Source organism: Denticeps clupeoides, chromosome 1 (genome assembly GCF_900700375.1).
Source record: "Denticeps clupeoides chromosome 1, fDenClu1.1, whole genome shotgun sequence".
NCBI lineage: Eukaryota > Metazoa > Chordata > Actinopteri > Clupeiformes > Denticipitidae > Denticeps > Denticeps clupeoides.
The window spans coordinates 14417767-14478714 of record NC_041707.1 but is presented as its reverse complement, the minus strand read 5'-3'; the positions used below and the strand labels follow the sequence as shown (position 1 = coordinate 14478714).

The 60948-nt window shown below is 42.6% G+C and overlaps 3 protein-coding genes across 4 annotated transcripts; 2 read left to right on the top strand and 1 right to left on the bottom strand.

Annotated features, from left to right (window-relative positions):
• The first annotated feature begins 2117 nt into the window (after nucleotides 1–2117).
• Nucleotides 2118–23840, top strand: LOC114802696 (uncharacterized). Of its 2 annotated transcripts, XR_003751762.1 has the most exons (6): nucleotides 2118–2683; nucleotides 14069–14150; nucleotides 14682–15205; nucleotides 16738–16788; nucleotides 22385–22896; nucleotides 22966–23840. XR_003751762.1 is itself a non-coding variant. In XM_029001872.1 (5 exons), exons 1-5 carry the CDS (start codon nucleotides 2615–2617, stop codon nucleotides 22511–22513), a joined length of 855 nt encoding a protein of 284 aa, XP_028857705.1. In that variant the 5' UTR covers nucleotides 2118–2614; the 3' UTR covers nucleotides 22514–23840. The 2 variants fall into 2 exon arrangements, 1 of the variants encoding a protein (XP_028857705.1); XM_029001872.1 differs by having other exon boundaries at nucleotides 22385–23840.
• Nucleotides 23841–24895: 1055 nt separating this feature from the next.
• slc4a1ap (solute carrier family 4 member 1 adaptor protein) lies at nucleotides 24896–35193 on the bottom strand. Its single transcript, XM_029001422.1, has 14 exons — nucleotides 34406–35193; nucleotides 34006–34207; nucleotides 33611–33739; nucleotides 33458–33518; nucleotides 33123–33262; nucleotides 32832–32992; nucleotides 32541–32610; nucleotides 31860–32046; nucleotides 31669–31777; nucleotides 31237–31465; nucleotides 30703–30789; nucleotides 30222–30301; nucleotides 29738–29807; nucleotides 24896–25875 (listed from the first exon to the last, which is right to left on the bottom strand). Exons 1-14 carry the CDS (start codon nucleotides 35186–35188, stop codon nucleotides 25826–25828), a joined length of 2358 nt encoding a protein of 785 aa, XP_028857255.1. The 5' UTR covers nucleotides 35189–35193; the 3' UTR covers nucleotides 24896–25825.
• Nucleotides 35194–35238: 45 nt separating this feature from the next.
• On the top strand, nucleotides 35239–40128 carry supt7l (SPT7 like, STAGA complex subunit gamma). Its single transcript, XM_028988421.1, has 6 exons — nucleotides 35239–35265; nucleotides 35408–35534; nucleotides 35890–36336; nucleotides 37205–37529; nucleotides 38746–38983; nucleotides 39325–40128. Exons 3-6 carry the CDS (start codon nucleotides 35903–35905, stop codon nucleotides 39594–39596), a joined length of 1269 nt encoding a protein of 422 aa, XP_028844254.1. The 5' UTR covers nucleotides 35239–35265; nucleotides 35408–35534; nucleotides 35890–35902; the 3' UTR covers nucleotides 39597–40128.
• Nucleotides 40129–60948: the final 20820 nt, after the last annotated feature.

Below are 60948 nucleotides of genomic sequence, written 5' to 3'. Positions count from 1 at the left end.
TCACTAAGGGTGATGGTTAAAAGCAGAGGACACATTTCATTGTGTGCACCGTGTGCTGTGCTGTGTATCACAATGACAATCTCTTCACTTTCAAAAATACACAGAGTTTGAAATAAAGTCTAAAAGAAAAAAACAGGGGTTTGTCTACCCCTGTCTGGAAAAATCTATATGTGGGTGTATAATGTATAAGTTAAGCAAGTATATATTACAACGTCCAGTTGTCATTATGCAATGTACCGCTTTAGTATTGCTTTAGTATTACCTGGATTACTTCTCAACATTCGAACACATCAGTATCTTGACACTAGATGGCGTGCTGAGACAGAGTTATGGTTTTTGAATAGGCCACTGGTCAGTCATAACTGAAGTGTTGATGGATGCAGAGGTTGACAACGACACATAATAATGTTTAAGTAATCTTGGACAATTCTACTTATCTCCTGCATGAGCCAATGGTCTCCATTATCTGCCCTTTAGCTTAATTACTACTCATTATGTGTGGTATTGTGCTTTGCAATTTGGTTTATTCAATTCGATTATTTGATGAAAAATATAACATAATAATTTTCTAACATGGTAAAATGTTCTGATTTAACAACTTCAAAGGTTAAAGCGGTGGCCAAGCTTCAGTAAATCAATTTTTTAAACCACACTGCCCTCTTGTGGTTAAAGTTGAGTAGTGTTTCAGTTTATACTTGCCAAAATTTAACTGTGGCCATTAATTAAAATATACGTATTAATTTAATTTAATTTACTAACACATTTTACAGGATACTGATATCATAGGTGATGAAAACAATAGAAGAGCTACCTGTGCTCAAACGACTGATGAAACAAATGCTGGCTCTTACACTAAGGTGTCAGAACACACAACGCATCACAATGTGTTGCATTTAGGACTGTATGGCTTTTTTTGGTAAAAGACATGAGACCATGATAACCTATGGAAAGAGGGCAGCAGAGGAAGTGTGATGCTTTGGGCAATCTGCTTCTGGGAATCCTTTGATTTTGCATTTGTGTGGTAGTTTTCTTTGTACTGCCTATATAAACAGGCATATCCTTGAAGGATATTCCCTGATGGCAGTGCCCTCTTTCACCTGGATTATAGTTTGAGGAACACAATAAGCAGTAGAGGACTTGCTCTCCAAATTCTCCATATCTCAATCCGGCTACACAGGAAAAACAAGTCCAATCCATGCAGGCACCACCTTGAATTTACAGGAATTAAAGGCTTTCTTACTGACATTTTGATTCCAGATACTGCAGCATACCTGAGATCTAGGAGTCCATGCCAGTGGGCCATAATGTTATGGCTGATCTGTATAGATATAAATACTCTGTTTGTAAGATAATGATAAATATCTTGTCCAAACAGCGTTGGCTTATGATCTAAATTAAATGCTATTTGCCTGGGCTGAACCATCAGATTTGAGGTTCACATTTACGTGCAAGTCACAGCACCAGGTTTAGCCTACGTAATAAGCTTTCAGATAATGTGTTTCTGTAATTATATTATGACTTTTCATGCAGCATACATTCATCCAGCACTCACAAAAGGCATCTGCGGAGTCTTGACTACCTACCCCTGAGATTTGGAGATTAGAAAACAGCCCGCTGGTAGCTCTGGTGGCTGGCTCAGTCAACCCAGGACACATTTTTTTTTTAAATCCAACCTTACCCTATAATAAGTCACTTGTATTAATCAATGCCTGGTTAATATTTGTGAAGGACAGGCTGAAAGAGATTGTAATGTGTTGAGTTAGTGAGCTTGCAGAAAGCACATTAGTCTCACACACTTATTTTATGTAGAGGGACACACACACACATTTTGTAACATTGCTATAATAATTATTATTATTAATAAATCAGCAGTAGTATTATCAGTATTAGTATGCTCTATTATGCTATGATGGCGTAAATAAGTAAATAAAATGTGCCAGTATGTCACCCCCCCCGTCGAACAACATTGAGGAGATGCGCCTTTAAGGCTCGACCTAGACCCCGCCCATCTACAGCGAAGTATGTGACGTCATACGGCCGGCCAGCCAATGGCAGCGTCGTGACCCGTAAGCGCCAGCAGAAGTAGCATGCGCGTCCTCATCAGCCGCTTGTGTGTGTGCGCGCGTGTGTGTGTGAGAGTGTGTATGCATATAATGATAAAGAAATAGACCATTTAACCTGTCCACCCCCCGCCGTTTGGGACGTGGGTGCTGATAAATAAACTTGACAATTGGAGAATGTAAGATGTTTGGACTTTTTTTTTGCTTTTTGCTTTTTTTTGGAGTTGGAGGTCAGGATCGCTGAACAAGAGAAAATCCCTTCCTGCTGTCGTCCAGGCTCCGTTCAGCTCCCTCGTCAGATAACGGGGACTTTTCTGCGTTTTTCTGTAGCCGCCCAGTGAGACGCGCCAGGGCTTCTGTGCCTTCTGCGCGCGTCCGTGCGCATGTATGTGCGCATCTGAAACTTTTTTTTTTTTCCTGTACTTTTGGACATGTCTCCGAGTTCCGCGTAGGTTCCGAGCGGTGACTTGTGCAGGGCAGCGATGTCGATCTGTGACGTGAATGTTTAACCCCCCGAGAGAGTCAGGAACAGAAGCCGGTGAAGTGACAGCAGGATGTTGAAGACCCTGACCAAGAAGCTGAGGAGGCATTCGCTCAACGAAATCCATCCATTTCAGCTGAAGGTAGGTCACTTGGCCTCCTCTCAACGCTAAAACGTTTTTTTCTCTCTCCCGATATCGATATTTATCGCGATATTCATAACTTCGTGTAAAGACGCCAGCCAAAAATTGAGTGCGAAGTTCTCCTCTGTTCTTATAACGATGAGTACGTGCCTATAGATCATCGTCAGGAAAAGTCTCATACCTTCATGGAATGCTACAGATGTATATGTTGATTGGTGTATGTTTCACGTGAGTTTGTGGGTTTTGTATACAACCTTTTACACGCTTTTAATAACATGTGCCGATTCCTGTCACAAATGACATTTTTGGAAGAACCATTCTGAACCCATCACCAGGATCTGTTGCAAACTGCACGTCAGAACACAACTGCACATTATGCACGCTGTGACAGCTGAGGGAACGGGGGCTCTGGAGTCCAGCTTGGGTCACGCAGAAACTCTTGACTGCACCGATCACTATGAAATGGCCGACCAGTCTGTTGCCCAGCTGGTGTTGATCCGCGAGTGCGTTTTTTTTTGCTTTTTGCCGGTCGCTGCTGCTGGGGGTGTGGGCCGCCGCATCATCACAGCGCGGTTTGTCGAGTGTGGCTGGCATGCAGGAGAAGCGAGAATGTGTGGGTCGCCGAACACTGCTGCTCGCACTTCTCTCTGTGGCTAACCGTGGCGAAAAAGGAAGTGCCAGATTACTTTCAGTCCAGAGGGAAAGCCTGGAGTCTTCTGAACTTCCGAAACTCTGGCATACGTAACTTGAGAAATTGCTGGCCCGTGCAGCTTTTTAAACACACAGACCTCTGATTAAAACACACACACACACACACACACACCACAAACAGGTTGTACAAGAGTGCTCTCCTGAAGCTCTCACACCCAGATCCACTCATCCCTGTAACCGTGGACACACATGGCACGCTCTTCTCTTGACCCCGTGGCTTGCTCTAATAAATACTATTATGCTGACTGGTCAGGAAGGGGTTTTTAATGGCAGAGCTGGGGCCCACTCGGCATGTTGTGTCACTTAAAGGGGATCCACACAGTGCGCACACATTGGCAGTGTCATGATCACATGGACTAATCTCCCTCACACACATGAGGTATAAGCGCTTTATACATTTTCTTGTTCCTCCATTTGCATTGAATTCTTGTTAATCACACAATGCAGAAAATGACTGAAATGCCCACTGCTGCAACCACCAAGACCAACAACAAGCGCACACACCGTGTGAAATAGAGCTTTATTGACTGGACTGTCTTATCTTGGACCGCTAGAACAGTGTTAAAATATTGTCTGCCTCATGCGCACGTCATCGCGGTGTTGGGTAAGACCTGGTGTTGTACTGTCTTTCAATTGATGCAAGGACTGAAGTTCTACAATCATGCAATTGTGCAAACCCTTTTTTTTTTTTTTTTTGCTCATGCTTGATTATTCTCTCTCTTCTCACACACACACACACACACACAGATATGTCACACCCACACATAAATAAACACACACACACCCTATAAAAGATGATCCCATGACTCCATGGGACGTTTTGTGTGTGTGTTTGCATGCATGGATCGGTGTTTATTGTGCATCTTCCTGTGTTTGACTAGGGCCTGCGCACTCTGACCTTCTTGGTCGTTCCTGCTCTTTCAATGCTCCTTCTACATGCATGGTGTCCAAAGAAAGCACTCTTTCTGTGTGTTTGTGTGTGTGTTCATGGATAGCCTGTCCTGTTGAGACTACGACTAGAAAGACCATCTCACAAAGCTGGCACTTAGCACAGATTCTGGTGTTCTGGTGTTCATTATTTATATCATAACCTGCACACAACAACGTTCTTCTTGGTAGGCTGGAGGTTTTGTTGGCTCTTATAATGGAAGACTTGTTCTGTTTCAGGTCAGAGACCTCAAGAGTTTTTGGCATGCATCATCAGTGTTTGGTTGTCAGATGAGTTTGTGAAGGAAGGATGGAATGCTGGGCCAAGGATTACACTGCCAGTTTATTTTGGACAACAGACAATGCGCAGCACATCTGGATACACCATAGCTGAATTTAGGTTTGCAGTTTCGTACGAGAAACACAAAGTTCACCACTCACAACAAAGAATTACGTGAAGTAGGAGGATTTGTGAGATCCATCACGAGCAGGGAGGGTGTTCTCACCGTCTTGAGTCGGTGACATGTTTGTGAAACCTTTGGCTGCACCAGCATTCTCTCAAATGGTCTGTTTTCATAATGGCAACAGCCCAGGTCTATTTGCTGCGGTTTCACTTCTTCTCCCCAGTCTCTTTAAAGAAATAAAAGTGTGTTTTATTTAGGGATCAGACTTTCTATTTCCTCCTGTCTGCACTGAAGTGCACAAGTCATATTGTATTGTCCTTCTCCTATAGCGAGGCACACCTAGTTGTAATTACTACTTCCTCATGAATGCTACTTTTACGAGGTGCACTGGAGTGCAGCAACTGGTGTGCTCTGCACAGCAGCCTCTACACTGATGGGAAGCAAATGGTCGGATTGTGTAACAACACAAACAGAGAGCTTGCGCTTCCAATTTCAAGTAGGCATTGCAAGAATGTGGACATATTGGGAGGACATGAAAGCATATCATGAGATGTTCAGGATTTACAACCAAACGTATTACGTCCTGAACAGCAAGGTTGCAGCCGTAAGCAATTAGCCGGTGCACTAGTGACAAAGTATTTGTCACGTAGCACGTTAAAGGTGCCCTATCATGAAAATGTAATTTTGTGATGTTATTTAACATTAATACGAGTTCCCCTAGGCTGTATATGGTCCTGCAGTGGCTAGAAATGGCGCTATGTATAAAGCGGGCTTTGTTCATTCTGCTTCACTGTTCAGAGAGCGGCAGATCTGGAATTTCTCCCTTTATCTCATCACAAGGGGAAAGGTTACCTCCCCTTTTTCATGCTTTTTCTGCCCAGAGATTTTCCAGCAAAGCATTGCAGTTTCTTGGCGTTTGGATGTATAAACGAGCACTAATGTATTATTCTTTTTTTTTTTTTAGTTGCGTGAAACTCTGAGCCATGGGGTTCATTAATTTTTTTCTGAATTAAATGCGAACACAATGTTCTGTTTGCGCCAAATATTGTGGTTGGTGAATGGTGTTGATTTAATTTCCCACACACTTCTAATGGCCGCTCTCCTGCTCGTCCCGTCTCTCTCCTCCCAATTTGCATTCAAAGCTACACACACCGAAACGACGCATCCTGGGGAAACCTCCTTGTAGGACTGGCTCAAAATGGATGTAATTCTGCACCACAGCTGATTTTTGGAAATTGACTTTAATAAGTCTCTCACAAACTGACTTAACACAGTGAAGTGAAAGTGAAGTGATTGTGAAACAGTGCACACAACAAAATGTGTCCTCTGCATTTAACCATCACCCTTGGTGAGCAGTGAGCAGCCATGACAGGCGCCCAGGTAGCAGTGTGTGGGACTAGGCCACCACTGCCACAGAAGTGTTTATTTATTTATTTATTTATTTATTATTATTTTTTTATTTAAAATACACCCTGTGTCTGAAATATCCACCCAATCGCTATCTAATACTCTGTATAGTGCATCAGCCAATTTGTAACGTGCTTTGAAAGGAACATCATCATTTTTGTTTAGTGCACTGCATAGTTGTCACTGTGCAGAAATTGCATTGCATTTGCGGTCTGTCTAGTGTAGTGCGGTTGTAAAACTGTTTATCTGAGTCTGGTTTATCTTGAGTAGCAATATTTGACATTTTTAACATAGACCATTATTCATTGCGGCAACTAGAAGCATGTTTAAAACTTGGTTTCTTTGGGGTTAAGTTACTCTTCAAATATCTGCATGAGAACTATGAAAAACAAATCAATATTTATCATTTATGTCTAAATTTGAAGTTTAGAATATCCTGATGACATATTATGTTCCTGTTTAACCAGGAATTCATTTCAGGTGGGGATGAGAAAATCGTGCAGTAAATCAAAGTATCAGTTTTCTTGTGTGGGGTATTTATATTGGCTTGTTGTGCCATTAAGTTCCCATATGGCAGTTTGGATGCAATCCAATCCTATAGTCACATTCTTAATTCTCCCATTTTTAAATTTTTATTCATGAACCTTTTAAAAATGTCGTTTAACTAAGGCATACTTTTTATGCAAAATAAATGCACAATAAAATTATTACTTTTTGCCAGTGAACAGTGTGAATCCTAATCCAAAGTAGCATTGTAGTATTTTCAGTCATCTATGTTGAGACAGTGTTCCTCCAGAACCATGGTGCAAAAAAACACAAAAAAAGACTTTTGAAGACTGCAGAAGTGCTGACAGGAGTGTACACAGAGTGTAAAAGACAGTAGACAAGTGTGAACAATGTCAACTCTGCAAAGCAGGACGTTATACAAGGCAGCTGACATAATTGTGCTGTTTTGGTGTGCTGGCAGGATGAATAATTTCAGTAGGCCTACTACTCTCAGTGCCAACACAGTAACATAGTGAGTGAAAAGTTGGGTGGTAGTAGCCTAGTGGGTAACACACTTGCCTATGAACCAAAAGACCCAGGTTCACACCCCACTTACTAGTATTGTGTCACTGAGCATGACACTTAAACCTAAGTGTCTCCAGGGGGGACTGTCCCTGTAACTACTGATTGTAAGTCGCTCTGGATAAGGGGCGTCTGATAAATGCTGTAAATGTAAATGTAAGTTTTTACGGTGTATTAATCTTGAGTGCTCATTATAATCAGAAACACTTAAAACTGCATATGAATTATAGGACATGTCGGATATGTAATATTGTCACATATATAAGTGTGTGTGTGTGTGCGTGTGTGTGTGTGTGTGTGGTTCGATGTTATGTATACTTGCATGCTGGCAGACTGGAGGTTGCTTTTGCACTTCATGTTGCTGTGTACTCATATGTGTGAAGGTATATGAAAGGACATTGTGTTTAATTGTGACTCTGCTCGCACGTGGAACTCGCTGGCCATACACACCGTGGGCGCCCATGCTTGTGTCTGAGGTGAGTGAGCGTGGACACTGATCTGGGACAGAGTGCCTCGGTGCCATTTTCTTCGTGGTCACGCTGAGTCACCCCATCGCCCTGGCGCGGGACTCACGCAGACATCCAGTCCCTCGCCCAACTCTCACACGCCCTCTCACGCCTCCTGTCATTCACATGGCGCCCTTAAACAACGGCAAGCTGTCCGCGATGACACGGGTACCTTCCACCCCAAACTGGGGAGCAGATGGCGTAGCCAGGCCCTCCGAATCGGTGTGTGCTGCCTCCTACAGAACAACGCACTCCCACCAGCATACTGCGCGTGTCGTAGATTTAAGCCAGCCCACGTGTAGGCGGTTTGCGCTGGAGTGCGGATACGAATGTGTTTATATTTAAGCGCGTGAGTACGCTCCTGTGAAGGGAACGTTTATTTCTGGCTCTGGAAGAAGTGGCTAATCCACGTTTGTGTGCGTACCTGCTTGACCAGGCTTCACACCATCCGGCCCCGAGTCATCTGACCGCGCACACACGCACACGGCCTGTAATCCCCGCTCGTCTTGCTTGGCCCTAATCTCTCGCACACCTTTCGATGGAAAGAAGTACCGTTAATCCGTCCGAGCGGGTGTGGCACTGTGTATGTTTCTCTTGTCCAGCAGATGTTCTTTAGAGCGCAACATAGTTGCGTCGTTATTGGATTTTTGGTTATCAAAGTGAAGTGATTGTCACATGTGATACACAGCAGCACAGCACACGGTGCACACAGTGAAATGTGTCCTCTGCATTTAACCCATCACCCTGAGTGAGCAGTGGGCAGCCATGACAGGCGCCCGGGGAGCAGTGTGTGGGGACGGTGCTTTGCTCAGTGGCACCTCAGTGGCACCTTGGCGGATCGGGATTCGAACCAGCAACCTTCTGATTACGGGGCAGCTTCCTTAACCACTAGGCCACCACTGCCACTGCCACCACTGCCAATTGGCCATTTCTGCAATACCGCCATTAATGATTAATATCCAATGAGAAATGACAGGTGGTGATGGCGTTTCTTTTTTAATTGGTGCTCTGCAGGCTACAGTTTCCTGAATCAGGTTTCCAACAAGTACTAAGTTGCCAGCCTGGTCTCATATGTGCGTCACAGTACTGCAAAACGCGTGATGGATCTGTTCATTTTTAGATCAGATAACACTGCGCGGCTCTATGGAAATGGCGTTAGCTGCTGTTACTTTGTTACTTTTATCCGTTCTGTAAAACAAAATGTTGTCATAGGCCATATGTGATAAGTGGTATAGTCTTCATTTCTTAACAAGGCAGAATAAATAATCCATAATTATGTCGAAATTTGAAGTTTAGAATATCCTGATGACATCTTATGATGTTCCTGTTTACCTACAGTGGTGTAACCAGGAATTAATTTCATTCAGGAGCATGTGTCTGAAACAATGATAAACTCATTAAAATTGGGTTACATTAATGCAGGTAAGTACATGAGTAAGTTTTAAAAAATGGGGAAAAAATGTTTAGACTCACCTTGGCTGCATTGAAATTTTCTCCAATTGTGACTGAAATTCACGTGACTTGACGTGACACTTGCATGAAAGAAGACAGTAACAAACTGATGCAATGGGGACATTTAGGCCATTTAAACGATCAACAGATCAACAGATAAGGAGCACCTGGAAGCAGGAATCTGACTGAATAGGCTGGCTATTCTTTGTAGTGTCTCAACCTAGAATGTTAAATATACTATCTGAAATTATGATTAAGCCATAATGACTGATGTCAAAAGTTAAAAGACAGTTGGGAGGAAAGGATGTAAAACATCAGACATGCCATCCTTATTTACAGCCATTTGTTGCTTCCAGAGATATTTCTGTTCTGCTTTAACTAAAAGTCATAGGACAAAGATGAGTTAATCATTAGATTTTTGTACATAAAGTCAGTGATTCCAGGATAATCTTTGTTCTAAACATCCTCCGCTTACTCTGTCCTCTGAATCATTCAAATCATTTGCTTAAATGATGGCCTGCTTACAGTTGGTGAATCCGTTTTGGCCTCACATACATCTCGTCTCTGTGAGTTTCCAACGTGTTAAAAAAAACAAATTTAAAAAGAGAGCAACTTCATTCAAATTAGAGGGAACTGGTGAAGGAGAAAACTCAAATGAGCTGGGCCTGGGCTGCAGTACACAGGCCATGCAAATCCCCAACACAAACACGGACTATTGCACATTATGCTTTACGGGGTTCAAATCCTATATTCTCCACATGCATTAGTCCATAGACTGTTTGAACAAGTTGTCCACAAGAAACAACTAATTATTAAAAAAAAAATTCAATTTGTCTTCAGCATTGTCTTTGCAGGAAATGGCCAATCATGGGCTGTTCTCAAAATGCATGAGGAAGACATGAATAAAATGAGAGCGAAGACTCAACTTCCCTCAGTCTTTAACTTTTTTTTTTTTTTTTTCTGGTCTTCCTAATTTCCTGAGGGGAGCTGAGGGAATATATGACAAGGGTATTGCACAGTTTTGGACTGCTTGGTGTTGCCTGTGCATACACACAAAGCTCCCAGGTGAAGACGCCACATCTTCTCATTAGAGACTCATCGCCATGGTAACATGGCCCATGTGGAGGTATTTGGTAGTCATGGTGAAGTGTGTGTGTTTTATGCTAAACTACTCTTGAAGTCAGATTACTTCTGAATGAGACATCAGGAATTTTCTTCAGGCTCCACTGGGCCCTAATCGGTCTCCTCCGTGCCCTTATGGTTATTTGGAATGCCTTAAACTTTATCTTCCTGCGAAACAGAAACACCCAGACTTTCCGGTTGTGCGTCGGCGCTGCTTCCCATGCAGGCCTGTGTTGATTAAAGGACCCATGTCTACCAGGGTCACTCCCAACCAGGCAACCTCTTGCAGACCTCTCAGATCGCTGTGATTTTTCACTGTACCTGAGAGATTGCATTTTTTTTAAATAACACGGCTTATCTGTGCATGAAGTGTAAATCTGAGGCCGCTTGGCCAGTGGACATGCTCAAAACTTGTGGCACGGATGCCTCAGGGAGCCTGTGCAAATCTGTGGCAGAAACAAAATACCAAAGCAAGGTCTTCGGGGGAGGGAAAAGGGACTTGTTGCAGGGAGTTTCTTGTGTTCTGGCAAAACTTGACTCGGGCTGGGTTTGTGTTTATTTAAAAACCAAACTGAGTTAGATCTAATTTTGGCAATACTTATGGGGTCTATGTCATGGATCAAATGTGAAATAGATAGAAGCGTTCTTAGGTGTTAAGTTGCTAGTGCTCTAAAATATTCAATTATAATATACTATTATTATGATGTTACTTGACATGCGCATATGTTATGAATATCTTTATTTTGTTGGCCTTTGAGTCTGAATTTGAAGACTGTCTGTCTCGACTTGTAGGATCCTTCAAAAGAAAACTTCTGGAGAATGTGTCTCATGAATGAATCCATGGCCATTAACTGCCCACTCGCATGTTTTCCCCACAGTGTACATAGTCCTTCTGACAACGCGGCCTTGTTATTTGACATTCGTACAGGCACAGTGACATCAACACCACGTTGTCAGTAGTTGATGACAAATTGTGACAAATTCTGCACATGACATGGTGTCATTTTAAGAATTGGTTAAATTAAGAGCTCATTTATCACGGTGAATATATTTATCTGGCAGATAGCAGAATGATGAGCAACACTAAGAAATAGGCTAAATGTAAAGACTTAACCTAAAACTATCAAACCCCTTGAAATACCCCCCCCCCCTCTCTCGCTCCATGAGTGTCTGAGTGAGTGTGTGCATGTGTGTGTGTGTGCGTGTGTGTGTGTGTAAGCACTGCTTGCAGACAGATGGCACCTGCTTGGCCTAGCTTGGGCGAGGTAATTACTGTACAGTACGTTGCTTAACTCTTAACACCGCAGATGGCGGGGCTCCTGCAAGCGTTTCTTTTTAAAGAGGTATGCGGGTCTCAGGGAACTGAATATGGGGGCCAGGCTGCGGATCTCGCTCTCCATAAACCAACACGCACATACACTCTGCTCATATGAATTTGCAGATACACACATTTGCGCATGTGACCTGAATATGCGTGACCTAATCCATTCCGCATTCGACAGGTAGGTTATGATTCATCCACAAGATATACAAACCAATCTAAACATCTGGCGCTGATATGGAATGCACTGCAGTCATTTGGAAAAGATGAAAGATTTGTCGAGTCGAGTTTATAAAGCATTGGAACAGTTCGGATAAGAAACAGTGTCCCACGGACAGACAAGGCAGAAGTGGAGCTTCACGGCCCAGAAGGCCCACGGTGGGAAGGATGAATTCCAAGTTCCACCAGGAAGCTTTACAGCTGAATGTCTGTGATTTATCCCGTACGAGTCTGGGACAGGCAGCAGTACTTTTATTCAAAACACAGGAGTAAATCAGCCAGGGTTTAGAGAGTCTGTATTTATGGCAAACTCCTGCCCTCAGTCCCATTGATGTCCTGTGGCTTGAGTTGAATTGGGACATTCAAGCAAAACATCACAAAAAAGCCTACGTTGGCTGAAACAAGAATGTGCCAGGATTCCTCCTTACGCAGACTTGATGGACTGCAGAACATATCCGTTTCGGGTTTAAGGGTTTACTGTTTATATGGACAGGGTTGGTGAAAGAGACATGCTGCTCTCAACACATGCTGTGTTGTGTTTTTATGTCTTATATGGAGATCAGATCAGTGAAAAATATCTGAATGTTTAGTGAAATCTGAGCAGTGTTTATGCAGAGTGGCGCACTCCTGCTGTAAGAATACGGCTAAAAAGCTGCTGTTTGTCTTAGATGGTGAACCATTATAAACTCATCACACACTCCAGTCAACCAGCTTAAGCAAGAGCTGGGATGGGCCATCAGAGATGATCTATGAAGGAGCTAAAACCAGCTGCCAGCAGTGATGTGAGTCAGTAGGTTTACATTTAGCATGTGGCTAATGTCCATTAGCCAGGAAATTGTCTGTTGCCAGGATGGATCTGTGATCATTTGGGGTGGCATACATGTCTCGCCAAAAAAATACCGGGCGATTTGACCATTTAATACCATGCATGTCATATTTGAGACATGTATTTTTGAGACATAAACTTTTCATAAAAGCCTTTTTGTATACTATCTGATGCTTGTGTTGTTTTACCTTTTGAAATACAAAAATTCTCACATATAGTCAGTATAAAGGGAGGTTTAGTGGAAAATCCTTCTATGGTCATTTTTTATTTTTTCTGGATGTTATATATATTGGACTTCCATAGTCCACAATACAGCATTTTGATTAATCAATTACACAATTTACAGATTGAAATGGGAAATGTGAACAAATAATTAGACTCCAAATTCATAAATATCTATGCAATGGCTTATTTATAGATGGCTAAAAGGAAGATCAATTACTTGACGGCAATTTGTGTGACGTAGAGGGCCTTGTGGAGACAGATGACTAAGTGGAAGATATGAACTGGACTCCCAGTGCAGAGCATGATGATGTTGCCTGAAGTATAAAATATGATACAAAAACAAAAGACGTACTTGCAATGTGTAATGCCCAAAGAATCAAAGACGATACAAACAAAAAACTATTTATTTGCATTTTGTTAAAGGACCTAATAAAAACTTAAGGTAGAAAATATAATTTTCTGGGTTTAATGCCTTGGTTCAGGCATTAAAGGATTAAGCATCTAAAACACACACCTAATTTTTAATACATAGCTTGCCAGTGTGTGTGCTCTGGAAAAACATACTATAGTAATAATAAATAATAATTGACATTTTTTCCTGGTCTTTTTGGTCTTGACAAGATTTACAACTCCAATTTATCATTGTAAACCTAACCATCTGTCCACAAATTCCAAAAAAGTAGATTTTTGGACTAGAATGATAAACATGTATGCGACCCGTAGAGGATTAAGCTTGAGGTGGCCACTGCCACCCTGACACATACTCTGTTGAGGCTCCTTCAGGTTTGTTGGAAAGCCACCCCCATTGTCTAACTTAATGTAACTTAAGACCATATTTTATGCTTTGAGTAGCATAACATATGGTCTACCACATAACCTCATGTGTTATTTCATCCTTTTGAGTCTTCTCTTTTGTTCTGCAGTTTAAGAAAAAGACCCACAAATGAATAGGTGTGCCGAAACTTCTTCTCATGATAAAATATTCCTCACAATTGGCCAGACGTGTGAGGTGTAGGTGTTATATACGGGTTAAATGCAAAGTAGAACAGTGTGACAGAGTGGCTGGTACGTTGTTTGCTGTGAGTGTGATGGGCAGTTTCACTGGAGGACAGGTGGCAAACCCACTAGAAACCCCTCCACCCCGGTGAATTCTGGTGACTCGGGTGTGACACGTGACCCTCGTTTGCTCCTCTACAGATATCCTACCATGGCAGTGAGGAGGGAGGGGAGAGTGAGGACTCTGAGGAGGAGAATCAGGAACTGGCTCAGATTGACAGAGGTTTGTGTGTGTGTGTGTGTGTGTGTGTGTGTGTGTGTGTGTGTGTGTGAGAAACTGTACACCTTTATCTTTGCTCTAATCTGATCTGTTAATTTAATTGTTAATTTAAGCAGCACTGTTTAGTTTTAAGTCTGTAGGCAACACTGGTTTAATCAATGGATAAAATAATCTTCTTTTGACATTTTTCAGGATTTAATGTAAGTAACAAGCAGGAAAGTTACAATCCCATGCAAACTATGCATCTGGTGTGCTAACTTAAATAATTTCTGATAAAAGTCCTTTTTTTCAGTACACTTGGTGTAGCCTTTATCAGCCTGGTTTAACTTTGTTACAGTTAGCTGGAGAGCTGATTAAGAGTATGTCTCAATGTGGGGATCATTCAGAGGACATGTTAGAGGACAGGATGTGAAATAAGAGGCTCCTCTGCAGCGCACATTTAAGTTTCAACCTGTACCGTAAATCAAGTAGGTGACTCAGACTCGTGGTCATGCACGTGAAGTTGAATGTCTGACCTTTGACCTCTGCTCATAGATCGACGGCGGAACTGTGCTCTGACCCCTTTGGCTACAAGCCAGCAGCACAACCAGGACCTGCTCTCTCCGGCCCACCTGCGGCGCCTGCGGGTGCTGCTGGACCCCGGGCTGGACCGGCACAGCTCTGAGGAGGAGCTGGAGCGCATCAGCCGAGACTTCTTGCAGAGTGCTAATGCCCCCACCCCCACGGCCGGCATGGACAGCAGGAAGTGGACTCTTCACCACCATTACCACCATTATGGCCACCGTCACGGCGACCACAGCAGCGCCTCCAGTGATGAGGAGGTGAAGAATTTGTGTGGGTTGCCCATGGAGACTGGCAATCGACTGGCTTCCCCGAGCCCCGTACTCTTCAGCTCCTCACCGCCACGCAGCCTCAAGGCCCCTGGTGTTGTTCGGCTGCAGACTCGGCCCATCATCACTACCCACTTCGAACAGCCCACTCTGCCATACTGGCGGCACCGGCCAGCCTACAGCTCAGAGCCCAGACGACCCAGTCTGGACCTAGAAAAAATGCAGCAGGTCAGGAGAGTTCTGCTGTCAGCTGTCAGACCTGGTGGTTTCAATTCATTTTGAGAGTGTAGGACAAAGGGGGGAAAAATTGCATTTAAATTAGCGTTAGAGTTGGGGATTGTAAGATAAAAATGATGCATATTGTTTTATCATCAAATCTCAAATGGGGTCTGTTAGTAACTTTTTAAAGTATATATTATATTATGTTGATACATAACATAATACAAAAGGGTAATGATTAAATAGGTGGCAGCCGGGCCCTATCACGGGTGGGCCCGATTAATCTGATGAGTGGTCAGACGCAAATGAACATGTGACAGATGTCTGTCCTGCACTTGGTGCCCATGCCACAAGAAAAAAAAAAAAACAGAAGCAGACAGGGAGACAAACAAGGTCTGTGCTACTAAGACACCAGTCCAGTCATTTCTTTAAACCCAGTAACCAGGAGCAGTGAGAGCGAGTGAGAGAAAGGAAAGGAAGGGGGGGGGGGTCATTGGGTGGGGGGTCAGGGGGGCTCCATATGTCTCTGGACATAAGCACAGAGCAGCAGATGATGAGAGACAGTCGGCCAGTGAATGAATGTGTGTGTGTGTGTGTGTGTCTGTGAGAGGCTGCATGCTCTGTCGAGTGGAACGGGAGGGTGTTTGAGGGGAGACAGTAACGGAGACGTCTCAGAAAGTCGCAGTTCTTTTCTCTCTCTCTCTCTCTCTCTCTCACATGCACTCTACTTAATTTTAAACATGTACACAGAAATGCGATTTAAATTGAGTTACATTGAGCATAATACAAACATCATGAATAGTCAGTGCACACATTTTTGGTGACATGGTGAAGATCAGAAGGCAAAAAATGCAAATGCATGCGTCTACACATACAGTGTTTTCAAGGGTCCATGGTGACAGATTGTTTTTTGCATTCATTTCTTTGCGTCGTCTGCCCATCTGAAGCCCCTGACTAATCCAATACCCCTAATCCATAATCAGCAGCTAAAACACCGCACACATGTATGGAGGTCTGGCCATTGTTTTGGCTCCAACGCTAATCACGGAAGGGTCTGTCCATGACAGGTGTCCTACCCTAGGCCTGGTATGGTTGAGCGGCCACACAATATGTTCCCAACAGACCCTGTTTTTGGCGCTCGTGGACCAACCAGGCAAGGTTAGCTCACCATCAGTCCTACTAGCAGGTTTGCCCTCTTTCTGCCGTTCTGAGCAGGTCTCCAGTTTCCATTTCACCGCTCCCTATTAGGAAGGCCCCGGGGCACGTTCATTATTGTAGAGAATCTGCACGCTCTGTGCGGTTGACCAGGTGGGTCGCCGGCAGGATGTTATGCTCGATTATGTTATTTAGCTTTGTTGACCGCAGTGGCCCTGGACCTTCAAAGGTGACCCAGCCCTGCTCTGAAGGCTGAGGGGGGGAAAACACAGCATGTTTAGACTGACCGTATCACACTGTTGATGTTCACAATAGGTGGCATGCTAAGGGGGTCTTGGTACATCTGATCTATCTAAAATCTTCTTTCCTTTTTTCCTTCATTGCAGAAAATGCAGAAAAAGAGCGGTGGGGGGAAAACAAGGACTATAAAGATTCGGGTAAGGATTTATCTCACGCAATAAAGAAACAACCTAGTAGAGAGACAAAGGTACACTTATGAGAGACAAGAGCATGCTCTTAATTTGTTTGGTATGAATATTGCTAAAATATTGCTTATTGATACACACTGATATCGTATTGACATGGATTGAGTAATCTAATCAATTTTATATAATTTATAATATGTCTACGTGTTGTGTTAAAAACAATAAACGTTTAAGAGGTTGTACGATACGGTGCCAAAATTGCCAATAAAAGGAATAGAAACCACATCAACTTCTGTCCAGCCTGACCTCTTACACTACTAGCATTGCCAGGTCCCTCCAAATGCATGCTGGGAGAGCACCTGGCACAGGTACCCGTTCCCATGCTTCCACTGAAGCCAGCTCTTATCCTCCCCAACAGGAGTTCTCATGTCTGGTGATTAAACTCCAGCCAGTTTTCATCACCAAAGCTCCTCCGGCCCAAGTGCCAAGAATGAACAAATGTGATATTCAGTTGGAGCCATCGGGCTGGTTTCGTTTTAATTGAGCCTCGGCTAGGAAGCCTTGTGCAGTACCCACACCCAGTTCGGCAGTAGCTTTGCAGACTGCGTCAACCCGCTGACCTCTTGAGCTGTCTCCGAGGTGCCTGGGTGCTTTTCTGGCAGTGCCCACTCAGCTCCAGAAGGCCTGAACAGATAGAGGCTAGCGTGTGACGCCGAAAACCAGTGTGGGGTGCTCCAGAGAGAGGCAGTCTCCTTCCTCCCCTGCCCAGCTTGTACGGCACAGAAAATCGGTCACGCACATGGCCAACTGTGGGGGTCAGGCTGCCGGTGTCCGGGAAATGAGTCATGGTTACACAAACAGAGACTCATTTTAAAGACTCAAAACTGAATAATTGGCCATATACCCAATGAACAGTGAATCGAACGGTGATTCTCCCAATGAGATTAATAACTGTGAATTCAAATTCATAATTTAATTTACTGTAAATGGTCCAAGATCTCATGACAAAGGGGAAAACAAGAACCACAACATCCACCAGCTTCTGTTCTTCCACCAATAGATTTCACCTGTTTGATGGTGAATGGCTATGGTTATGACTACCGTGCACATGTAGTTAGTGGCCAAACAATTATAGGGTTTTAAATTGGTGATTATGGCAATATTATAGAGAAGAGTAAGAATATGATTTTCACCTGATACAAGATAACCTAATACTAGTAATAATACATAATAATAATGATTCCAATACATTTCTAAACTTGAATTAACATTTAAAATTATTACATTGAACATTGCATTGTATGCAAGTAGACCTTGTCAGCAGTATGTATGTATGTATTGTACTATGCTATAAGATGAGTGAAAAGAACAGTAACAGTAGCGTAGAGTTTAGTGTATAAAGTAGATTTATAGCTAGGTCAGAAAAACCTGATAGAAGTGTACTGTAACTATTTCATTTATGATGTATGTAATTTTTTCACTGGGTATAGACTCAATGGATATTTTGCAATTTTGTTAGCATCAGAAGATGCAGATTATCACATACGGCATTAATTGACCCAATTAGTCGGTCGACCGCTAATAACAGCGTCTGTCCTCATTATGTTGCTCCAGTCGTCTTTCACATTTTTGGATTTGTAACTAAACAGGCTTGTATTTATTTTATTGCCTCACATCTAAAGTCTTTTTTGCTTTAGGAGCGAAGATTACGATACACGTTTACTATTACACACACCAAGCAGCTGTCTGTTTCTGATATTTAATGATGCTCGCTCGTTGTCCTGCTGTGGAAAGCTGAAGTCTGCTGGGTAGGAGAGGGACCATTTCAGGAGGGGCGTTATCAGGATCAGTGCACCAGTACCAGTGTCTTTGGGGGTCTCTGGTGAAGTCGCGAGTTGTGCGCGTGCATCACTTTCCGCGAGTAGCGCTCCAGCTGTCGCGCTATCTGTGATCTGCGGGCAGCGGGTCCTCAGTGTTGTTAATTATCTCCTAATCCCCCCCCCAATGCGCCGGTTTTATCAGCTCCCCTCCATGCTGGGCAAGTCTCTCCATGCAAAACTGGGGCCCCTTTGCTTTCTTTGCCTCTATCGCTCATCCCTGCATCTCTCATTTTCTTTTTCCTGGCTGGGCTCCAGGTGAGGGTTCGAGGCCGTGCGGGGACCGCTGCACTTCTGAATGGGGGGTAGTTTGGGAAGGCTGAGGAGCTGTGCTGGGAGTAAAAAGAAAGGGGAAGATGTGTGGGAGAAGGGGGGAGGCCGCCCACACACAGCCAGATTGGGCAAACAGAGCCGGACCCGAAGCTGTGCAGCAGAGTGTTGGGGACAGGGAGGGGGTGGAGGCAGGCTGAGCTCGTTCCCACGGAGCGCCGCTGCAGCCATAAATGCAGGGGTGTCTGACCTGTTTCCCTAGAAGCTGTTTCTTTATCCCAGGGTGTTCCAGCCTGCACTCGAGATGGCTATCTGCAGCCTAAATAACGTCGTCTGTACGTACACAAATCATTTTGACACCCCTTGTTAAAAATTAGCTTCAGGCAAAATATAAGTGCCCATATAATATTAAAAGTTGTCAAGATAATGTTGAAGTGGCAGGTTATGAAAAAAGTTGACTTAATCAGTTGCCTCTGCAAGCAATCGGATGTGAACCGGGAAGAGTATTAAGCATGTTTTTTTTTATGAGATTTTTTTTACAGCAGGCATTAAATAGAAACCTCAAAAACACAACTGCTAATATTCATTTTCTTAGCGAAAAGCCTATTGATGACAGAGCTCTTGAACTGTAAGCAACTGAAGTTTGGCTTTTATTGTTCTAGGCTTATTTATGAGTGTAGTATTGCCTTGTTAGCACAGGTTGTACTGGAGAGTCCTGAATGTTTGCACCACATCATTAACAACATAGAAATGCCCTTTTGTGGTATGATGTCTCAGACATAAATACAATTGTGAAAGGTCTGGCTAAAACAGTTTGATTTGAAAGTTTTTAAATTAAGATGTCTTTTACATTTACATTTACAGCATTCATCAGATGCCCTTATCCAGAGCGACTTACAATCAGTAGTTACAGGGACAGTCCCCCCCTAGAGCATCTTAGGGTTAAGTGTCTTGCTCAGGGACATAATGGTAGTAAGTGGGATTTGAACCTGGGTCTTCTGGTTCATAGGTGAGTATTTTACCCAGTAGGCTACTACCACTTTATGTCTTCATTTGAAATATAAGTACTTTTTGGTTTTGAACAAATGAACTCCATATTCAGAAGGTCATGCTCGCCATGAAGACAAAAAAAAAAAAAACAACAACAGGGCATGTTCGCCAATGTCACATCAAGTATGTCTTCATGATTTGCAGAAACAAACGGCTACAAACAAAGGACTTCTTCTATTCTTGGAAAATTATTTCTGATAAGCCCGACACAAGCTTTACATAAACAATGTTTAAAATGGGCTCCCAGCAAACCACTTTCTGCAAATCACAACTACCCTGTTCTGCACAAGCAACTTTTAAGGTGTTAAAATGAATAAAATCCTTACATAAAACAACATGTCCCCTAGAGTCTTAAAACCGGTGCAGACTGGGTTCTAATGAAGAGAACTTTTGCCGACTTGACGTACCTGTTAGCTAGAAGGTTTTTCGTGGACCTTTCTGGATTGGCGTGAAAATCCAACGAGGCTTCATGATCCGAAGTGACTGTGGTACACTGCACAGCACGCAAACCAGCAACCTTCCGATTACGGGTCCTCTTGCTTACCCGCCAATCTGTTGATTGTTGTGTTGTGCTTGTAACATCAATCATGGATAGGTTTTTAAATCCATAATTATTAACACTTAACTGTCACATAATGGTAAATAGGATCTGGGTGAAAATAAAGCCTTCCTGTTTTAGAATTTGGACTATTTTGCAGAACAATTGAAACACCGTAGGTGTGCTTACATGGTAGTCATTTCTTTTGCATTTACCTGGAATTGGAATTCGGAATTTGGTGAATGTGACCGACCATATGGAGAACCTCTTAACCCCTGCCGCCTTTCTACCACAAGAAACTTGATAGGTGCCTTCTGTCAGCCAGACTCTGGGGGGTACTTCAGGAGCAAGTGGGAGCAGATAATGGGATGTTTGCTCACCTCAAACAGTGATAGATCTTCAGACAAAAGGTGGCAGTTGTGTTATCTGTACATGGTCACTTCTTCTTAATTTATAAGTTCTGCTAAATACTAATAATGCAAATTTCTAAATAGATGATGGTCACGCACCCTTGTAAGCATGCTTAATATACTGCACACAGAAGTGAAGTGACTCGACTGTTAGGGCATAAGCTTTGATTTAGTTGCACCAGTCATATGCTTTGGATCTGGTTACCAAGTTACGTAGAGCTTCTGCACAGTGGCCCTGCATAAAATCGCATACTTTGACCACAGCCATAGCAACCCTTTTAGCAATGTCTGATCTGGCCCAGTTTGAGAGATGATCTGGGCATTTTAATTCAAATCTCAAACTGTGGTTGTAGATCTGGGTGACACTGACTAATGCTAGTATAGTGTGTGTATATATATATATATATCAACTTAGGAGTCACTTGCCTGGTGAGCAGGTGCTATACTGCCCACTTGTGGTACATTCATGCATTCAGAATATTTAGTGTATCTAAAGCTGAAATATTATGGATCTAAAACTGATATTTCTATTTTACATCCTTAGAGATCAGAAGCATAGTGTTTGTGTGGTCACCTTTCCTACATCTTTTGGTACTAGTGGCTGCTGCAGGAGAGTGATGACAGGCTCCTACCACAAGCAGGCAGAGGAGAGAGTGTTTTGTCAGTGCCAAGTCACACAAAGCCGCTTCCTGTTCAGCAAGGAGAATGACTCTGGGCGACTAATTTAAGAATTACACCCTGGGCCTATGAGAGCGAGATGGAGAGAAAATGTGAATTCTGAAGTCTTCTGAAGGGTCTGTCAGCACACTGGCAGAATGGAAAAAAGTTTCCTGTGCAGTCAGTAACCTACTTTTCTTCTAAGCACGGTGATTAATCCAGTAATTATAGTGATGATTTCAATAGCCTGAGGCGTTCATGTGATCAGCACAGTTCCGTCCCAAACTAAACCACATCGCTGTTCATTTGGAGGTTCTCAATTTTTTCTGACGTCAAAGGCCGCCTACTAATTGTGTGTCAGGGCTCTCAGGAGGACTCTCTTTGGTGTCAGGTGAACATTAACTATATAAGAAAATTCGGCAACCACCACAGTCCAGCATTTATTCTAGATTACATATGGAGAAGAAAGTAACAGGAAAATATGGGATCAGTTTAGGACATGTTGTGGATCCACAATAACTAGAAATCACAATTGGGCGGTGATGTACGCACTGAAATCTGAACATAAGTGGTCTGGTTGCCCATATTTGACCTAAAGATGGATTTTAACATTACAAATTTCATAACATTAACATGTTTTTTAACAAAAAAAAAAACAATTCTATCATTTATAAGTGTGTTTTTATATGTTAAATCACATGAATTGTCTTTTTTTGTGTGTTCAACCTTCTATGAATTTGTACTTAATAATGAACTAATAATTCAGACAGTAATACACATTATTCTTTTGTATTCTGTCTCCATAGAACCTAACTGGGAGCCGCCCTCCACCCAGGTATGCCGCTTATGACCCGTCCATCTTTGCCTTCCGTTCACTGAGCACTGCTCCTCCCAGCAGCCCACTAATTCCATCTGAAGAACCTCCATGCATTTAAGGAAAAGAACGGTCCGTGTCCAGCATGGATTTCAGTCTCTATTCCAAAGACAGTTCACCATATCATGAACAGGCTAAAACGACACATCCGATCATCTGACTTTTACAAATTAGCTCTATTTGTCTGTTCAATCATAAATCAAAAATATGATTTATTCAATAACAAATTTTGAAGAGATGTGTGGCAGACTGTGTCCTACATGCTTACTTCAAGCTATTTTCTCAGGAAATTTTCTCTGAACTGAACAAAAAGATGATGAAAACAATATTCCTCAAGAGACCAAGGTGATTCAGGACACACGCCAGAGGAACAAACTCTCAGTAGAGCTGAGCAAACCCTAATAAAGTCATATAACTCGGTCCTCATTCCAGATGGTATTTCAGGTATTTAATAGATTGTGTGATTCAGATGGTGGATCCAAGGAAACAGACTGAATTACGTTTATTTTTCAGGTAATGCATTTTAGAAGGAACACCTCTGAATGACTGGAGGTTGTAACTCCAAAGCAGTGTGATTCTGAAGACAATCAAAGGATGTATAATGAAGCTGTGGTGGGCCTTAAGTAAAGCAGATGGTTCTCTTTGTTGAATGTTGCAGGGCATGTACACATTAACCAGTCAGCAAAAAAATACACAGTAACAAGCAGTTATAGCTCATTTATCCGCAGCGGTCGACCATTGTCAACAGCAACACAAATATGTTCCTCTGTCCACTTATGAAAGTTATAATAAGTAATAACATGTACCGGTGTAGTTCTATAGGCCTTCTTTGACCTGATGATTCCACTCTGTGGGAGACAAATGTAACATAAAGCAAAAAAGTAGTGCATTGAATAAAGCTGCAATGCAAGAGAATAAGCATATGATGTATTTGCATACTTGTATTTTGCTAGGGAATTGCAGGTTGCATTATATATGTATTTCAAACATCTACCCATCACCAAGAAAGTGGTGATTGAATGAATGTATAATTGGAACTTGATACTACGAGAAGTAAACCAGAAGGCAAATGCTCAGAACCCATCAGGTGTTTGAATCATAGGTTCTCAAGCCCAGTCCTTGGTCACACCAGCCAGTCTTAATTTTTATGATGTTGCCAACATATGGCTTGCCTCTTTGGCCTCGGGGGAAAAAATGTACTTGAGTCCAGAAGACGGGGTTGAGCACCTCTGTTATGGTGACCATTTTGGATTCACAAATGTATCTTCTGTCCATGTGAGCGAGTTGCTTGGTCTGTATATTCCACATCCAAAACATGCAAGTGTAACACGAAGCACAGGCACCACGAAATGCTTTCCCTTCTACAAGGAAATAAACTATAGTTCCCATTTTGTGTTTTTATGTGATTGTTTTAGTATAAACAACAATATCTAAATCCGAACCAGATCTTTACCGCCATGACTGATCTGCACTCTACTGTCATCAACAAGGTTCGTGAGCTGGTCAGTATCCCGAGAGAAGGAAAGCAAGTTGTCATTGAAGGAACTGTTTCACCATTGTTTAATTTAAGGTGGTTGAAAAGCCAAGACGGTGAAATGCCATCACCAGTGCACGTTTGCTACCTTGAAGTGCCTTAAATAGAAGTAGTTTTGAGTTGTTTTCATTTTAGATAACCTTGTGTGTGGGTTTTGGTGTGTATATATATATACACACACATAGTGAAACAGGTACAGGACATTTGTATCTGAACACTAAAATGTCCAATATGGTAAAAAAGAAGATTTATATAAAACCAGTTTGTTTGTTTTTTTTTTGTGCAAAACCACAACCTGAACTTAGGCACCAAGCATATGTATGATTCATCAACTAACAGCAAAGGCTGAGCATTAAGATCTCAGAAGTTACAATAACGCTCTCACGGCTATTACGAAAAATTACACGGACAGGCAAAATTCCTCCCAATTGGCCTTCCTGCTGTGGGTTCACCATTGGTTCTGGGAAGAGTTGAAATAGTGGTCATGTTGTCCTTCAGGACCTGTTGGCAGTCACGCAGTCGCTGAGCAGAGACCAAGTGATATGCAGCCTTTTATGAGTCTGCTGAACTCATGCAGTGTAATGAGTAGATCTTTGTATCTTTAGCTATGTGCTATTTCTCATGTAAAATGACTGACACAATAAGTACCAAGAGTCTAGCAACATGGGTCCATTTCCAAAAATGTGATCATTTACAGTGATAATCTGGGTATGTAAAGTAAGCCCCTGATGTCACCGCGATAGAGGAGTGGAACGATTTCAGTGGGTGGGAGAGAAGGCATAAAGCTAAAAGGAACAGGAGGCAGGAAATGAGCCGGATCTTTGTTCTGCTGGAGTGAGAGTCGACTCAGGCGAGGGTGCTTGCTTTCACCCTAACATAGCACAATACAAGATTCAGCAGGAGCCAAGCGCTTGAAAGAATACTTTATTTTACAAAAAGAAGAAAGAAAAAACTGTATAGACAGCAGGACAAAACAGCATGGGAATATGAAGCTAACTGCATTCTGGGAGGGCAGGGCTAGAATCCTCTGGACTGTAGAGTGAAGCCCGAGGAAAACTTGTTCATGGTTTCTTTTTCACACACTCTGACTGACACACACACACATCCAGATGTCCGGCGAAGGCTGCAGAAGTGCTCCCCCGACCTTCCTCGGAGAAGCCAGCGTTAGCACTAACCACCACTGAAAGCTGGCAGTCCGTTTGTGCTTAGCTGGCCAAAGTCTGATGTTACACCGGAGCCCTGCCGAGTGACCCAGTGCACTTGGTTGAGCTGTTACTCAGCCGGGCTAAGCCTGTTAAACTGATCTGGGGCCAGCTGGCATTTTAATCACAAAGTGCAATAGTCCTCCAAGGACCGTGGAAAACCTACCCAAGTAGTTAAAACAGGAAGATGAACTTTTAAAAGTGTACGTGGGACGAAAGACAACAATACTAAGAACACCCAGGTGAAGTCCTTGCCACAATCAGAGGTGCTAACAGCAGCACTTTTCAACTAATTTGGACATGTTTGAGGAAGCAAAAGTTCTTATTTACATTCTCCTTTCCACATGCACAAACACAAGAGAGGCAGCTGGTGACCCTCCAGAGCCAACGAAAAGAGCCAAAGATGTCCAGAAGTCCCAGAACATAGTCATCACAATCCCTAGAGCCTCTCTTTAAAAAGCAAGGTGATGCATTTTCCACCAAACAAAGACCCCTTGGAAAGGCTGCTAGGCAGAGGTCAAAATCAACTCAGGGTAAGTGCTTTGCTGTTTCAAGACCAGAGAATGAAGGTCAGTTGACCGCTAGGGATTTTGATCATGAGGACAGCTGGACCATCATGTAGGATCACCATGGCAATTCAGTATCCATATTTGTCGTTGAGGTGGGTCCTACCGTCCCCAGTCTGACCTGTGTACGGGAGAGAGAAGTTTTCATTAATGGAAAAATCATGACATACCGTAGAGATTTCAAGCCTTTTGTGGGGTCACATGACCATATCAGAATTAGATCAAAGTCAAAGTTAATGCTCTAATTAGCAATGCTTCTGTGCCACAAATCAACACAAGTAGCCCCGCAGTTTCCCATACTGATATTGCTGTCTCACAAACTTGCAAAACTATTCCTACCTTATACTGCTTTTTACTTGTACTTGTTACTCAGGAAAAGTAAAAGTGAAGTAATTGTCACACGTGATCCACAGCAGCACAGCACACAGTGCACACAGTGAAATTTGTCCTCTGCATTTAACCCATCACCCTGAGTGAGCAGTGGGCAGCCATGACAGGCACCTGGGGAGCAGTGTGTGGGGACGGTGCTTTGTGGCACCTCAGTGGTACCTTGGCAGATCGGGATTCGAACCAGCAACCTTCTGATTACGGGGCCGCTTCCTTAACCGCTAGGCCACCACTGCCCCATAACAATACTCATAACATCTTGCTGCAAATACATCTAATTTACATTTTATGTAAAGGTTTTGCTGTTGTTACAAGCTACCAGAGAACGATACTGATATGTATTATTATGTTTCCTGATACCGGGAGGTAAGAATCTTTCACACTCACTTCCACGTAATATCTAAGTAAGATGGCTGCCTTCATGTGCACCATGTAAAGTTACTCTTCTACCATCAGCAGTGAGGATTTTTTATGTCCAAAATGTACTAGGTACTAGGGTAGTAGTAGCCTTTGGTAACACACTCTCCTATGAACCAGAAGACCCAGTTTCAAATCCCACTTACTATCATTGTGTCCCTGAGCAAGACACTTAACCCGGAGTGTCTCCGGGTGTCCCTGTAACTACTGATTGTAAGTGTCTCTGGATAAGAGTGTCTGATAAATTCCGTAAATGTAAAAAAAAAATCTTAGGAGAATCCTTTTTAGACACTCCGCCAGCCTGCCCCAATGTCCGTAGAGCCCTCTGGACAGCAGGGCACGTGGGTGACTTCTCACAAGCGTAGATCCTGAGCGACCCAGCGACCTCCCTTACAACAACTGCACCAATTGCCTGTACACGTTTGAAAAATAAATTTCCTCACTCAGTGAGGCTCAGCTATCCGTTGAATCAAAGAAAAGAGAAGTGGCAACTCAATTTTAAGCAACGCGCAATTAGAGACACCAGCAACACCAGTCAGATGTATTCCTGGAGCCGGCATCAGAGGGAATTTAAAAGTGCTTGCTAAATCTAAATATTCATATACTAAAAATCATTATTCACATTGGCACGAATTGTCCTTGTAGGACTATCAAAAATCCCCCAAATTGTATAGACATGCTGGAACAAGCAAAAAAGATTTCTGTAATCAGACGTCAGTAATAGCATACTCGCAGCATTACAGTCAGGATTTATGCCACACCACAGCATGGAAACAGCCCTTCTCAGTTACAATTCTACTAAACAGATTGGAGAACCTTGTGGATAGCAAAAGCTGTGCACTTAAATGGTTTGCTTCATATTTAACTGTTTAAGACTAGATAAACAGCCATTTCCACATGCTAACACTGAAAAAGACTGAAGTACTGTTACTTGGTCCTAAAGCTGTCAGAAGGAATCTATCTGATCTCTCAGTCAATATAGATGGGACTCAAACCACCATATATACAAACACCAAAGATCCGGGAATCACAACTGGCAGCGATCTGACTTTCAAAAATCACATTGGCAACATTTGCACTGCATTCTGTCAACTATGCAATATTTCAAAGCTAACACACTCACCATGCATGATGCAAAAAAAAAAAAAAAATTGGTACATGCATTTTTAAAGTCAAGACTCGACTATTGTAATAGAAGCCTGGCAAATGCCACCGCAAAGATTCGAACTTAAACAAATTAGCAATAAAGTTGCACTTTTGATGTCTGCAGCCATTTTTTAAGTGCATTGGGAAAAAAAAATCGAAAATTGAATCGAAACTCGCCCAGCCCTAACATATACTATGATGCTCATCTCACCTAGACTGTTGCACTGGACATTCACAACGGCATATACCATAACCACTCAGTCCCAGCCACCCAAGCCTAATCTGGTTCTCCTTGACATACTGTAGATCCTGGTTCCTTGCATTGAGCTGCTGACGATACGTACCAGCATGAAATATACCAGAGGGTCACCACAGCCACCAACACCGTAACGGCTGAAGCTTCAGGGATCTTTAAATAGATCAGAAGCATTATAATGGACATGTAGTATAGACCATGACACTGGACTAAACAACTACTCTGCACTGTCCAGTACCTCCAAACATGGACAGATGCTCCATACTGCACTTTGGGACTTTGCAAGCACTACACCTGTGGGCCTTTTTTTTTCTTGGACAAATAATTACCATCCCTGCACTGACACCTACTGCATGCTCACTTTACCCTCGAAATTGAGGTTTTCCTTTCCTAAGTTTCGGGGGTGTTGTATAATTTTCATTATCTTTTTAATAATCTCCATAACCTTTGTGTGGAACATATATTCCATATTAATAACCATTTTATATATGCACATATATTATAAATTCCTACAGAGTGAACTCAAATATTGTGTATTTTTGTGAGCCTATGAATCTTTTGCATACTCTGACCCTTCACACAGTTATACGGTGAACTCCCTGTGAACTTGCTGATGCTTTGGATCAAACACAATGAGCTCACAGCACCTCAAAAGCACCTTGTTCTTGCTCTTCCAGGTCAAATATGGTACCCACTTCCCATAATGATGGAATATGTGGGATGTCTGCAGAGATTAACATGTTTTGCTGATAAATGATACCCCAGACAATGGGATGTGAGGGATGTTCGCAGAGATTGACATGATCATGATTCATGGATTCAATTAAAAGCAAAGAATTCACTCCCACTTGGAGCTGACGTGTTTTGTGGAAGCTCTCACTGACAGTCCCCTATATGTTCTGTTCACCCACATGGAGACATGATGTGGACAAATCCAGTTGGAAATATTGGGGGAATTCCCACTGAAAATTTAACTATGCCAATTAATGTCTACTGGCAAGGGTCTCTTGATAATACACGGGTCACGATAAAGCTGCAATTTGTGGGTTCATGTACTCTATCTATCTGACGGCTCAAGGCTTCTCACCTCTCTGTCTGTCTGCAGCATGTGCACTTTCAAATGTACAGGAACATCTGGACCATGGCCAATCAGAGGTGGCCCCACCCTTCACAATCTCTTGATTGGTTTAGAATACGACATGGACGTAATATGTGTTTGTTGCATGAACAACATGGAGTTTACAGAGATTTTGGGCTATATAAGAAATAATGATTGTTGTCGTTTTTAACCTCTTGACCTTTCTAAAGCAAAAGTGATGCCTCTTTGATCACTTCCTTCAACATGGGGTGAAAGAACAGGTTTGCATATTGTCAGACTGGGTTCTGGCACAGTCTCTTAAACCAAGTGTTTTTACACCCTTCCCCTCCTTATCAATCACTTTTTATTCACTCCAAAATGTCAAGGGAAAAATGAAAGCTCCTCAAGCTATATGGACATCCTCAGAAATTCAACAGACCAAATTGGCAAACTGCTATAATGGATTCGGTGCTGGGATTTCTGTTTAGTGGGCATGACCTGTGGCATATTACCATGCAGCACCCGCTGAGCTCCTGTCTAGTGTAAATGCAGACCGGCTCTCGGTTGGTTTGCAGTTCGGCACCAACTGGACACCAGAACCAGTGTAGTAGAAATGAGATAAAAGGTTTTGTGCACTTTTTGATGTGAAAGGAAGATCTTATCAAGCCAGATGAAATAAAATAATAAAAGAAAACATACCTGATGGTGGTACCCAGACACAGTAGTCTGGGTCATCTTCAGGATACTGTGAAGACATAGTGGTGGGAGGCTTGAGGGTAAGGGGGGAACAAAAAAATGTTCATTTATTTATTTTTGATATTGGATGCAGGCTTTATTCCTACATGGTATTCCATTCCAACTGGACTTTGCTTCACAATGTTGCATGACTGAGAGGTTGCATGATCCAGAAGAAATTAGAAAAAAAAAAAACTCCTTACAGTGAAACCACACTCCTTTTAGTAAGCAAAACAAGCAATATAAATTGCTGCAACGCTGAGTAGATAGGATTTTAGATAGAACAGATTGGAAATCGCTACACTGACATTTATTCACCAATCATATCAGAAAGCTGTGTTATGCTGAGCTCACAGCTCTGATTTAGGATTTACTCACCAGCCATTCAATTACAAGAGTTTTTTTTTCCTGTGGTTATGGCAGAAACGATTATAAAAGTAGCACTTACTCGGCCGGGACCAATCATCTTCTTTTTTTGGACACTCTTTTTTGGACTCGGTCGGACTGATGATTCTTCCTTCTTTAAGCCTGTAGAGAAGACAAAAGGACCAATCATTTAAAGCTGTTTTCCTAACATCCATAAATTACTGGATGCCTCTATTACCCTGTATGGGATTGGGTTTATTTTAGAAGAGCAAAACAATACATGGCCAGAGTTTTTTTAATAATTAAAATTATATTAGGTGAGCATACCACTAAAACATCTGCCACATCTAGATGACAACTTAGTTTGAGGAACAGTGAAGTAACAGCTGGATGACACATGATTGTGTGGAGTAATGTAGTGCATTAGAAGAACATTCTCTCATATAATTATATATATGCAAATTTAAAATGCAAAGAATGTTTCCAGACAAAATTTTGCCTGTACTGAATATGACTAACAAAGCCCATAGCACTCCATTATATCTTCTGATTAAATGTCATACCTGTATGAGGTTCAGCAATTTCCTGTGAATGGTCCTCCTGTACACCACGTGACCGATCATGTTCCCGTATGTCACAATCACGTTGAACTGCAGGAATGTAAAATAAATACTGACTTGTGCATACATTGTATAATCATGTAATTTTAGGGTGCAACCAGGTTCAATGTTCTGAGCAGTAAGTGGAACAGACCACTGCTGCCCCCTGCTGTTGTACATCTGAAACAACATGTTTGGCGAATGAACGGGATTAACAGCTGATAGAGATTTTAGGTTTAGTTTCCACCAAAGTCTAGGTTAAATTGAATGTCCTGCTACGCTGTTGCCATTATTTAGTCTTTAAAAAAGTAAAATAATTAAATAAAAAATTTAATTTTCTATAGCTCAACCATTTTATCGTGAGGCTGTGTAAAACATAGGAGATGTGTAATTTAATTTACGTTTAACAAGAAAAGCATCAGTCACGTCCCTATTATGTCCACACATCAAACCAGAAGTTATTTGTTGGGGGTACTATAAGGAATATCCATAAAGTACCTTTTGATGAGTATGAGGGAGCTTCCTCCTTTCTTTTTTCCATGATGCCGCAGTGCTCCTCCTCCTCATCAGCATGGGGCTGCTGAGAATCCAGTTGGACTTCCTCAACAACTGTACAGGTTTTCGATCCAGTGTCTACCTCCTCTTCCTCCTCCTCAACATCTCCAGAAGGCATTTCCTTCATGTTGAAGAGCTCAACTGGCAGGTTTGCCCGCTTAGGGGGTAGTTTCTAAGAGGGAGGGCGATAGATAGAGAGAGAGAGATGACATCAGTAGATGTATGAGGCCAGATAAAACCAGCTTTCAAATAATAAATCACTTCAATATTGGTTTGTCCAGAACAATGCTATTTAAGGAATATGAACTGGGTAGAGCTGAAAAAACATTATTATCTTAATCTCTATTACCACCCCAGACCCTTGAAAAAACTCACCCCAATGGTACCAGTTTTCAGCTTGAACTTGCTGCCGCCCTTCATGGCACCAAACAGAGGCAGAGGTGGTTTCTTTGGCTTCTCTGGGTCTGAAGAGGCACTGCTAGAGCTGAAAAAGGAATGTGCTTAACATATTTTTTATATCTAAATATATATTAAGATATTTGAATATGTTCTATCTGGATCGTTACATGGTCTGCAGTGAGGGCAGCTGGGTGGGTCGGGTCAGATCCACCAGCCTGCTTAGTCGCTTTGCCTCTTTCCGCAGCTCAGCTGTGTGCACATGTAGCTTCTTCCTCTCTACTCCGTCCAGTGCTACCTCACTGCGCACCACACTCATGAATGCATCCAGAGTGTCCTCAGATGATGATGAAGAGCCTGTACACAATCACAAAAAGTATTCGGAGGTCAAATGGATGCAAACATGTCAAAGACAAACCAGTAAATCCTTCCCAGCTGGTCATCTGAAATTATGTTTGATTAGACTTTTAATTTTTTTTTGGAAAAACTCAAAATTTGAATACAGATGAAGTGCCAACACTACTACTACTGAGATATAACAGTGTGTTATCTGAAATTAACACAAAGCCATCATGAATTCTCTAGTATTGTAGTCCACTTATAAGAAGATAAGAATGAAGTGTTGGAAACCTACTTTTGCAAACCGTAGCCCAAGCTGGTGAGACGTTTGAGGCAGTGCAAACCAAATTAAGTATTACCGAAAATCAAGAGATGGATCACTGAGAAATTATGGTAATTTGTGAACTAAAATGAAATTTTTCTCAGAACAGCAGCTAATGGAGTTCAATTTGACCAAAGAGGTTTGTGATGTGAATCCTCTTTTCAGACTATAAATAATCACAATACTTTACCTCTCCCTGACGAACTGAGCCTGTTCTCTGTTTCTGTGATTTCTTTCTCCACCTGGGCCAACTTGGTGATCTGGGAAAAGCAAAAAACACAGACGCATTCTCATGCTTCAATCATGTAATATTGGATGACTGTATATTAAATAATTCTATATAATAAATTACATGTACATATTCAGTTATAATGCAAAATACCGCACAATAAAACATGTAAACATCTTTATGTATTTCATATTGAGATCAAAGTGAAAACATATCTTTATTGTCTGACCATGTCACCACGTAAGACCATACCAATGATTCATGGGTCTCTGGCCCCTCCTCAATCTTCCCTGCCTTCTTCATGCGCTCCATCCTCTTTTTTTCCACCGCCCCTGTCCGATCCAAGAAAGTGTCATCATCGCTATCGTAATAGTCTTCCTCCTCCCAGTTCTTCTTTTTGCGCTTGCGGGACACTAAAAAAAAAAAGAAAAGAAAAAAACAGAGCTGTCTATGCCATCAATGATTAAGAGACACTGAGGATGGACTGGGTTCTCTCTGCAGGATACCCATGAGCCCATTTTGGGCCCGGCACTGTCAGCTCACCTGCTTCCTGCCTCAATAAACCCCGAGCCTCAAGCATCCGACAAGCCTCCAGGCAACACTGGACAGCTGCCTCCTTCTTCTTACCGGAGTGTGTTACCTCAGCAACTAGCTGCCTGCCTACAGCATCGTCAACTGGCAACCTGAGAAATAAAGTCAAATGTTCCAAGTAAACTACTGAAATCTAGTTCTAAATTTAACAAAAATGAATTAAGGCAATTAAACCTTTCAAATTGTGACAGTTTCAAACTGTACAATAGTCATGTTAATGGAAACATTCTTTAAGAAGAATTATGATAATTAAGTAGAAGTAAGTAATTAACACCAGAAACACTTACTTAATCCGACATAACCAAGTCCCATGGCCTTTATCCTCATAATCAAATTCCAACTCCTCTCCTGTAGGAAAGACATCCACTGTTATCTTTAGATACTTTGCATAAGGTATACTCAGTTACTGCTGATAATCATAAAAAAAAAAAATATCTGACCTTCTCGGTCATAAAATCCCTGAAGTGCTTTTTTAGGGTCCTTCAAATAAGCAGCTTCCTGGTCTTCGTGAAACTCTGTGGCAAAGGGGTTCTCCTCATTCTCATCCTCCTCCTGAGCAGCCTCATCCGCTGCAAGCATGGGAACAAAAACACACAGGAAATAAAATATTCGAATAACATCAGTATATGCAAATTGCTTTTAAGATTGGTCTCTGTGCTTAATTTTTGTATGCCAAATTCCCTTAATGTATTGGGACTATAATAACGGTCAGATCACATATTACTATATTTCAACCATGTTGTGAAATATTTTTTAAATATTCATATTGGCTGATGTGTCCAATTTATTTGGTTCATCTTTAGTGAAATATCTGCAAGCTGACAGTCAGCCTTACCCATTCCCCAAGAGCATCCAGAGTCCTCTTTGGAGCTCACGCCTGAGCTGCTGCTTTCCTTCTCTCCATCCTTTTCTTCCTCTTCATCATCAGACCCACCTCCCATCATCCTCCTCTCCAGCTCCTTGCGCTGTGTCCTTGCTCTCTCCTTCAGCTCAGTGACAGTAAGTTCTGACTCAGCCTCTTCATCTGATTCAGGGCCCTGTAAAAAAAAAAAAAAAAAGGTTTGTATGCATATGACATTTTATATTAGATTGTTTGAATTATAGATGTATTGTTACAGAATACAGTTATATATTTACGGCAACAAATCAGTATTCAGCAACATTATTTTTGCCCTTCTCTGCTCAAAGATTCATACGTATGATATTTAAAGCCTAATAAAAGAGCTTCCGCACACCTGTAGTATGAAGAGTCTGGTGCTGCCCCCGAACTTCAGCACATGTCCGACCTTCAGCCTGACGTAGGTCTTCGGAGGGATTTTGTTCTTGTTGACGGTCGTGCCGTGCGTGCTGCCCAGGTCGTAGGCATAAAACCCCACCTCCTCCCCGACGACCCCCTCGCCTCCGCCAAAAGCCCGGAACTGGAGCACGGCGTGGTACCGGGAGATGGACGGGTGTTCCAGCGACACGTCGCACACGGGCAGGCGTCCCACCACAAAGTGACCGCGCTGGCCGAGGGGGACTTTATCCACGATGCGGCCGCTCTTGAGGATCTCCAGCTCGTAACGCGGGCCCGGCGGGCCGCCCCACGGGGGCTCGGAGTACGGGAGGGGAGGGCCGGCTTTGAACCTGCCCGCCGGCGCTGCTTTGGCGTTCCCGGCCGTCCCGGGTTTGACGTGCTGCTGGGGTCCGTCCGGCCGCTCGAACCCACTGACACCGTTCGGGGAGGGTTCGGGTGACACCTCGTCGCTATTCTCATCCTCTCCGGGCCGCTGGCCTGCGCACTTGTTGCCGGGCGCCTTCCTGCCTGCTCGGGCGCCCGAGACGGACGGTGCCGCGAACACGGCGGGCTTCTTAAAGGGCTCATCCGTGCGTTCGCTCGCACCGTCGCCGACCAGCTCTGCGTTCGTGTCGCTGTTTTCGGCGGTGTCATTATTTACCCCAGGCCCTTCCTCGCCGCCATCATTCCCGTTTTGCCGCTCAGGTTGCTCCGTTTCCATTGCGCACTCGGAGGACGCCATGTTTAACACGGTACGGCCAAATATTTGGTCCTTTCCGCTTTCAGGAAGACCAAGTTGTCGTCTCCAAAAGTCTGAGTGTGCGTCAAATCATTCTTGAATTCATAAATATTATGTATTTTCTTTGTCTAAAATATTCATGTTTTATTTACACGTTCATGTGAATAGAAATCATCAGAATTCGCAGATTTTTATGTAGGACCTCAATCTATCTGTTTGTAGTTCCTACCCGGATTCGAAATATGGTGGCCCCAGTCAGCCTACGCGTTTGCGGTGCTGCGAATGATTCTGGCTCGTAACTCTGACAGAGAATATTACTACACGTTTCATAATCTTCAGGGATATATTTGTAAGTATGGCGATTCACGTATGTTCTTGCACACATGCAGATCATTACAAGTGAAGATTTTCTACGAGTGGCATCGTTTTAATTTGATGAAAGGGCCCTTCATAATAAAGCACGCATGGTTTTGCCTATTGTTGTCTTATCTTGGCATCTGAGTTGTTCTCAATCACCAAAACACATTTGTAAGAGATTTAAAGTTTAAACACTGTGATTCCCTTTGATTAAGATTAAGATAACGTGTATTAATAGAGACACATATTTCATGAAACCATATGCATATGGGAAAATATATACAACTTCAACTTCAATTTTGACAATTAATGTAGTTGTTTTCATTACTGAATTTTTTTTTTTTCAGGGAGCCAGTCACCATGATGCGGTACTGGGGCGAGATCCCAGCTGTGTCAGCGCCACCTGGCCGTAGTTCCTTCGACCTGCTGCAGCGGGAGTTCCGGCAGGTGGAGATGCAGGACCCGCCGTTGCACCAGCCGTCGGCCCAGCGCCCGCGGCCCACCACGATGCTGGATGTTCCCTCTGAGCCCTGCAGCCTCACCATCCACACTGTGCAGCTGTGCCAGCATGCCCGCCGCCTCCGCTGCCTCCTGGCAGCTGCGCAGCCGGGCCAGCAAACCCTGGCATCATCTGCCACAGACCCCCAGGGTTCCTTCAGGCTGGAGGAGGGGGATTCCCAGTCCATCCGGTCACCCATCCCAGCAATGCCTGATGACCTGCTGCCTCAGGACAGCAAAGCCCCACGCTTACCATTCCAGGTCCGGCACAGCGATCCGGAGAGTGACTTCTACAAGTGAGATGCTGTTCTGTTCAACTTGTATTTCAGAGAGCCAGTGAATTTCACTGCCGTTGATAATATGTGGGTTATTAAAAAGTCATTAGCAGGGGCAGTGATTGGCCTGGCGTGTACAGGAACGGACCCATAATTGGTATGCCAAACTGCAAAGGTGCCCCCCCCCACTGCTCCCCGGGCGCCTGTCATGGCTGCCCACTGCACACTAAGGGTGATTGTTAAAAGCAGAGGACACATTTCGTTGTGTCACCGTGTTCTGTGCTGTTTCACAATGACAATCACTTCACTTTCACTTAATTCAGACTCTGAACTGTAATATTGTACAACACATTATGGACATTAGGAAATCAGTTTACATGTGTGGCTTGGCATTGTAAAATTGTGACTTATGTAAACAAGGTGTAAATTAACGCTGAAATAATTGGTGTAGGAACAGGGTTTCTGATTGAATTTATATTTGTGTGTTATTTGAATTAATTAAAAAGTGTTACTATATGTGTATGTGTTATTATCCGGTAGCTTGAAATTATACTGACTAACTATACATTCAATGTCATTTAATTTTAAGTTCAATTTAAGACTACATTAGGCAAAGTGAAGTGATTGTCATTGTGAAACACTGCAGCACAGCTTATGGTGACACATGTGTCCTCTGCTTTCAACCATCACCCTTAGTGAGCAGTGGGCAACCATGACAGGTGTGTGGGGCTGGTGCTTTTCTCAGTGGCACCTTGGCGGTTCAGGATTTGAACCTGCAACCTTCCAATTATTGGTTTGCTTCCTTATTCGCCAGGCCACCCACTGGCACATAGAAGGTTTCACTGCATTATACCTTGCTGTGTCACCCTAATTGTGTTCCTCCCTTTAGGGGGAAGGGGGAGCCAGTGACTGAGCTGAGCTGGCCCTCCTGCAGGCAGCTTCTGTACCAGTCGGTGGCTACGGTTCTGGCCCACGCGGGCTTCGAGTCAGCCCAGGAGAGTGTGCTTGAGACCCTCACCGACCTGGTACATGAGCACTACCTGCGGCTTAGCCGCCTGCTGCGGGTGGCCGTGGACCGCGAAGCGCGGCTTGGCACCACACCCTTCCCCGACGTGGTGGAGCAGGTGTTCCATGAGGTGGGGATCGGCAGTGTGCTGGCCCTCCAGAGGTTCTGGCAGGTCCGCATCAAAGACTACCACAGCTACATGCTTCAGGTGAGGTGGGAGATTGAACAGACACAGATGCGCTGCATGCTTTAGGCAGTTACCAGATGTTCCCTGAATTTAAAGTAGAAGAAATCTCCTGTTGTGGTAATATTTCATATTCATGCCAATATGTTGTAGAGCTTCAAAATTATGAAAATGTAACTTTGTGATTATTTAACATTAATACAAGTTCCCCGAGCCTGTCTGTGATCCTGTAGTGGCTAGAAATGGTGATATGTATAAAGAGTGCTTTGGCCATTCTGCTTCGCCTTCCAGAGAACAGCTCAGATGGTCCAATCTGGATTTTTTCCACTTATGTCGTCATAAGGGGAAAGGTTACCTCCCCTTTCTCATGCTTTTTCCTCCCAGAGTATTTCCCACCCCTGCTGATTGCTGTGGCCTAAAAAACTAACTCCAGGGTGACTGTCATGGCTTCCAAACGTGTGAAGCATTGCAGTTGCTCGGTGGTTGGATGTAAAAATGAACACAAATGATCTTCTGAGAGACTCAGAAGAACCTGAAGTGGGTTAATTTAAAATTTTTCTGGAAAAATGTTGACACGACTTTCTGTGTGTGGCAAAAGTTGTGGTTGGTCAATGCTGTTGATGAATGGCTGCACACTTATCTCCTCCTTGTCCCATTGCTCTCCTCATTTAAAGCTACACACATGTCGGAAATCCCATTGTGTGACTGGCTAAAAGTGGCTGTTATCCTGCACCAAGGCTGAATTTCGTAAAGAAAATTCAGATACAGTATTAGGGGACTACTAAGACCTATATAAAAACAACTTTAACCTTTAACTACTCATTACAAACTTATCTCCTCTGTCTTCTTTTCACCCCTTCCTTTTCACATTCACTGTCATTGTACAGTGTGTATTGTCATATAATGACTATTCAAGTCAACCATGTTGTCTATTGTGGTGCACCAAGTTCCTAGAGGAACACTGTCTAATTTCACTGTGTACTGTGTAGAAATGCGTTTAATTGACAATGAAACTTGCTTGACCTGTTATAGGCATTTTGTGGATAAAATAAACAGGGCCATGTTCTGCATTGGTGCACAATTATTCACCTTCCTTGAACAATTTCACAGTTGCTGTTAGGAACTGTGTCAGCCATTACTGTGGTGCAGTGGAATGCTGGTACTTTTTTCCTATAACCAGCAACCACCACTGCAGTAAGTTTATTCTGCCTTTTATTGTCCCTTGTTTATCTCTTTTTAGGTCTGTAAAGAGCTGTCAGAGGAATATGAGAGATTGGTGAATCCGGACAAAGCTCTCGAAGACTCCAAGCCTCTCAAAGTCAAAGAGGAGCCTGTGAGTGACATCGCCTTCCCTGTCAGCGAAGAGCTTGAGGCAGACCTGACGTCTGGTGACCAAGCTCTGCCCATTGGTGTACTGGCATCCAGTGAAAGAGTGGGAGGAGGGGTACTGGATGGAGAAAATTCCCCCCATGCTTCAGGTGCTCTGCTCCGTTTCTAAAACCAGACATTATTTTGATTTTATTAAAAAAAAAAAAAAGAAATCTATTGTAATATCTAATGTAACCTATTTGTTGTAGTCAGCCAAATTTTTTAATAAAAAGATTTTACCTTCTAAGTCATACCCTTATACCCTGTACCCATTATACCCCAGGGTCCAGTAAATGTTGGTAGTTGATACTCATGATTTCTGATTTGCCATGTTGATCTTAATCTTAGCTGCTGTAACAATGCGGGACTGATGATTCAAGTTGAACTGACATGACCAGGGATTATCCCATGTTATTCACCTTAATTAGTTAAAATCTTTGTCTTGTGACAGGCGCTGCTGGCAACAGCTCCCCCCTTTGGCACTTGCCACAGGTGAAGATGGAGCCTCACGATGCTGAGGACGGCCACGTGTCCGGTCACAGAGTCCTGGGGAGTGACGTATTTGAAGAAGGGCCCATGTCCACCATGAGCGAAGCTGGAATGGTGCCATCACCCGGTGGGGCGGCCTCAGATGGCAGCTACGGCTCTCATTCTCCAGACTCTCTAATGGCCAGCTCGCCTGTCTTTAACCAGCGCCCCAGGAAGCGCATGAAGAAGATGTGAATAAACCACCGTCTAGGACTCCCATAGGCCGGATTCTAGAGGCGTCTGTGTTTAAATTCTGTCATGTTTTTTTAACATGCCAGTCTGTAAGTTACTGTCCATCGACATGTCCCACAGTCATTGGTGCAGGGCAATTATGCCTGTGCCAATGGTGCATTTAGCATATGTTTGTTGTAACGAAACAGCACAGGGAGTAAAACACCGGGAGTAATTACAGGCCGATGACTGCTTCAAAACACGCAGGGACATCAATCACAGGATAATGGTAAATTAATTACGGCTTGCATAAATTTGCATGCAAAACAAGCGCGCCATCATTACCTGCGATAAGCTTTGCCGCGGCAAAGCCATTATCTCAACCACCTGCACAGAATAAAAAAAAAAAAAAAAAAAACATTGGTGGGGGGTGGGTATTAAAAAGCGAGACCTGTCTGACGCCGTTTTTGCCTGAGTTTGTTTATGTGCGCCTCTCAAATGAGGTCCTGGGCCTCCTTTGTAACACGTTTAATAAAGGATATAGTTTTATAACGAGGCTGTACTGATGCCCTGGGGAGATTATTCACACATTCCTTTATTCACACTCAGCTTATTATAATGCCTGTACAAAAGAGCTCTAATAAAGAAAAATACAACCCAACCAAAACACCTCAACACTAGATGGCAGTGCTTTGCCATGATCATCCTTCATAATCAGGCCGCCGCTCTTAACCACCAGACCCAACTGTTCAATATTCTGTTTGCTGTCTCTTGCCTTTATTGAGCACGTTGTCCTGTGACAAGCAGCGGTTCTATTAGAACAGGCAAACTAATCCATTTTAAATGTCTCCAATGGTGTTTGTGATTTTCTTTCGACTCCTTCCTCTAAATGAAAACATGCTCAGAACGCATCGAGATAATTATCCCTGAGAGGCAGGGCAAATGCCCATCCATGTATCTCTGTGCCGCATGAAGTGTCTAATGGACAAATGCCTCCATGGACAATAAGAGAAAGACAAGTAGCACCGATAAATTGTTTTCCTCCTGTTGTACTGTCTGTTATTGGTTGGCCATATGCAATTTTACCTGTAGATATAAGGGACGGACTACAGGATTTGCTCACCGTTAGGAGTTTTCCAAATGTGAATAAGTAACATTACATGATTATCTTATTACCCTCACAGCAACTTTCAACAGAATTTGACAGGGCTGTTCATGGGGGTCACAAAGGCTCTCTAATATATCTTCTAATAAAATATGTACTGTGCACTAAGCAGTTTTGGTCTAGAATGGGCACCACAGTTTGAACATTTCTGAGCATGTTGGCTGCCAGTGGAAGTCTAGCTTACTTAGTGTTCCCAGTCTCATATATAGCCCAAGGCCCTTGATTGATGGCTCATCACTGATTGCTGTGGTTCTACTCAAAACTGAAATCATGGTCTCGTTTGGCACAGAGGTTAAACGAATCTTCAATGGAGAGTCTGTCGGTGGAAAACAGGTTCTCAATAATCTTTCAGCAGGAAAATCTCTCCAGCGTTCATTCTGCCATGGTCGTTATTAGCCTATTAATGTTCATCGGACCCCTATTAAGGTGCGGTTGGAATGGAATCTGTTGAGTGTGATCCAGTCAAAATCCATATTGAGATCTGAAGATTTCTGCAAATCTGACTAGAATTATTTGGGAAAGTTCAGTGAGAACAGATTCTGTCTTTTGCCTATACTCTTTATTGCCTACTGTCTAGTTTGTCTCTTGCTTCTGGTTCTTCTTTATGCATTTAAAATCTCTGGTTACAATCCACCAGCACGAAATGTGGATACTGGTATAGCTTAGGTGGCACTTGAGAATTTCTTTCAGGCAAATTTCTGCATTATTTAAAACAGAAGATGCAGGTTTAGCCTGTTTAATATCATGAAAGGGGTGTTTCAGCAGAGTTGATAGAGTAGTTATATTACAACAGTATTTTTGGGGGTCAAGTTCTTGAATTTGGTGTCTAGTGTGACTTGTTCCACTTGTTGTGAACCGACACAGATGTGCTTAAAGCCAAGCCTTTTCAGGCAACGGTGTGTCGAAGAAATAAAGATGTTCCTGGAAGGAGAGCTTGAGGGGCTTGAAGTGTCTGCATGGAATTACCATTGCAAGAGTGGCTTGAGATGTAAGTGCTCTTCACATTTTTGGACTATCAGAGAGAATACAGACTTTTTTTGTGTCTGCTGTTGTGAGTGCTATAAAGAAGCTTGTTCTATTCAGTATTTTTAAATTACTTTTATAAATAAAATGTAAATGTCTTGGACACAAACTAAAAATCTGAATTTGATCTAAACGTTAGGATTTTCCGTATATTTGCAATCATCCTGGCCAACATTAACCAGACTGCCAACACGTCACACTTACACTAATTCCCAGTAATATTTTTATTGTATGTTCAATATTATGCCAAAGACTGAAGACCATCTTTCACCTATGTTTGAGTGCCCCCAATAAGGTCTTGGTTTTTACACAGTTTAAAAAAATACCACTACTTGCATTTCAGCTGGTGGATCATAACAAGGTTGTAGGAAGATGTTCAAAATGCAAAAATTACAAGCTGTTCATCAGATGATCAAAAGTTTAAGACAAAAAAGAGAAATAAAAGTGTCAAAAGCTGTGGAATGTTGCTCCATGTAGTAATGTAGGCTTCACAAAGGGCATCCATGGTCTGTAATTGACGTCTGCTTTTGTAAACTTCACTTGCTATCCATTCGATTGGTATTTAGGTAAGTCCCTTGGTGAACAGGGATGCCCACTACAACATGTCTACATAGCCAGCTACATCTTTCACTTTTGAATGTCATATGTTTGGTGCTCCCTTCAAAATTACACATTTGTTTTTTGTTTTTAACCCCATCTTTTGCAGATCTTACAGTTTCGGTTTGCTGAAAGCATCAGTAAAAGCCTTAGTCCGGGTTGAGGATCAGGCAGTGTCTTCCTGGACAGCCCTGTGAGGGCCTCTGGTGAATTTTATTTTGTGTAACCAAGACCCTTTAAAGAAATGAAAAAATACGGCCTTACGATGGCATGGTGTGCGTCGCCTTGCTTGTGCAGCTCAACAATACTCAACAATACAGAAAGCTTTTGCCATCAGGAGGTCATGAACATATGAATGGCTGACAAAAATACATGAAAGTCAGATTTTTACAAATATTCTGCTTTTTGCCTATTCTTTATTGGCTTATGTATATTTTCTATATGCATTTTATGTACTTACAACCTGGTTACGGTCCACCAGCTCGAAATGTGGATACTGGTAAATTTCCCCCAGTCTTAAGATTTTGTTTAGGAGTATAAAATAAATCATCTGATATCTGGGCTGGCACTTACAGGGCCTTCAGATAATTTCAATGCAAAATTCACAACTCTTTGCATTATTTAAAACAGAAGCATGTTGAGCCAATTTTATCTCATGAAAATTGTGTTTCAGCAGAGTAAAGTTATATCATTGACTTTGCAGCTCATGCAGCATTTTTGTGACTGCAGTACCCTTTGAACAGTGTTGCAGGTGCCTCATTTGTTCTTATTCGATTAACTTGGGACTGCCAAAGGTAATGTGTTAATGCAATTAATAATGCATTAACACCATTCATTTTTAGCCGTACAATTTATGCCGCCATAAATCAAATGCTATCTGTGAAACGATGTACTTAAGTAATGCATGAATAGAAACATCCAGGGTACGTGTAAAATATCAAATAAATAATTTTTCTTTAGAGGGTATAACAAATTCCAATAAATACATATTGGAATAGAATATTTACCTAAATACCTAAGTAAAATGTTTACACTGAACTGTAAACATTATGAGGGGTAGAATACACCCCTTTTTACTGTTTTCAGTATACTGAATTGTGCTACAGACCTGTGGTGCTCTGAGGTCATGTCGCCCCCATATCTCAGAGCTTTGTTCTTTTGAAACCCTTCACTGCAGGACTGTGTGTATTTCTCGATAGGTTGAACCATGACCTTCAAACTACAGGATGTGTATAGAGTAGATTTGTGCTGCCAAAGCCTCTTAAATTTGTCATAATGCTTACTGCTGACGTCATTCAGTCAGGAGTGGATGATGCCTGTGGACAGTAATTAAGTATTCAATGTTGTATGGAAAGGAAAGGAAATTTACAAAAATTAACACCCTTTTAATATTTGACAGATCCATATTCACTTTTTTTCCAAAGCTCTTGTCCTTTATCGAAATACATGTAAATGAATGTACGTCTATTCTGGGTCCTAATCACTCACAGCTGCTTTGGGTTTAGAAGCAGGGTAATTAAGATGCTATAAAATGTAGGAAAGTGAATCCAACTATTTGTTAAGTTCTGTTTAGAATGTTATGCTGCATTAATTTTTTACAAACAGAAAAATTCAATGTTTTGCCCAAAATGGTAAGCAGATGACTGATGTTAACACACAAGAACAGTAATATTGCTTAGTATGTTGTGTGAGTTTGTTCTGTTTTCTACACCTACACAACATTTAAAGTTCTGAATTCAAAGCACTTTTCACTGTTAAAATGTTTGTGAAATATATGGCAAGTTACTTTATTCTTTAATTCGTGTTTCAATGCTGTAAGAGACAAGTGGCAAAACTTGCCAATTCCTGGCAGATGTCCTGTGGACATTGGACCTCATACCAGCCTCATGGAGTCCATTTGAGCAGACATATACACATTTTGCAGGGCTCTGGGAGTGCTCCTCCTGTTTCTCCTTGCACACAGGTGGAGGTAGAGGTCCTGCTGATGGGTTGTTACCCTCCTACAGCCTCCTCCATGTCTACTGATGTACTGGCCTGTCACCTGGTAGTGCCTCCATGGTCTGGACACAGCAAATCTTCTTGCCACAGCTCGCATTGATGTGCCATCCTGGATGAGCTGTACTACCTGTACTTTCATTGTTAGCCTTGCACCACAGTAATGGGTTTTCTTCCTTGGCAAGGTTCTTTTCTCCAAAGTATGTGAGGACGTTTTTTGCTCACTTGGCTGTGGACATCAGTGAGGGTGATAAAAATTATTCAAGAATGTCACAGCTTTAACTGGACCGTAACCATGCAAATTAAATGCGCAAAAATCAATTCTTAAAAATCAATCATTAAATAATTTGGAGACAGCTGTGAAATGTGAACTACAGGCACCGCACCACACGAGCTTGCCATACTGTTGTCACGTGGACTGACAAGCTCGCTGGTTTTAGCGTAAAAGCACGTGTTACAATGCAGGCGAATTATGGCCCATATGGCCTCGTATCTTCCCTCTGTCTGTCTGTCTATGAGGCGCCGAACTCTGCAGGCATCAGTGCGCCAGAGAGGCCGAGTGTGTTCGCTCAGCTCCGCGCACATATATTGTGGAAAAAACAGGGAGCAGGTATAAAATTGTAGTTTTATTTCATTACTCTTTGATTCAAGCACAGTTTTATTAGTTGCAACTGCAAAATCGAACATTTCTTTTGTCATAAATTACATAATTCAAACTATAACAAGTTTTGATTGACACCAACAGAGATCTCCTGAATGCTGTAATCCTGACAGAAGTTGTGAACCTTTCTGCTACGACCGGAGGGTTGGGAAGGGAAGGAGGCAGAGAAAGTTGACATTGAAAAATTTAATTATTATAAAACTGAACAAAAAAGGCATGATGGCCGAAAAAGAAAACAAAAGGAAACTTGAAACAACCCGCAGGTGTATCGAATCGACAGAACCTGAAACAACTCAAGCATAAGGTCAGTCTCATTATTACTTTATATTGGTGGACGCTGACTAACAATAGAAATATTATCCCCTGTCTCTTTATTCTATAATGCCAGACACTAACTAGCAATAGAAATAATGTTGCGTTCCTCTTTACTTTATAATGATGGATACTAATTTAATACACCTTTTCCTCAAGTAACTGGAATGGATTACAATGAATTTTTGTTGTACAAAAACTGGTCTAAACCCTTAACTGGTCACAACCCTGAGTAGGACTAAGTTGTTATGGAAGCTGAGTGAAAGAGTTAACTTGAGGTCACAATGACACCTCTGGAAAAACTAACTAACAAGAACAAGATGTCCACATGAACCTATAACAAGAACCTCCCCAGAATACGTAGTGTTCACAGGATTGTGATGGATGCACACACAGACGAACTGACAACCCAATCTCACAATGCCTGAAAGCCATGGCTGTTTCAACACGGAAACACGGAGCAGCCATGATAAAATGTGCTGAAAGAAAAGTTCTGTTGTGCAGAAAAATGAAGGCAAATTTACATCTGCTGTTTGGTCACTTGCCTTTCAGTGGCCCTTGACTCCAATCAAAAGCTTCCTTCAGTTATTGATCCATCTCCCCCAATTCTGTGAGGGAATGTAGGCTCATTCATTTAAACAGAATTGCTTTGGCTCCATGTCTTTTGGGGTTTTCAGAGCGTGATATGTTTAATGGGCAACAGCTTTAGACCCTCTCTTGCTCATTTTCTTTCCACCACTGTTGCACGTTTCCAGAATGTCAGCCTACAAAATCTTCTCCTGTTCAGTAGTTAATATGAGAGTTCAAAGGTGTGGTGGCCTTAATTTCTCACTGATGGTGGTGGTTGGCAGGTCTAATAAAGGCACAGGAGTAATAACGTTTGTGGTATGGGTCGGAGAAGTGGTTATAAGAGATCACAGTCTGAAAGGGCTGATACACATGAGAACTGGGCAACATTTGCAGAAGCTATATTTCTTTTTTAAGCAGATATTGCAGCAGATGGTACAAAGTATCAGATTATTTGAGCTTGGCAGCTTCACTTACTTGACTTATCTCTTATCTTTAGGAGATCATTAGACCATCTAATCATGACAGTAAGTAATGAGGTCTACATTGGGGCAGTGGTGGCCTAGCGGTTAAGGAAGCAGCCCCGTAATCAGAAGGTTGCCAGTTCGAATCCCGACTCGCCAAGGTGCCACTGAGGTGCTACTGAGCAAAGCACCGTCCCCACACACTGCTCCCCGGGCACCTGTCATGGCTGCCCACTGCTCACTCAGGGTGATGGGTTAAATGCAGAGGACAAATTTCACTCTGTGCACCGTGTGCTGTGCTGCTGTGTATCACATGTGACAATCACTTTATTATTATTATTATTATTACTTTACATGATGACAAGTGTACATGTAGGACACAGGAAGACTGTGAAACTAAATGCTCCAAAATGATACTTTCAGAAGTGTATAATTGATGAACATGTGAGAAAAATGTCCAGCAACAGGTTGAACCCTGCAGAATTGCACCATTGTTATGCAGTCTTGCGTCAGGGAGTGGTCATTGAGCACCTGGTGAGCATCTGTTAGGAAGTTCAGGAATTGACTTGCTCGCTCTCTTTCCTGCTGTTTCACTGGAGCCGCAATTGGCGCTTCCCAAGTTCTGGAATGGATGGCAGCTGTAATGCCCTGTTGACCTCTCTCTATTTTTTGAGCTGTAGACCATTGCACCACGGCACTTTGCTTGCTGTTTCTGGATGAATCGGCCCTACGGATCCACAGTGAGCTGGTCTCTCGCAAAATCCCGACCCACTATGAGGCGTCCAAGACGCGCACCTGCTGTCCAGACTGCGACTGTCACACCTCACCTCATCTCCTCTGCCTGACTGGTTCAACCTGGGCCTTCCACAGCCTCTTCCTGTGTCGCATCCTCATCACGGTGAGGGGAACACATGCATTTTAGTGTTGGTTTAGTAGTGCAGTTTAGACTGATTTGTGTTCATAAATCAACACCACAATACTCAACTGCTCCTTTGCTCCATTCTGCAATTGGGTTCACTCGCATCGCGTATCGGTTGTGTCGGTGTCACCGTGCTTAATTGCTGACAATGCCGTTACGGTGGTTGACATTCTGTTGTGAATGAGACCAGCATGAATCTCATTTTGCTATTTTGAGACGCACCGACATCAGATTGTAGACCATGAACATACCTTGGCCTCTATTAAACCTTGATCTTAATACAATGAATACAATGCCTTTAATATCTTAGATTCAGATGGTGTCTTGTGGAGTCCAAGCCTCAATAGATAGAAGCTGTTTGGGTGGTAAGAGACCAACATAATATTTGGCAGGTAAATGTACTGTTGTGGCCAATCAATTTACATGGATGCTTTCTGCTCACCAGAAACTGTCAAAACACGGTTGTGTGCCAATGTTATGTCCATGCATTAACCATTTTTGATCTTCTATAAGTCCTGTGTTTTGAACCATGGAGTTTAAGAACCCGAAGCCTTTTTTTTTTCTTTGTTTTTATCCAACAAGCTGCGCCAGTTACTTTGGATGCCTGCATGCTCTAGTTCTCTCCAAAACCCTGTAAACTCAGCTGCTGTATCAGAATGTCTTTGATCTGTGACTAGCACCCTCTGAAATAGCAGACACAATCCCAATCTTTTACTAAAGTTTAGAATACCAGACACTCTATGCTTTGAGGTCAAAAGTGCAAGAGTGTGAACACCCAGTGTTCACGCTAGTGTTTTTCTGTCAAAAGCTAAAGTAAATTAGGAAGCACAGTACTTGTGCCCCTTATGTGTAGGTATCATGCCTCATTTGCCAAATACTAAGACTTTGACTAGCAGGTCATCAGGTCACATTCTCTTCTGCCTACACATGCAGTCTTATCCAACTTCATGATGATTGGGTGCTTGGTGTAGGGCAATACAATTATCACTTGCTCCAAGTGCTTTTCATGTAGGAAATTGTCACTACATAGAACTAGAAGACAAACCATATCATAAATATTTATGTATAATAGAACAAGTGTACTGGACAAAGAAATATGTTTAAAAAGTTATGGTCTTGCATTTACGTTTATTACATGTTTATCTGTGATATGAGCTACTATATTTCTTTCCCATGGCATTCTGACATGGGAAGCGGCTATATGGTCCAACAGTTGTCAAACTAGAGGGTTAGGCTAATTTAAGCCTGATTGTTTTTTTTTTTTTTTTTTTTACGTTTTTACCACAGCTGCCCCTCATTAGCATGTTAATTAGGTTGAGGCCCCAAGGGGGGCAATAACTTTTCCAATCCTCAAGACTGTTTGTATGACCACTACAAACTCCAAAATATGTAGGCAATCGAACCTAATATGACTTATTAGTTCCATAAATATCTTCAATAGTTCTTAATCACACTGTGCTGCAATTTCTGGATATCTGGAACGAAACCATAAATTACAGAACACAAGCAGTTGACAAAAAAAAAACACACACACAAATCTGCCAAAACTATCTGATGAATATTCAACTCCAAAAGCTACTTAACATACGTTAATGAGAAATGGGTTCCTCAACACCCATTTGACAAGCAATTTTTCCCCAATGATCAAATGCAAAACTGCCCAATTTGGCAACACCTAGAACAAGATCCCAACCCCTCCCTCCTGCTCTCTTCATCTCCGGTTTCTTTACTCATAATAAAAATTTGTCACAGTTCTTCATCAGATTAGAAATCTCTGCTATAACCAAAACAAACATGCAGCTAGACCAGCCATTTTTAGACCATTTTTATTAAATTTTGATGGACGAACTAGCAAATCTGATGTTCCTGAACATATGCAGTGCACTACATCATAAAAAATGCCTAAAAAAACAACCCCATACGCACTGGCTGCTTGCTGGTGACAAGATATCATTTAGGTGTGGGATTCTTAAAATTTTTCTTAAAGCAGTGACACTGACATTATTGTGAGCTGTTGGTGTTGATGATAACCTGATAAAAGGATAGAACGTCAAACAACATCTGGCTAATTCATGTTTTTATTGAAGAGACCACAGAGCACAGTGGGTTGATTACAGGGTAGTTTAAAGGTTGTTACTAGTAATTAGAAAAAGGGAAGCGGGGAAAGTCATTATCTATTTTATCCATGCATAAAGAGGTAAACACTAAAATGCTTTTCTATCACCGGATCCATTATGAAACGCTAATTAGAATCAGTTGGACTCTGAGGAGCACTGGGCCATTTGCTCTTCTTTTAATTTCCTTCATGAGCGTTTCAGGGGCCTGACAGAGCTCCTTTTTGGCAGGGCAGCAAGGGTCTTTTCATGCAGCTGTTTTCAAGCACTTGATAGTCAGGCTCTGAACAAGAACCAGCCAACTTAGGTGGGAGAAATGTGTTCCGTTCCCATGGTTACAGTTTTCCCTTCTTCTGAAATTAAAAGTCTCATTCTGATTCTGAAGATGTCAGTGTCTGATCCAACACATCTGCACTCTTGGCAACAGTTAAAATGGACCTGCAACATTAAAAAAAGAATATCAATTTGGAAGCATGATGCCTGGGGCGGTGTACCATACATTGATTTATAATTAAGGCTTTTGGAAATTGAATTGCAAAAAACAACAGCCAAGTTGGACAGGAAAAGTTCAGGAAGATGCGTCAGAGAGAATATTGTCATACTTGTTCACCAAATGAGAATAAGCGTAATATTATATTATAAACCAAAGACTAGGTGGGGTCATGGAAATCTAATGTACCATGGCCACTAACTGTTGCCCATCCTGTTGGCTTTCAGCAGGACTTTAAAGATGCTTATGATAGGGATGGACATTCCAGGTTTCTGATGATATACTGCCTCCTAATAAAAGTATGAATCTTTAAATCGGCTCTGTATGCATGGCTTTGAAGAAATATCTGTATGAGATCTCATCAGTGTGTTGTAGGGTTGTAGTAGCCTCGTGGGTAACACACTTGCCTATGAACCAGAAGACCCAGGTTCAAACCCCACTTACTACCATTGTTTCCCTGAGATACTGGTTCCAGGGGGGGGGACTGTCCCTGTAACTACTGATTGTAAGTCGCTCTGGATAAGGGCGTCTGATAAATGCTGTAAACGTAATGTATGCTCAGTGTCTTTAAATAATTGTGTAGGTTTTTAGCATAATGTTGTGTTTATTATTAACTAAATGTTTTTCTAATGAGTCAAGACTCAGTCAATTTTCCTGAATGTTAATTGTCAACAGTCTGCTGAAATATGAGAATTTGATATTTTTTACTGCTCCCCAAAGTGTAAATGTAAAAATCCCATCAGTTCCAGGAGACACAAATCAACACACCTCAGTCAGATTCATGCCCACTGGGGTAATTGTCTTCTTTATTATCACTCTGAGTGTAGGATAAAATCTACCTGTGCTATTACATAAATAATTGTTTTTATTAAAAAAAACTCTGCATAATCAAATTTCCCGCTTTCATTGTGTGAGTAAATTTCACATTTCTCAAGGGGCAAGCACACAATGGATCTTCGCATGCGTGGGTGGTTTTGTGTGTCGGCTCCCACAATGTCTTTGTTGAGCCGAGATAATGATTAAAAGCATGTACTGTTTTCTGTTCTTTTTTTCCCTGGCAGACAGAAGACAGACTGACCAGTCTAATGAGGGTCTTTCTCCACCCGCCTTTTTAAAAAACCTCCAAAATCGCTCCTGCCTGCACCTGTCTCATTATCATGCCTCAGTATGGGAACCTGTTGTCCACCTGTCAGGACAAGAAAAAATATATACTTCAAACCTTAAAGCCTTAAAAACACAGGTTGTGCCTTGGCATAGAGATATACACTAGTTGTTGTGTTGAATGGGGCCATCTATGGGAGTGAATGTATCAACAGAGCCGCCATCTTGGGATGGGGTACAGAGATCCATTTAAATGAATGAACGTCTATGAGGCCCAAAGTGGCATGGACAATTAAAGGACGATAAATGGGTAAATTTGAGAAGCAATTTTTATTGTCTTGGTTTGTTTCAAATGTAAAATGATTTCAAACGATATGGATTTACAACTGAGCCATGAACAATTGATAGAGAAGCAGTTTTTGAAAATATATTTTTACGTTCAACATATAATCTGCATATAGGTATTTAAAAAAAAAGTTAAACTACACTCCTATTGGCCAGTGATTGGACTAGTGGTAAGGAAACAGACCCATTATCAGAAGGTTTCGTTGTGTGCACTGTGTGCTGTGCTGCAGTGTATCACAATGACAGTCACTTCACTTTCACTATTACATACAGAACAATGCAAATACAAACATTACAAAAAAGGCCAGCAATTTTAGCTGAATGACCCTGGCAATATCCATGATAAACACCGTTGTTGTACCACTCGTACATTTATATTAATGGTTTTATCCAAAGCAACAGGCATTTGTAAGGATTTGAAGAGAACCATAGACAATGAACATTATGCAATACATTGTTTTTATAATTAATTATTCAGACCTACCATTCATTAGCTCAATTATCAAATGACATGTATGCTTTAAAAGCATCAGTATCAGTTCATCTCTGGCAGCATGATGGAAGTTTCTAAAAATCACTTATCCCATGCAAACATCCACCCATCTGGAACAACCCCGACATACTTTTTTCCAAAATAGATAACTCAGTCTCCCTTCCTATTGTGACGACTTATCAAAGTATCTGAAATGTACGATTCCAGCCTCCCCTTCAGTCTGCTTGTTGGGAATCCAACACGGTGCCATCACCTAAATTAACACACCACATGGCTTTCACTACCTTATGCATTGCTAAGAAAGCTGTCCTCATGAACTGGAAAAATAAAAATTATCTGAATATGTCCCTATATTAGTCTTGATGCAGCCTCTGCCACCACATCAGGTCAATCTCTCTGGACGTCATTACATAGTGGGTCATTGTCCACGCCTAGGTCATTGTTGTCAACAAGGTGGTAGTAGCCTAGTGGGTAACACACTTGCCTGTGAACCAGAAGACCCGGGTTCAAATCCCACCTACCATTGTGTCCCTGAGCAAGACACTTAACCTTAAGTTGTAAGTCGCTCTGGATAAGGGCGTCTGATAAATGCTGTTCATGTAAATGTAATGTTGTAAGGTTTTATAGGGTTGTAAGGTTGTACTGGGTGATCTTGTGTTGGTGGACGCTGTTACTGTGCCACTCAGGGGCGGATGCTGGGTGGCCTTGGGGGCCAGAGGCTGTCAGGGTGCTCTGCCTCCGGACCGGGGGTCTTGGGTCCTGATCAGCGTGTCTCTGGGCCTGGTGGTACCGGCGCCATGGACCCCAGTCTGATCCTACTTATACATACATATAGGACCTTCAGGTGGGCACACTGAATGGCACCCACACTGAGTGGCCGGCCTGTTCATTAAAATTTTCCTCTGGTGCCAGTACCCACTTCTCAATTTTAATTGCACTTGGACACTGAGGGTTCTTGGGAGGGGCCGAGCTGATCCTGGGGACCCCCAGGGATGAAGGGAGACAGTCTCCTGGGTCTGTGGTCCCTGTACCTGGGATATTAAAGTAAGTATGGGGAGGGTGAATGTGTATACAGTGTTTATTTTTGTGTGTCACCATGTTGGGGGAATGTGTGATTATTTGCATATGTGTGTATGAAGGTGGGAATGTATGCTTGTGTATGTGGGTGCCTGCTTGTCTATGACTATGTGGCAGGTTGGGTCCTGGACTCCACCTCACATCTCAGACTTCCCCAGTGGTGGGAGCGTCAACACTCTCTGCCAGTGGATGATGCGCCCGACCGCGTTGGTGGTTTTCAGCATTTGGGGCTGGCTGCCCAGTTGTAGACTGGCTCACTCCCAGGGACTGCTTGGCGGGTCCTGGCAAGGGGTGGTGTCCTTGGATCTCTGGGCCCATTACCTGGTCTGCCTGGGTGTGTCATGCAGCCGGCAGAACCTGCAATCACATTTACTGTGATTTATACAGAACTTGCTTGTTGCTGTTTCTTTTTTTTGTCTGTTTAAGCAGGTACGGAGGCAGATGGTTGGTGTTCAATCACTATCCTTCACCAACCAACATCTCCCACCCTTTTTTTATTACTATTATTTTTTTCTATCTCCCCTCCACTCTTTCCCTCCTCTATATGTCGACTTCTACTCCAACTTTTCCTTTTCTCTCTCTCTTTTCCTCTGTCCCCTGGTCATGTCTGCCATGACTGTAGCAAGTTAAATAAAAAATATACATTTTATAATTCATAAAAAAGGACCATGAATGATGACAGCACAGATACACATACACACTTTCATGTGTCAATTGTGTAACTGACAGGCTGGGAATCAAAAATCTAATATGAACATTAATTTTCCTGCTTATTAAATTAACTATAGGCAGTTCAGGTCCATATCTTGCATAGATTTGTCAGAAACTATAGACAATGAACTGCAATATATGCAGGTGTCAGTACAGAAGATGTTTCTTTCCTGTATGTTGGGGATGGGAAGACCGATGCATTTATTTTTCGTTCTCTCATTATTACAGCCTTGCATGGTGCAAAGGTCTGGCATCTTCGCTAGTACTGTCAGAGAAGCATGTTTGAAGAGTTTGGAACCCCGTCCAAATATGATGCCACTATTGATGCAACCGCTTGACCTTACCTATGAGAAAAAAAAAGCCTTTTACTGCATGAAAAAATGTGTCCTGCTTGCAAACTTTCTATTTATTCAAGTAAATGCTGGAAAAACGCTGACAGAATGCCATAGGTATATCCTGATGATAAACATACTGCCATAGAGCTTAAAATATTCAAGATGCTTTCAAATGCTGCCATTATCCTGTCACTATTGTGCAAAAGTTGAAAAGCCTTTATAAATCTCCTTTGTCAGAGTTTATTCTAAGGGTAGGTGTGATGAGGTGCCATCACCAGTCACCAGGTGATGGAATGACGTTTACTATTCTAGAATAGTCTCAACTTGTATTCTCAACTCAGAGAATACAATTGCTGTAATTTGTTTAAAAATACTTTGCAGTCACTGCTTTTAAATAAAAAAGGACACTGTGAAGAGTACAGTCACTTCAAAATAGTTAAAGGATGATTTGATATAATAAAGCATAGTATGAATACATTGTTTTTACATTAATTACTTCTCGTATTTCACACATGTACCTAGGAAACTTGACTTTTAACTTAAATTTAAATCCAAGAACTAGATCCATGTTCTAAGATTCAATGTATAGTTTTTATGCATGGTATACAACACATATTTTTCCATTTTGCTGTTCCTTTACTGGCACCCTTGCACGCTAATACATTTCTATTTGTTCCTGGCATTTTGCACACATTAAATCCTGTTTTCAGGCTTCCTTGTCCTGTCCCAAAGAATTGGATTGTGTTCTCTTCTGCTGTAACACTTTACACTTTGTTTCCTTTTGGCACTTTATGTTGTCCTGTCCACACTTGAGTACTCTTGCACCTTGGTCCCGGAGGAACATTGCATTCGCTCTACTGTATACTGTGAAGGTTATTAAAATGTAACACTTGCGTTTTAACACCACATTGCTTTGTACCTGATTTAACCCAGTTGTTTCCACATGTCCCATGAGTTTAACTGGCCCTTTTCTGGCCCAGTCTATCCAGCATCCACCCACCACCATATATCCACTCTATAAAAACATACTGTGGGCAACCAGCTGAACTTCACTAGACTGTGATGGTGGATGTGGGAAAACACCAGCAGCATACAACTGCATTACCAGGGAACAATGGGTTAATTATTCTTTTTTAGTTTATGCAGGTACAGAAAATAGGCCATCAAAGAAATTAAGTGAAAGTGAAGTGATTGTCATTGTGATACACTGCAACACAGCACACATGCACGCAACAAGATGTGATTTGAACCTTTAGTGGGCAGCCATGAAAGGCACCCGCGGAGCAGTGTGTGGGGATGGTACTTTGCTCAGTGGCATCTTGGCGGATGAGGATTGATTACAGGGCCGCTTCCTTAACCGCTAGGCCACCACTGCCCCACCACCCTTCTTATTATTTCAAATTCAAATTTTATTTGTCACATACACAGTCATACACGGTATGATATGCAGTGAAATGCTTGGGCAACTGCTATTGACCTCAATATTACAAATATTGCAAGTAATTACAAGTGTTCAAGTGTTACAAATATGCAAATATTGCAAATATAAACAAATATTACAAAATTATTAAATATAAATTATATGTAAAGAATAGGGTGAAGGTGTGCAAATGTGTAAAATGAAAAGAGAAGCTGTGCAAATGAGTGGGGGGAGTATAGAAGTTGTTTGAAAGTGAAAGTTCTGTAATGTCTTAGTGTTCTGTCCTATGTAGTGTTGTGGCTGAGAGCTCGTACAGCCTGCGGGAAGAAGCTCCTCCTCATTCTCTCTGTGTTGGACTTCAGGGGGCGGAAGCGCTTCCCTGATTGCAGCAGAGAGAAGAGTCCATTGCTGGGGTCCTTCACTATCTTCCTGGCCCTTGTCCAGCACCGTTTGCTGTAGATCGTTTGAAGGTCAGTGAGCTTGGTACAGATGATGCATTCAGTTGATCAAACCACCCTCTGTAGGGCTCCCTTGTCCTGCATGGTGCTGTTCCCGAACCAGGTTGCGATGTTTCCCATCAGGATGCTCTCTATGGTGAAGGAGTAGAAGTTCCTAAGCACCTTGGAGGGCAGTCTAAAGTCTCTCAGGCGTCTGAGGTGGTAGAGACGCTGCCGGGCCTTTTTCACCACAGTGTTGATATGACAGGACCATGACAGGTCCTGCATGATGTTAACACCGAGGTATCAGAAGCTGTCCACTCTCTCCACTGGGCTTCTGTTGATGACAGGGGTCTGGTAGTTCCTCTCCTGCTTGGTACTAAAGTGCACTATTAACTCCTTTGTCTTGCTGACGTTCAGGTGGAGATTGTTCCTCTGGCACCAGTTCACCAGATTTCCAACCTCCTCCAGGCAGGCCGTCTCGTCGTTGTCAGAGATCGGGCCCACCACGACAGTGTCGTCAGCAAACTTAATGATGGTGGTGGAGTTTGTAGTGGCTGCACAGTAGTCGGTGTACAGAGAGTACAGCAGGGGGCTCAGAACACAGCCCTGGGGGGCTCCAGTGCAGAGAGTGCTGCTGGCTGAGACATGTCCGCCCATCCTTACTGCCTGTGGTCACAGAGTTAGGAAGCTGGAGATCCACTGACAGAGAGATGAGCTGAGTCCCAGGTTTTCCAGCATGGTGGTGAATGTGGAAGGGATTATTGTGTTAAATGCTGAACTGTAGTCAATGAAAAGCATTTTAACATAATTTCCCTTCTGAGTGTCCAGGTGGGTGAGTGCTGTGTGGATGAGATGGGAGATGGCATCATCTGTACATCGGTTTGGAAGGTTGGCAAACTGCAGTAGGTCAAGTGTGTCCGGTAGTGAAGAAACGATGAGGTCTCTGACCAGCCGTTCAAAGCACTTCATCACTACTGAGGTCAGGGCTACAGAGCGGTAGTCATTGAGGGAGACAGGATGGGTTTTCTTTGGGACCAAAACAATGATGGAGTCCTTGACGCATGTGGGGATCACTGACTGAAATAAAGAGAGGTTGAATTTCTGGTCTGCGCAGGCTATGAAGAGTCTCCCCAAGATGCCGTCTGGTCCTGCTGCTTTCCTGGTGTTCACTCTCCTGAAGGCCCTCCTCACGTCAGGCTCGGTGATGACAAACACGTTTTTGTTGCTGGCAGAGACTTCCTGTCCACAGCTGTAGGCGCCGCTTGCCTTAGCATCGCTAGCGTCTTTAGCTGCAGCCTCGAAGCAAGCATAGAATGTGTTCAACTCATCGGCCAGAGACATGTCCACGTTCGTAATACTGGATGTTGGTGCTTTGGACACCGTTAGTGTCCTTACTCCCTGCCCCAGGATCCTAGAGTCTAGTTTCTTCCCATAGTGCTGCTTCTCCTCCTTCACAGCTTTCCTGGTGTTGTATCACGCAGCCTTATATGGTTCCATGTCCTCGGGTGCAAGCCCCGTTTATAGGTAGTGGTGCGATATCTCAAAGCATTGCGGACGGTTTTATCCCACGGCTTCTGATTGGGAAACGTTTGGACAATCGTTTTCTGCACGGTATCATCCGTTAGTTTCCCAGTGAAACTCACAACTGCTTCCTTAAACTGGTTGGTGCTTTCAGAACGGTTTTGGAACATGTCCCAGTCTGCGTCATCCAGTATGTCCTGTAGAGTGGCCACCGATTGGTCCGTCCAGCGCGCCACCTCCATCTGTACCGGAACTTCCTGTTTGAGCATTTGTTTGTATTTAGGCATTAGGAAGATGGCGGCATGGTTGGATTTCCCAAATTGTGACCGAGATTGTGCCTTGTAACCATCCTTAATTGTGGTGTAACAATGGTCCAATGTCATATCGCCCCTGGTGGGACAGGGGACGTGCTGGTGAAAGTTTGGCGTTGTGCGTTTGAGGCTGGCATTGTTGAAATACCCTGCCACAATAAGCGCAGCGTACGTGTGCTGTGTCTGGTGCTGTGTGAGTTTACCATCAAGCACACGCTGCCTTCCCTTGATTTCCCAGAGTCCCTTGTCCTGTCCATGCGGTGAACCGAGAAGAACTCGGCTGGCTGGATGGCGTGGTCCGGCACTGCTGGCTTCAGCCATGTCTCGGTGAAGCAGAGGAGGTTGCAGTCCCGGATGTCTCTCTGGAACTTTACCCTGGCCCTGAGGTCATCGAGCTTGTTCTCCAGTGACTGGATATTGGCGAGCAGGATGCTAGGCATAGGTGTGCACGGGCTCACGGGATCTCACTCGGCCAGTTGTGAGTACATTGTGTATGAATAGAAACAAGGGTGTCTCTATTATACCTAATGCGCTCAATTGCTAAAAAGACAAAAACAACAAGAAAAAAAAGTAGACAAAAAAGACAAGGTCGCCGGTGAATTCTTGGATTCACCAAGGATTAAGTAAAACTTTGGTCAATCAGACAACGGCTTACAACTAAGTGAAAAGTATCAACAAATGAGTTTGCGCCTGTGTTCACATCTCCACCATTTTATGCCATGTGCTGTCTCGGGCGTGGCCCCCTTCCGGTCCGACGGGGTTAGGTTCTGTGTGTCAAATTGTGTATAAAATTAATTTAGTGCATCTGGTAGGGAGGGGTTGTCACAGTAAGAGTCCTGTAGTTTGTAATGGTCAGGATGGCCTGCCACATGCACCGTGTGTCACCGCTGTCCTAGAGGTGGCTAGATAAAATCCAGCACATTTTCACCTTTTGTGTCCACATAGTCCACATATTGATGGAAGTTAGGACTTGAGATGTGCATGGTTATCTTCTTGCCTCCTGCGACAACAGTCGGTCAGGGTGTACATTCTGCATATCACTAGTAGCTCCATGCAACACACAGAGTGCCTCCTTTGCATTAGCACTGGATGGAATGTACACTCCGATAATGAAAACTGAGGTTAAATCCCATGGTAAATAAAAAGGTCTGCATCTCACAGTCACAAACTCCACCAGTGTTGAACAGTAGCTAGAGAACAGTAGCTAGAGTTCTTGCACTGCGCTGCATTCATGTCGGCACAAAACGCAGTAAGCCCGTCCAGCTGAATGGCAGCTTCCAGAATTAGCCACGTCTCTGTAAACAAAGACACAACATTCTCTATATTCTTACTGGGTAGTCCGCTGAAGTTCTTACATTTGGCAGTCAGTCTGGAGCAACTCAAGGTTAAGAGTATTGCTCAGGGACACAATGGTGCTAAGTGGGGTTTGAGCCTGGGTCTTCTGGTTCATAGGTAAGTGTCTTAACCACTAGGCTACTACCACTGACGGCATTTTTCTCGGGGACTGGCATCATGCAACAGTCAGAGGGCGTGCAGTTGTTTCTGTAAGGCTATTTCATTCTCCTCCCCACACTGAATCTGGGTGGTGCTATATGGGTCCATGGCCTACACACCATGGCCTACCACATGGCCCAGGCACCTCACCTCTTCCTGACCTATGGAACACTTTCCTGGGCCCACCTGCTCTATCCAATGCAGCACCTCCCTGAAGTGATAAAGGTGGTCTTCCCATGTAGCACTGCAGACCACTATGTCATCAAGGTAAATAGCAGCAAAAGCCCAAGTGCATACTAGGACAATGTTTAATGAGTCTTGGAAGTAGGCTGTGCCCCCTGCTGGCCAAAGGGCATAAGAATACACTGAAAAGGCTCTGTGGTATATGGCATGTGGTGTATGGCCTATTGTCTTTGGCCAAAAGCACCTGCCAGTCGAGATACTACTGCTTTGTTAGACATTGGGAGTACCTTCTCAAACATACATACATATATTTTTTTAAGTTTACATAAATATTTTTGAACACAATCATTTACATTTGTATATTTTAAGATGTACTTTTTATTATATTTAATCTATTAGATGATATCTATGTTCTCATCCATATTTAAGTGTTGAAAATGACATGACAAATTGACAATAAACACTTATATGACTTGACTATTCGATCAGAATGAATTAGGTGAGTTCTGTCTGAAAAAAGATTCACTATTTCTGGACTCTCATCACATATTGTTCCCTTCCATGAACTTCCTGACATCCTGTCATTCTCTGGGGAAAACGTGGGCTTTTCACAGGAACAAGGTTCAGATCTGACCCTGGGTGTCCTTTGCAAGAAAAAGATTATTTTTAATCCTTTGTTAGCCCTGTCAAGTGTACTTCAGTCCTTTTCATCCACAATTTCGGCACTGCATGCACTTTTTTGTAAAAGCTGCTCATACATTTATGACAATCCCATTCTGTCTCACTTCTTTCTCATTTGCTATCATTGCAGCAATATTTGCTCATTGGTTGCACCAGAATACATTTCAACCATAAAGCAACCTGCAGAGCAGGCTAGGCAATGCATGATTCCAAAAACATTATGGGAACACAACGAGACCACTCACCGGGTGACTGGACTAATGCAGGCACAAGGACTGCACACATTCAGGTTATATTTCTAGCAGCAAGACAGGTGAAAACACTCAAAGATAATTAGGCACACGATGAATAAGAAAAGTCCGGACTGTCCGGACCGGTTCGGTTCATGACACAACCCTAAAGTAACTTCAAAACTCTTCAAAAACATTGTGCTTGTATACTAACTTGTGTTAAATATGGTTTTTCTTATACACCAATGGGACTCACCTGAATGAGGAGGTGTTCATTTTCCATGAAAAGACAACATTTCCCATAGACCTGTTTTAGGCTGTTCTATCTTCTCAACATTAATGCTTGATTTGTATTTGACCGTTTTGTTGTAATCAAATACTCCTGTGGTTTTATTGTTGTTAGCAACGGTAGTGGAAGCACAGAATGAAAAGATCAAATGCTCATTAGCAAATGGTAGGTATTTAATAACCTTGGGCATCTTCTGAATGACTTTATCTGCATGGTCCCCTCAGAAGCCTCCTGATTTCCCACATTGTTCTGTGAATATGCAGGCAGTGATATATGCAGTTTTTCAGCACACAGCAGTACCTACCCACAATCCTGCAAGCAACATAGCCAACCATCTGCCGCTGATACCATCTGATCTGGGAGCCTCTTACCATCTTGTGAAAAACAAAGAGCCATCCACAAACAAGTCAAGTGCACTCTCTCTGGGAGAAACCAGAC

Bases quoted from the DNA above. Each gene is read 5' to 3' on its own strand.
- slc4a1ap (XM_029001422.1), bottom strand. From the start codon at position 35,188: ATGGCGTCCTCCGAGTGCGCAATGGAAACGGAGCAACCTGAGCGGCAA. The intron at 32,611-32,831 runs GTATGGTCTTAC...TGCTTTTCCCAG, and splicing joins CAGAGACCCATGAATCATTG to ATCACCAAGTTGGCCCAGGT. The intron at 30,302-30,702 runs GTATGACATTTA...TCTTCTCTACAG, and splicing joins AATTGCTGAACCTCATACAG to GCTTAAAGAAGGAAGAATCA.
- supt7l (XM_028988421.1), top strand. From the start codon at position 35,903: ATGATGCGGTACTGGGGCGAGATCCCAGCTGTGTCAGCGCCACCTGGC. The intron at 37,530-38,745 runs GTGAGGTGGGAG...ATCTCTTTTTAG, and splicing joins ACCACAGCTACATGCTTCAG to GTCTGTAAAGAGCTGTCAGA. The intron at 38,984-39,324 runs GTGCTCTGCTCC...GTCTTGTGACAG, and splicing joins AAATTCCCCCCATGCTTCAG to GCGCTGCTGGCAACAGCTCC.
- LOC114802696 (XM_029001872.1), top strand. From the start codon at position 2,615: ATGTTGAAGACCCTGACCAAGAAGCTGAGGAGGCATTCGCTCAACGAA. The intron at 14,151-14,681 runs GTTTGTGTGTGT...CTCTGCTCATAG, and splicing joins ACTGGCTCAGATTGACAGAG to ATCGACGGCGGAACTGTGCT. The intron at 15,206-16,737 runs GTCAGGAGAGTT...CCTTCATTGCAG, and splicing joins ACCTAGAAAAAATGCAGCAG to AAAATGCAGAAAAAGAGCGG.